At 33.8% G+C, this 59,162-nt stretch overlaps 1 protein-coding gene and 1 pseudogene across 2 annotated transcripts in view; one reads left to right on the forward strand and one right to left on the reverse strand.

The window, feature by feature from the left end:
- eIF2Bgamma (eukaryotic translation initiation factor 2B subunit gamma) overlaps positions 1–6,632 on the reverse strand; it is a 16,194-nt gene extending 9,562 nt beyond the window's left edge. Inside the window, exons 1-3 of the mRNA XM_085952836.1 lie at positions 6,535–6,632; positions 6,243–6,419; positions 99–925 (exon numbers count right to left, since the gene is read on the reverse strand). Coding sequence (XP_085808962.1) covers positions 99–925; positions 6,243–6,414 — 999 coding nt within the window. The 5' untranslated portion in view covers positions 6,415–6,419; positions 6,535–6,632. The remainder of the gene's footprint in view (positions 1–98; positions 926–6,242; positions 6,420–6,534) is intronic.
- Positions 6,633–30,667: 24,035 nt separating this feature from the next.
- On the forward strand, positions 30,668–53,138 carry LOC147067890 (cytochrome P450 4C1-like; annotated as a pseudogene). Its single transcript, XR_015071344.1, has 8 exons — positions 30,668–30,698; positions 36,167–36,346; positions 38,313–38,495; positions 42,688–42,892; positions 45,688–45,839; positions 47,054–47,236; positions 51,141–51,192; positions 53,078–53,138. The product of XR_015071344.1 is annotated as a cytochrome P450 4C1-like (transcript).
- Positions 53,139–59,162: the final 6,024 nt, after the last annotated feature.

Genomic DNA, 59,162 nt, shown 5'->3' on the forward strand with positions numbered 1-59,162 from the left:
AAGATTCTGAACATATTCATAAATGAAGGTTTGAAAGCTACTGATTTTACATAAATGATAATTTCACAGTAAGTTGTGTTGAAAAATACAATAATTACCTTGCTATTGATTAGGCAATACGCAGATAGAGTATTGACTCTAATGGCGTAACTGGTGTTAGGTGGAATATAAGAATAACACCTAATGAGGTCATCATGATAACAGCCATTCATTCCGCTGACGTGATCGTTATAAGTGGAAGCTTTTCTGATTTCATCGTTGAACTTCCTCTGTGTGGCGAAAGCGAAGATGTCTTTGTGAGTGTCCATGTGGGCGACAGAAACATTTTTGTTATCGATTAATGTAGCCGGCTTGGACAATTGCTTCTTCACAATATATGGTAAAAGTTCTCCTTTTACGGTTGTGAAATGTTTCTCTTCCAAAAGAAAATCGATAACCCATTTTTTAAAAACGTAAACATGAGAATCCAATAATCTGCTTTTCATTGTGAGCACAGGGTGCTTTTTTAATAATACTTTTGGAAGATCAACATTATCATCAAAGTCGCTGGCGCTAGCTAAAAATACAAGGCGTCTGGTTTCAGCATCGATGCCGACCAGATCTCTCTCCGGTTTTTCTTTACTCTTTGGTCCTGGGACTTGAATATATTCTTGGGGGCCATTGTCAAAGAATAGAGACACAGCAGAAGCATCGTGCTTTCTGAAGATATCCAAGACGGCGTGGAGATCTGAATCTGTGACCAAGTCACATGACATAACTATGAAGTCGGTGACAATTCGGTCCTGAATGTGTCGAAGCGAGTCGGCAGTTCCCCAGTCATTGTCCGACGGTATCGGCAAATATTCTATTTTAATTTTCAAGGCACACTTTTCCACAGCATTTTGAATGAGTGCCTTGTCAGATTCCAACACGACCACTGTAACATCTGAAAAAAACAAACAAAGAATGATTTCCGTAACCTCGGAAGATTTTTTTCTATAATAAACAAACAGAAAATGTCAACTGTCATGTAGAATGGTAAGAAAAATTTAGATGTGTCTTTTTATATTGTGTCAACCTCTGGCTTGATTTGTAAAAATCAATAAAAATTAACTATTGTCTTCCTGGCACTACAGGCCAATGTACGTCTTGGATTCCTCCAGCATCACTTCTAACCAGGTCTGTGTAAAGCCGTTTTCCTACAGTTTTGAAAGTGAAAAATTAGTTGATAAAATACTGATTATAAATACTTAGTTGTTTTTATAAACCCGAAGGCTAAAATTTAGTTCATTATTTGGTACTACATATTATACAGTTTAATTGGATGCGTCCAACTTTGCACATTATGTGCCCTCTTTTGTAAGATCTTATATTTATTTTAAACGCTGTAGACATAATATGATAATTGACATGTTATTGTGATATTTTGTGCAATACTTGATGATCAAATATAAAAATGGCGTTCGGCGTTATACTCCGCTTACACGTGTATTTTTACATGCTATTAATTTTTAAACAAACTAAAATCTAACACAACTTACTTATTTCACACTAGGAGATATGGTTTATTTTAGTATTGGCTGGTGAAGTTGTTTTTATTATTCATGAAATAAGTAATATTGCACATGTTTTTTTTTTAATTTTCTTACATTTTTTAAATTGGTTTGACATAGGTACATTTATTTCACATTAAGAGTGGGCCGACAGCAACAACATCATTCATAGTTCATTCAGAGAGTAATCTCAGCGTTGAAAGGACGTCATTTTAATTCAGTCTAACCTCAAAAACCTCTAACCATCGGGGATTTATTTTAAGAAATGCAATAATTATTAATTACAATTCTTGGTCGAATGCATAATCATTATTATTATTATTATTACCTTCAAACATAACATGTATGCGACATAACACCTAATGCCGGCCGACGGAATACAGGGCTGTCAAAATAATATCAATCTAATAAATGGTACGTTTTAAAGAGTTACAAATTTAAAGTTAAAAATAGCTTACTGTACAGATGGAATAATTACATACTTCCAAGCGTCAAACGACATACAACATTCATCTAAAATAATTATGAAAAGACTAGCTGATTATGTTATGTTATTTTTTTATTGTTCTTATTTTTTTGCTTATCAAAATATTTCACATATTATCTGATGTGTATTTTGGATATATCGTAATATGTATCTTGTCTCATTAAAATTGCTATTAAGTTGATATAACATAGGAAAATCTGTAAATCATTAAAATGTTAATTTCGTTATAGTTTTTAATTAAACCGGTGCAATTACATATTAGATTTAAACACTGTTGTACTGTGTGACTTTTATAATATCAGATAGCCTTACGCGAGATGGGCAAGATAAAAAATAAAACTGTAGGATGTCGGCAGAAGAGTAAACAAAACCCAGCTCATTGGATAACCGAATGGTAAGCAACTGTATATATTATATTTTTCCGCCAAATTGCACACAATTAAAAACAATTTATCATAAAAACAAGTAAGACGTCTTCGACAGCCTTGGGTGATTCAATAAAGTCGGCAGTTTTTTTGTCTTGTTCTCTGCGATCCGCTAGCTTTGAATAAAAAATAATCTGTGGGTGACCACGTTAATAATCATTTTTTATAAGTATAAATTATTTCTTGCATTGGCTTTACTTACCAACAAAATACAATAATTATTGTACCTACCAACTAAAAGTAAAGTTGCGTTACTTGTTTGTAAAAGTGTCAGACTAAATTTAAACCAATCGGGTAAGTAATAAAAAGTCACTTTCTTTTTATAATAAACTATATTCGACGTTATTTTAAAATATGCATTAGAATTAAACAATATGTACCTATTTTTTTAATATATATGTAATAGGTCTTACACATTCAAAATAAATACTATTCATTAATAATGTTTTTTGGATAGCACATGAAATAAAAATGTAGGTAGATAATGTGTTTCAAAATTCTTCGTATGTTTAGTTCTCGTACAATTTCAGGTTAAAAAGTTATTAATCTATTTCTAAGTTTCTAAACTACTAAACTAAACTCTTAGTTTAAAAACGTCACAATATCCACCATATTGGTTGCAATACTACCCACCAAACAAATGATTAGCATATTGAATTTAGTAACATTGAAGTATATTAAAAGATATTATTTTTTGGTCACCCCATACTCTGCTGAAGCCGAAGCGAGTTTGTTTGTTTTAAATTTAATTTATTGACCATTACTTTTGACGCACGTATTGGCGGCGACTTTTTAATATTACTAGTAGACCAGCTATTTCGGACCACATATAAAAATATCATATTTTCAATTCTCAAGGGCATTTCTGTAGAGCGTCCCCTTAATGTTTACATTTAAAAATGAGAATGTCGAACCGTTTGTTTGACGATATGTTTACGATATCTTTACAATGATTTTAAACAAGGATAATAGCACCTACTGTACGACATCATTATTTAGGCGACAACAGGAAGTCGCCCTTGTCGCGCATAGAATATTTCTCAGTGTTTTTTAATATAATATAATATAATTTCACCTCTTAATTATTACTATTATATTAGGATAATTAATACAGCGTAATTATTGAATTTGGAAGGAAATATATCATTGAACCCACATTAACTGATAATATTGCTGCAGGTATTTATTAATTAAATAATTAGGAGAACACAAATTATGACTAAATAAGTAGAAGTGAAAGATATAACATATTCAATATTATTTTGATGACCCAATCACATTTTTTTATAATTTACAAATGATGTCTTTTATATCGTATTTTTAGTAAAATTGTTGTCGAAACACATACCTACTGTGAAAATAATTTTCTATAAATTAAATTATATCCACCTAACATTATAAATTTTAAAACAATATGCACCTACTTATCGGTTTAAAAATACAAGGACAATTAATTAACTAACCGTAAATACAAATAATATTAAAATAATTGATAACGTCATAAGGTCATCAACACAACTTTTAAAAGTACATTACCAAGGACACGACATTAAAAATTGATTAAACCAATCATCATGTGAGGTATTCTACACCAGACATATTGGTTTCATCATCACTCGATACTAATTCACTTTCACTACTGCTGTCAAAATCGACACTAAAAACTAAACTTTGGTCACTCATAGTCTCACAACATCTATCTTTTACCATATAATCCTCTTCCAAATGTATTGTGTGTTCACATTGTTTTTTCCCATTGTCCGGTGTTATCGTTCCAAAAGCATCTTCTGTTAGCCTCTGCGTGTCAGTCAGCTGTTCGGCAATCAACATTATTACTTGCAATTCTTCTTTTCACAAGTGACCAGATAAATTCTATTGGGTTAAGATCACAGGGGTATGGTGGTAGACGAACTACTGTTAAGCCTTTTTCTTTAATCAGCTCGTCGAATAAATACTTTGGTGGTGGTTTATTTCTATCAATTATTTCTTTTAATTTAGTTTTAACCATATTTTCTTCGAATATAATATTATTGTCTTTCAGCCATTCTTGCATAACGCTATTTTTATGGGCCATAATTGGCGGTTTATTTATTTTAATGCTATGGTAAGGGGCAATATCCATAACTATTATAGAATTTGTGGGAAAGTTCTCCACCCAACTATGCCGTGTCTCTCTATGATAACATTTCTTTTAGAAAGGCTTTTTTTAAATTAAAACCCTAGCTTATGCAACCGTCGCCGTAAAAATTCTTTGCTTCCTTGAAAATCCATGCACTTTCCTAAGGAAACCAGTAAGTTTTGCAGCGTCGGAACTTGTTTGTGGACAGTATAAAACTCCTGCACTTTTTGACGTATGGTACATAAGTCCATACTGTCCAATGCAATCTTATTTTTTCCAGGCGTTACGATTTTTGAAGATGAGGCACTCGCTGTAGTCATTTCTTTCATGATTCTAGAAACTGTCCTTGGGGTATTCTTGTAAATTAATGATACACTATGTTTAAGTATCTAGATAATTTTAAGCATTTTTGTAAATTTTACATCTCCGTAATAATTGATTTAATGCCAATAATGTTTATTCTTGAAAATATTCTTCTCGACAATTTATTATTACATTGCCAGTGTACTTAAATGATCATTTATACTTAATTATTATACGTCAAAAATATTAATAAAATAGATTACAATACACACAACTATATAATATACAAACATAATTCCCATTTTTTGGGGAAATATTTCTAGTATTACAACATTGAATTTTGACATACCTGACAATGACAGCAACCCGTGATATGGTATTGTATAGGCTCGCCTTTTAAATGTGACTCTTTTTCTTCTTCACAATAAATCAAAAGTTTACTAATAATAATTCGAACATGACTTTGTATTGTTTTAGACATCTTTTGAATATAAAAAGCTTCAAATTACGTAAATTGATAGATGCGTCCAATACGACTGTCAAAAATGTAATGAATAATTTGGGGGCGTTCCTTTTTTGAAACCGGAAGTTCGATTAGCTGATTGTAGTTCACAGTTTTGCCACGTAGCCAAGATGAAGTTGCCGGACAATATACACGTGCATTTATTATGTGGACAATTATTGTTAGCATTTGTGCTTATTTTAAACTATCATGGCAATAACTGTTTACACGTTAAAGTGCTGACTGTCTCTCCAATTTCATTCTTCAAGAGTAAGCGAGACGCGATGTTGTCATTTTATATTACTATTTGACAGGAAAATCGGTTAACCCCAAGTAGTTCGTTTTTTTACCTACAGTTTCACCATTATCGATCAACTGCGCAGGCGCAGATCTTACTTGCGCATAAAAAATCAGCACAGTCCAGAAGCTTCCAAACTTGTTTGACTCATGCACGCAATCTTGCCAACTGCAGGATAATACATGTCTCCCAATACATTTTCTTACTGTGCAAAGTAAATCCAAGCATGTGTAAACGGGGTATAACATTTATTTCTTCGATTCAACTATACATTGGCGTCCAAACTATGGTAATTATGCCGCAGATAATTATAATAAATACCTTTTTCTGTCGGCGCATAGGCTTTTCGACCCAATAATTGTTAATTTTAAATTTCGATGCATCATTATCATAAACTAAGATTATATTAGGTAATATTAGGTTGGGGTAGGTTAGATTAGGTTATGGTTTGGTCTAAAAAGAAAGTTATAAAATCTCATGACGGCAGCTGCGGCACATTCATCCAAACTATTGTTATTCAAAGCTGATATGCGAAGCACAGATTGATTGTTAATTTGCATTTTAACCTAACCTAACCTTGAAATCCTTGGCGCTCCAGCAAGTTTAAAGTATACCAAATAAGTGGATATGGGCCAACGGGAAACAGGCATTTAGGAGGAGCACCAGGGACATCTGGTAGTCTGGATCCACGGCCACCAGCCATCACAACAGCTTGGAATTCGAGCATTTTTAAACTGTCAATTCTCATTTGCCCTGTAAATATTTATGAAATAATATTTAGAGGTAGATCCGTAGGGTTCAATATATTCAGTTACGAATTTAATAGTAGGCATGTATTAATAAAAATGAGGACACGCGGTATACTTACTTGATACGTATGTTTTACTGACACAAAATTATTAAAACGAAATAACTCCACCATAGATAATAATATTACACGAAAGAAATAGTGACAGTTGTCCATAGTGTTGCCCACGCGGAATAATGCAGAACACTTTAGGAAAAAATACCAATTATTTATTTGGCAACAAAAACACGATTCAAATTTTCAATAAAAACCAGATACATTGGCGAGCCATAAGTCCGCGGACAAATCGGTCGCTTTGCATATTATTATGCTGCGAACTAATGGACGATTAACTAACGAGCAAATAAGTCAAGCTTTGATAGGATGTGATTTTTTTTCTGGATGCTTTTATGAATCGCATTTACTATCAAGGCTTATTTAAGGACTTTGGCACGCAAACTACCTATTTTATTTGATCTTGATGCTAAATCAAAGGAAATTTGTGCCGGCCAAGAAAAATGCCTTATTGAAAACAAATTCGTCTATCCGTATTGAGTATTGCTAATTTGAATTTGGCCAGGGCCTATGAAACCACCTTGCAAAAACCTTGGAAAATCTTTGTAGATCAGGTGATGATTCTGATGACTATTAATTTTATTTGTCGTATTCACTGGGAACTGCGATTTATTCCCCGTGGAAAAATAAATGTCACATATTCTATTGTCTGATCTTCTGAGCATTTACCAAGTTACTAAACTTATATGACTACAATCACTGGATTTGAAAGATATGAATCATTGCTACATAATATTGTCACCGTTCATTAATTTGATTCTTTTTATCACATCAATACAGAAATAATTAAAACATGCATCTCTTCCGGCCTCGTTTCCCATTGATCCCTGGTAGGTATCGGATGTCCGCGTCTCGGTACCTTTCACCTGTAATAAAAGTTCTGGTTGTGCCGCTCCTTGCTGAAAATTGGACAATCTAGGAGTAGGTACAATACCTATGCAATATATACGATGTCCTGACCGGTTGTGATAATTAAACATATCCTAGGTATTCAACATTATTACATATCGCAATATCTTCTGATAATCGGATATAATATTATTATTTATATGGAAATTTACGTAAAATAATAGGAATGACGACGTCATAACTTTTGCGTCACTTGTGCAAGTGATCAATGGATGATTAATGAATAAGACGTAAAATAACTCGAGCTTTGACAATTATTGTGATAATTATTAAACATAATAGCATAATACGAGGGTGGGTCAATAATTCCTTAGAAAGAAGCATTAAAACAGTTTTTATTTTTGTATTTTTTTTTATTTCTCAACATAATCTCCTTGGAGCTCAATACACTTGGTTAGACGTTTCTCAATTTTTTTTAAACCGTCAGAAAAATAAGTTTTCGGAAGGTCCTCAAAATAAGCATTTGTCCGATCGATGACTTCTTCATTTGAAAAAAAACGTTGTCCACTTAGCCATTTTTTTAAGTTTGGGAAAAGGAAAAAGTCACTGGGGGCTAAATCTGGCAAATACGGTGGGTGGTCGACCAATTCGAACTTCAATTCTTCAATTTTAGCCATTGATCGTAAACATGTGTGAACACGGGCATTGTCCTGATGAAAGAGGATTTTTTTCCTGTTTAAATGAGGCCGTTTTTCTTCAATTTCGTTTTTTAGCTGGTCCAATAAAGATGCATAATAATCCCCTGTTATTGTTTTTCCTTTTTCCAAATAGTCAACGAAAATAATTCCACGTGCATCCCAAAATACAGTAGCCATAGCCTTACCAGCTGATTTTACGGTTTTCGCCTTCTTTGGACATGGTTCGCCTTTCGCAATCCACTGCTTTGACTGTTCTTTCGTCTCGGGAGTATAGTGGTGTATCCATGTTTCATCTACAGTCACAAAGCGACGAAAAAATTCATCCGGATTGCGTTGCATGAGCGACAACAGGGCTTTAGAGGCCACCACCCTATTGCGTTTATTGTCGACTGTGAGCAAACGCGGCACCCATCTTGCAGAAATATTTTTCATGCCCAATTTGTCATGTAAAATAGAAATGACGCTACCTTTTGAGATCCCTGTAACCTCAATTATCTCACTCAACTTTAATCTTCGGTCACTTAACACCATATCGTGGATTTTATTGATCATTTCTGGTGTAGTCACCTCTACAGGACGTCCTGAGCGTGGTTCATCCTTTGTTGATGTACGACCACGTTTAAATTCATTTAACCAGTTATAAATAGTTGCAAGTGAAGGAGCAGATATGCCGTGAACTAAATCCAACTCATTTTTTATTTCCTTTGCTGTTAACCCTTTTATATTAAAATGTTTAATAACAGCTCGAAACTCAATTTTCTCCATTTTTGTAAACAAGCAATTTTTTTTTTAAATGTACGAAAATAAAAAACAACAACCCGACCAATCTGATTGAAACTTCGCAGCATACTGAATCGGTAGTGCCGCTGCATGAAAACAAACCGCTTACAGTACTAGTCGCGCCACCTGTCGGCTTTTCTAAGGACTTATTGACCCACCCTCGTATCTTCCGAAAATACTGAAATATTGTGTTAGGTATTTTATATAAAATAATATGGGAGTGAAAGCTACACTAATTTTGCACTCTTTTAAGAATTTTATAAATTCTAACATAATTATTATTGCTACATATCCTAATAAGTAAATTAGATACCTACCTAATAAATTAATCAAAAAAAATGTTTCGATCAATCGAAATCACAATATGTCATACAAAGAGATTGAAAGACTGATGTCATACAAGTTTGAAATCCAACAAACCTGGTCTATGGTCTTAAAAAGCCGCGGATTTGCTGTGTTCACGCAGAAGAAAAGTCCGAAGACTTTAAAATCGTCTGACTAGCGTAGCCAATGACATAATATGTCATTGAGCGTAGCTATGGAGTAGGGACATTATAAATGAATTCTGGAGACCCGACGAGTAAAATAACAAATAGGTTTGAAATCTAGCGAAACAGGTCTGCGGACATAAAGTCAGTAGCAGATTTTATATTACCTACAAAATTCGTCATAAGATTTAAAAGGATGCCTCTAACAAAGACTAAATTATTAATGCATACTAAAATCTAAAATGTCAATTCAATATCCAATGTTAAGATTTTTGTTGTTATTTGAAGTCATCGTTTACTTGAGGTGAAGCGAGTTATTTTCATTTCTAATTACCTACTTAGAAAAGAATATTGGATTTTATGATTATTTGTCGGCATTTTTTTTAAACTTACCCATATTGCCAATACACATACAGACAATATACACCGGATACGTATCGTCGCTGTAGGATTGGTTTGTCGAATAGACCAAATGTCAAATGTTCAGAAGACGAAAAACAAATTTGATTATCCTATATTTAAATACATGAAGGTATTTAAATTGTTGTTTTTACAGCATATGAATGCTGTTTTCACTACAAAGCAATTTAAAGAAAAGGATGGTTCTGGTCCATTTAGATATAAAAAATCATTTTGCATTAAAAGGTCGATTTCAACAAAAACGGATATTCGACAAACTAATCGTATAGCGACGGTATGGTATAATAGCGCCTGTACACGAGCATGGATTTACTGGCAGCAATAGTACGTATTTTAAACTATCGTGACATCAACTACTGTTTACACGTAAAAGTGCTGACTGTCTCTCCAATTCATTCTTTAAAAGTGGGCGAGACGCGATGTTGTCATTTTTTGGTACTATATCGTACTATATGACAGGTAATGAAAATCGGTCAACCTGAAAATTCGTTCGTCGTTCGTTTTTTTGCCAGCAGGTTCGCCACCTTCGTTCTACTGCGCAGGCGCAGATTGAAAAACTCCTACTCTCGCATGAAAATTCAGAAGCTTGTAAACTTTTTTGATCCATAAATGCAATCTTGCCAACTGCAGGATATACATATTGACCCATGCATTTTCTTATTATGGCCGTGAATCATTTGCGACAGGCATGGTCCCCACAAGGAGGGGGGCTGACAGGGCTCTAGCCTGGAGTACGGGCTTAGGTGGGCCCCGAGTGGCGCGTCGACCATTTAAGTGAGATAAACACAAATCACAAATTTTTCACAGGATTTTATTTCATAATTATTTTTAGTGTGTTTCACAAAAGGGGGTCGCGATCAGTCCTTGATAATATGAAGCTGAGAGCTGACAATTAAAGTGGATTTATTTAAAAATATCAAAAATTGCTAAAAATACACGGAATACCCTTCATTTTGAGTTAATATATCGCAAAATATCATTTGGGGCACACTACTGTAGAACATTACATTGCCCTTAACCATAGCGATAGGTAACTGAAACCGAGTCGGTACTCTTCAATCTGGTGAAAGGAAGACAGTATCGAAGTAAAATTAGTTTTGCTACAGTATTTCTGGGAAATTAATATTTCTTTATCCTGCGTGTTGCCTAAGCGCGAAATTTCGGTTATTCATAAGAGAGAAAATTATTAGTTCACTAATAGTAATGATAAGCTAATCATGTTAATGTTATTTTACAAAATGCAGTTTTATAATAATTATTAATAGTGATCATCAGTGGCGAAGGCTCCATACTAAGCGATTATTTAAAGCTTACCCTCTATTTTCAAGTATTTAATTTAAATAAATAAATATCTATATTGTCTAGGACTAGGTTATAATAAAAATATTGATTGTCATCTATCGTCGGTATTTAGAAGTAGAGCGTTTAATTTAGTCAAATTTCAAATCAAAAATAAATGACGGAACGTCACAACGTGAGTGCTATTTTTAGAATTATGTCGAGCATAATCGAAGCCGAATTTTCTACCGCAATTCAGTTGCCAACTTCATACATGTCTGCGTTTTTGTTCCAGACTTGGAAGAGTTACAGGACAAGCTTACGCGCTATGTTGATTTGTTTATTGTCTATGATTATCTTTTTAAACAAATAATAAATAATAAGGATGATTAAAAAAAGCTATTGTGTTCGATCACATATAATTAATAAATTGTTATTAAAAATAAATATTGTATTAATTCACTTTATTATTTAGGTTACTTCAGTCATAGACAAACATAACGTGCTATTCACAGTTCATGTCATATTGACATTTCAAAGCGGTGATAAAGTTTTATTTTATAATACAAAATTCAGTGTGTTACTGTGTTTTGAATGTGGATAAATTATCTCATATTGTACCAAAATCATTCGCCAGTGCTTTAAATATATAAGTATTTATTAAATTGTGTAGTGTCCCGATCGAAGATGTGCAAACAATTGCATTTAAAAAAAATCATTCCCGAGTTGAGGTTTCTTCAAAAATTAAAAATCATCAAAGCTTGACCTTCCAAGGGTTCATTTAGATTTGAATACAGCAAAAAAACTTATATTAGACATTTTCACAACAATTCATTTGATAAATATTTATTTTTAACTGGCAGTTATACATTAAACAAACTTTTTTGTTGGCGATGCGTATTGTTTCCTAACGAAAAGTCTGCGTGGAATTCTACTGCCATAAGTGATTTAAATAATTTGATAAAGTCAGCGGTGAAACCTATGACCAGTGTGTCGTTGTCATTAGTGTGCACCTATTCATCAGTAGTAATATCGGAAGTATTATCTTGTTATTTCCCGCAAGTTACCTGACAAGTGTGCTCTTTTTCTCTGATCTCCACAGCTTACCTCTTTCCAAAAGTCACATTTCGCCACTGGTGATCATACATACAGTGTAGGTACCAAATTGCCAAAAATAACGTAGATATTATGTTGATGCATAAGTTCTTTCCATTCTAAAGACACTTATTTGTAGATGGTGCAAAATCATTGTCTTTTGTTTATTTTTTTTATTGTTCTTTAAACGGTACACCTCTACCCAGTGGCGAAGGCTCCATAGTAGGTGATTATTAGAAGCCTACCTTCTAAGAACAATAGATAGAAGGTATTTAAATATTATATAATAAAATGTGCGGGAACCCATTGAATATATCGTCAGCATAATTAATAAATATTTAAAAAATATAAATGAGAGCCATCTGTCGTCAGAATAATTTAGAATAAATAAAAAATAGGTGACAAAGCAGCGCCTCTAGCAAATATTGAAATATCAATTCCCTCAAGATGATTTTGGCGAGCTTATTGTATGAACTGCGTGCCAAGAACATCGGGGTAGTCTGGTTTTGTTCATACGAATCTATAAGCTTATAAGGCAAAGTCTATCTCCGGATATATTTAGTGTCGAGGACTGTCGCTTTATTCAAACAATAATAAATAATGCGATAATTTAAAAAAAATTCTATGGGTTCAATCACGTCATATAAAGATAGAATATTTTTTAAAATATTAATAATTTTATCTCGTGATTATTATTTAAGTAATTCAGTCATAGACGAACATATTATAATATATATATATTTTTTGTTTAGTTGTTTGTCATTTTGAGCTGTTGATACCGCTATATTTACCGACGATATATTTTTAGGCGTATGTTACGTGTAAGTATAGGAAAAAACATAATTTATATTCATTGCTCAATTCTATATCGTCAGTGAGCTATTGAAATTTCATCGATTTCGTGTGACATTGACATTAGTGTGTACCTATTCATCAGTAGTAATATCGTATTATCGCCTCATTTCCCGTGAGTGTACCTGACAAGTGTGCTCTTTTTCTTTGATCTCCACTACCTACCTCTTTCCAAAAGTCACCCTTCGCCACTGCCTCTACCTGATTTGGCCAATTTCCTTTCAACAGTCGATCACGCAACAACAACAAAAAAATTAGCATTGGCCCAGAATAAAATTCTGTGGCAGTAATAAATGACATTGGATGCTTTATGACTTATGAGAAACGAAAGTACCTAATGCTACTACTACCGCTGAAAATATCTGTTCTGCGTGGGCGTGGGGTGAAGGTGTGGTAAAAATACAAACGTGTTCTTTTTGGTTCAACAAGTTTCGTTCTGGGAATCTATCCTTGGAAGACAAACCCCGCGCTGGACGTGATATCAGGGATGTGGTGAATGCAGACCATCGACTAACGTTAAGAAAGAATGCAGAGAGATTTAATATTTTAAACCAACCATTCGTCATCTTCACAGACTGGGTATGGTGTCTAAGCATTGTGTTTGGGTGTAACATAACGTTTCACAAAATAATTTGCTCGATAGGTTGACTATCTGCGGATGGCGGATCACTCCTCCCCAGACAAAATCAGGATCCATTCTTGGATCGAATTATAACCGGTGATGAAAAGCGAATTGTTTACAACAATGTTACACAAAAACGATAATGGTCAACCCCTGGAACAGTATCAGCCGAAATGCACAAAAAAAAGGAAATGTGTGTATGGTGGGATATCCAGTGCATTGTGTATTATGAGCTTTTAAAATTAAAATGATACAGTAAATGCTGTGAAGTATTGTCAACAATATTATATTGGAGAATTTAAACCAAACATTAATTTATAAAAGCGACCCCATTTGATAAACAGAAAAGGCGTTATTTTCACATGTTGCTTCAATCACCCAATGAAAATTAAATTATTAACATTATTAGTAGAATGTTTATCATATTTGAATGGTGACATAGCTTATAATCAGTATCTTTAAAATTATCTTTAAATGTGTAAATCTTGCCCATTTTTTGAATAATAAAATGCCTAATTCTTGTAAAATTTGGGATCACAGAGATTATAAATATAATCTTATTTTGTAAATATTTCACTATAATAATGTCGACATAAATTTTACTAATGGTTTTATAAATGCTTTTAAAAATTAATAAATATAAAATATCTAAACACCACTTCACATGGACGTACTGAAATATGACTATATTCTAAAAAATTAGAGCGAGAGGTTTAAAAGAATACTATTTTATGTAATAAAAATACTTTATGCAGTCATAAAATGTTTAAAATAAATTCTGCTTCAAAATTATGTAAATAGATTATCTACAACGTTTAAGGCATGTCCAGGATCATGCCTTGAAAATAGCATAAAAGCTCCATTTTGACGTACGCTGAGCATGTGGGCCGTTAAGAGATCAAGAAAGACTAAACGATATATCGTTGTTTTTGATATTGGCCAGAAATGCTAACAACGATCGTCGTTTTGCTTTTGACGCCTGAAATGTTAAGTTAATTTGGGAACATACTACTGCACCAGTGGTACGAAACATTGTTTTATCTATTTAGTTTTATTGTTGTGTAATATAGCCCGATTCATATATGTTTTGTGACTGGGTAGGTTTAGAACTTATAACTATTGTATATTTTTTTCATGACATCACCCTTTTTATAATTAAAACAATTCCAAATACAAATTTCAGTTTACAATATAAAAATTTATTTACAGTCAAATTCTTGGTGGAAGGACAATGTTTTATTTTATTTTATGGATTTGAACCAATGGGAAAGTCTTTTACTCAACTCAGTGTTTAAAGTAAAGTGCATTTGTGCTATATCAAAACAGTTTCATTTATAAAAAAATAATGAAATAAAATCATTTGCAATACATTTTTTAAATGTTTCAATAACAAGCACCATAAAGACCTTTTTCACAAATCACGCATATTGTACGAGATCTTTTAACGAGGCCACCATGCAATTTTTTTCTTTTCAGCCGGGTAGTTTCCTAATTCCACTACTTTGTACCTATTATCCCTCGTGTGGGATAACCGATTGTTTCCAATAACTGATAAAAATCAAAACTCTGTGCGCGGATCGTGCATTTCGCTCGCTCTCGCGATCGCCCGTATGATGGAGCGAGAAAAAGATATGTCAATTACTTTTAACAGTTATGTAGCTCGAGATATCTAAACGCCTCATTATCTATTCAAAACGATAAATTAATTACTAAACGTGTTTCATAATATTCCGATTTCGCAGAATCAATTAGAGTGGTAAGGTGTCTAAAAATAATACAATACTTTAATTTATCAACAATTGTTGGTAGCAATCCTCGACCGGATTTTGCACAACATCGTAGCAGCCAAACGTTTACAGTTAACAGTTTAAAAAAGTTATAAATAAAGTTTTGTCCAACAAAAACAGCACCGAATTGATCTCATTTTTCAATAATGTAAGTTTCCAGCGCACCCTCAAAATTGCAATCCAAGAAATCACCGACCGCCACTAAACCTAATATCCTCAAATATTACCAATATTGAATGCGCGTTTCGTTTATGTGACAAACGTTAGTGCATATTATGATATAGACGTAACTGTTGAAAAAAAAATTAATGGGGGGAGTTCGTTAAATTGACACAGTTTTAGAATTATTTAAATATATATAAAAACAAGATAATTAAAAAAATTGTATTTATGTAAAACAACTCGTTTGTTCCAATTTACCCAACCAGCCTGTTAAATTGGACCACTGGTTTGGTCAGTTGGACTTGGATATTACGTAAATTATTCAAACACATCACACTGCATAATCTATATATATATAAAAGAAAGTCGGGTTAGTTACACCATTTATAACTCGAGAACGGCTGGACCGATTTTTACGATCTTTACATTGTTGGATTTGTCTCAGCCCCGAATAGCAGAATAACTATTAAAACATCGGAAAAATTTACGGGGAAAAAAATGTGCAGAAAATTAATTTTTCATACATTTTGACATTTTGAACAATGAACGCACAATCGAAAATAAAAGAAAATCACAAAAAAATTAAATCCGTATACAACGCCATCTCTGATACATGACAGAAACAATAAACAAACAAACTGAAACAAACAAAAGAAAGAATGATAGTCGAAATGTCTAACCGTCAATGGTGCAGTGTGCCCAACATTTCGTGCTTCATGTCAATAGCTCAATTTGCTTGAAAACGATACGAGTTACACCATTTATAACTCAAGAACGGCTGGACCGATTTTTATGATCATTGATTTGTCGGATTTGTCTCCACCCCGAATAGCAGAATAACTATGAAAACATCGAAAAAATCACGGAAAAAATGTGAAGAAAATTCATTTTCTCATACATTTCGTATGGAGCGGCTTTTTTGATGACATTTCGAGAACTGATTGACTGATTTCGTTGATTTTTTTTGTTCTTCATTTGTTCGTCGTTTGTTGTTCGTTTTGTACGTCAAAATCGAGACGGAGCGCTACACTTTCATTCGGTTGAACCAAGCCAAACTGCGTTTGGAGGAGTATATTCATTTACGCGATGCAATCAGCACCGAAGGAGATGCAGCTAATGTTGGTCGATTGACTATTCTACTGGCGACGTACATTGGCAGCCCGCGTCATATGCATGAATATGCGCAATATGCAATGACATAATATTATGTTCGTCATTACGGTCGTCCAGATCTATTCATCACCTTTACGTGCAATCCGAAATGGATAGAAATTGTTCAATTGCTGCCCCCGGACAAACATCAAATGATCCGCATGACATCACCGCACGTGTCTTCAAACAAAAAATCCTGTCGCTGATGAACTACATTGTTAATCATCGCGTCTTTGGGGATACTCGATGCTGGATGTATTCGATTGAATGGCAAAAACGAGGCTTACCGCATGCACACATTTTTTTTGGTTAGTTGGAAGAATTCGACCAGACCAAATAGATGACATCATATGCGACGAGATTCCTGATCCCGAAACCGATCCAGACCTGCATGATGTTGTAATTACTAACATTATTCACGGAACGTGTGGCGCCATCAACCCCCAATCACCGTGCATGGTCGACGGCAAGTGTTACAAGCGTTATCCACAAAATTTGACGGCGGAGACTATCACTGCGAACGATGGTTATCCACTATATTGGCGTCGATCACCCGATGATAACGGTAGAACCATCACAACGAAAGTGAAAGGAAATGATATCGTAGTCGACAACACTTGGATTGTTCCGTATTTGCCACTTCTTTCGAAAACATTCAAGGCGTATTGCAACGTGGAGTATTGCAATTCAGTGAAGTCCATCAAATAGATCTGCAAATATGTCACCAAAGGCAGCGATATGGCGGTTTTTGGTGTTCAAACTCCCAATACCAACGATAAAATCACACACTATTAAGTTGTCGATATGTGAGTTGCAATGAAGTGATTTGGCGTATTTTCTCATTCCCCATTCATGAACGTCATCACACCGTTGTACATTTGGCGGGGCATCTGGAGAATGGTCAACGAGTTTATTTTAATGCATCGAATGTTGCTCAACGTGCTGTAACACCTCCAGCGACAACATTGACCAGTTTCTTTTCGATTTGCCAAAACGATCCGTTTGCACGAACGTTGCTCTACTCTGAGATGCCACGTTATAACACTTGGAACGCTTCATCGAAGAAATTTCAATGTTGGAAGTAAGGCGATGCAGTTCCTGATCATACGGATGTGCGTTTTGCTGATGCTCTTGGTCCCATTTACATAGTTCATCCGAAGAATGACGAATGCTTCTACTTGCGGTTGTTTCCGGTGAATGTTGGTGGGCCGACATCATTTGAATCACTTCGAACTGTCAATGGTGTGGTGTGTCCAATATTTCGTGCTGCATGTCAACGGCTCAATTTACTTGAAAACGATACTCATTGGGACATGACAATCGCTGAAGTAATTATTGTTTCTGCATCTCCAAGTCAGACACGCACATTATTTGCTATCATTATTTCGACATGCTTCCCATCGAATCCACCTGAACTGTGAAACAAGTACAAGAATGGCATGTCAGAAGACATTTTACATTGAATTCGTGTCAGTTCAGGGAATCCCGATCTCGGAGTGAATAAGTAAATACATAACCAGGCTTTGCTTTTGATCGAAGTCATGTGTTACCTCATGTACATGTCATGTAAAACATTCAAGACGCATTGCAACGTGGAATTTTGCAATTCAGTGAAGTCCATCAAATACATCTGCAAATATGTCACCAAAGGCAGTGATATTGTAGTTTTTGGCGCTCAAACTCCCAATACCAACGATAAAATCACGCACTATCAAGTTGGTCAATATTTGAGCTGCAATGAAGCAATTTGGCCTATTCTCTCATTCCCCATTCATGAACGTCATCCCACTGCTGTACATTTGGCGGTGCATCTGGAGAATGATCAACAAGTTTATTTCAACGCATCGAATGTTGCTCAACGTGCTGAAATATCTCCAGCGCCAACATTGATCAGTTTCTTTTCGATTTGCCAAAGCGATCCGTTTGCACGAACGTTGTTCTACTCTTAGATTCCACTTTATTACACTTGGAATGCTTCATCGAAGAAATTTCAACGTCGGAAGCAAGGCGATGCGGTTCCTGATTATCTGGATGTGCATTCTACTGATGCTCTTGGTCGCATTTACATAGTTCATCCGAAGAGTGGCGAATGATTCTACTTGCGGTTGTTGCTGGTAAATGTTCGTGGGCAGACATCATTTGAATCACTTTGAACTGTCAATGGTGTAGTGTGCCCAACATTTTGTGCTGCATGTCAAAAGCTAAATCATTTGTTTCTGCATCTCCAAGTCAGATACGCACATTATTTGCTATCATTATTTCGACATGCTTCCCATCGAATCCACCTGAACTGTAGAACAACTACAAGGATGACATGACAGAAGATATTTTACATCGAATTCGTGTCATTTCAGGGAATCCTGATCTCGAGGTGAATAAGGAGATACATAGCCAGGTTTTCCTTTCGATCGAAGACATGTGTTACCTCATGTGCGGCAGTTTGTTAGTCAAGTTAGGAATGCCAATGCCACATCATGGAGTGAATTACGCTTTCAATCTAGAATTGGAACGTGAACGTGAAAATGATCGAGATGCATTGAACTAATTAGTTCGAACGAATGTACCAATCTTGAACCCCCAACAGAAGTTAGTGCACGATACGTTAATGAAGGCAATTGATGATGGAAATGGTGGCTTATTTTTCCTCGATGTGCCCAGTGGAACTGGGAAGACATTCCTCATGTCATTGATTTTGGCCACTGTTCGTGCGAGATCCGAAATTGCTGTAGCAGTTGCTTCTTCCGGGATAGCGGCCACGTTGCTAAAAGGATGCCGAACGGCTCATTCAGCGTTGAAATTGCCGTTAAACCTTCAAACGACTAAAAAACCGATATGCAATATTGCGAAACATTCAGCAATGGCCAAAGTTTTGGTAGCAAGTAAAATCATCACCTGGGATGAATGTAGAATGGCGCACAAACGCGCATTGTGAGAGATGTTTTGGAGGCGCAATGATTCTACTATCTGGCGATTTCCGCCAAACACTACCAGGCATTCCAAGATTAACCACTGCCGATGAAATAAATGCTTGCCTCAAATCATTGACTCTGTGGCGCTATGTGAAGAACCTTCAGCTGACGACAAACATGCGAGTTACATTGTTAAACGATCCATCTGCCGAAGATTTCTCTAAGCAATTTCTGACTATCGGTAACGGCCGTGTTCCCGTCGACGAATCGAACGGATTGATTTCGTTTCCGCTGAATTTTTGCAATTTCGTGTCAACAATTGGTTGAGTGAACGAGCAATTCTTGCGGCAAAGAACAAAGATGTGGATCACTTAAACTTCACAATTCCAAATCAAATCGTTGGTCTACTGCATTCCTTCAAATCTATCGACTGTGTAAGTGGTCGGCCGTAGTAATTTGGCGGACGCGGTGCGGCGGCGTCTTGCGAAACTCAAACGTATAGCCATGTGTATTATGCCCGAAAAAAGACACTGTCTACGAACATTTTACACACGGTTATACGTTTGAGTTTCGCAAGATGCCGGCGCGCCACCCCCGCGCGACCACTACGTTCTTGCACTAAGAAACGAAGACGAAGCAACCAACTAGCCAACTGAATTTTTAAACTCATTGGATCTTCCTGGCTTGCCACCGCACAATTTACAACTGAAGGTTGGCTCGGTAGTCATCATGCTTCAAAATCTGAACCAACCAAAACTATGTAATCCATTTCATTTTGATTTGATTTTTGCACATTTATTGAACTTAATTCATTTTGAATATTCATTTTAACTTAATAAAAAAATGAATTTAATTCAGCTAATAAGTTAACACAAGATTATTGATTCTGAGGCGGTACGAAGTTTGCCGGGTCAGCTAGTAATAATATTATATTATATAGATTCGTAGTGCATGGTTCAAGATAAAATTGTGCGGTATGGAGTTAATTTCCATACTATTTCAAACATTAGTTTTCGAATATCTTTGATATTTAACCCAAAAAGCTGTACTTCCAATATTGAAATATTTTTGCACAATCCTGCTTCCATTTTAAATAAAATATGGTAGGTCTCGATAAGTCTCCTTTTAAAAGTTTCAAAACTATTTGTGTACAGACATTTTAAAAATCTAAATGGTCCTTTCCAATGGTCCAATAATTTATCAAACCTGCAACGGTCGAAATTGCCAAACTAGAACTTTAATCATAAAAAATTTAATTACAACATATCCTAATTTTCTATAACAGCAATAAAACAATGTCTGTGGAAAGCAAGAAAGCATAGAAAATTGTCATTGAATAATGTCTTGTATAATTAAAATAATATATAATACTAGCTGACCCGGCAAACGTTGTTCTGCCATATAAATTATTTCTAGTGAATATTTTGGTTGTTAAATAAAAAATAGCGATGTATCGTAAGTGTGTGGGGATGGGATCTATGACAGAAAAATGAATAGAGCGCATTAGACGATGACCGCCGATAAAAACAAAAAAACATCAACCATTTATTTTCTCAATTCAAAATGAGTAATGATGTTCATAATGAATGAATTACCTGTGACAGGATCTCGTTGTTTAATGTTTATGCAATATCCGTCTTGTCCCTTCCAAAAAATAAGCGGATATTGGAGAGCGTCGTATGAACGGTGTGTGTCAGCGATGAACTCCAGATTATTGTTTCTTCTTCGAATCACGATTTTTCGCGTCGATGTGCGGTCGCCAACCATGATTCCAGCAATGTCGTCAACAATAGGCGCATTAAATCGACGCACGTGCTCTCCAGCTGGTGTTTTATCAGGATTGATGACAATAGCGTGATTGTCACTTTGCAATTCGTGCATGTGTGCTTTGAAGAATTTCAATAATTCATTGTGCTCATTCAACAGGGCGTCCAGTTCGCCGACGATGCGCCTGGCATTAGGCGAATTGAGATTATTGTAGCCGCAACGTGCATTCACATGATTGATGTCCTCACCGCCCATGAATTAGATTTGTAAAAATTTAAGTCGTTCGTTTGGCATTGGCAGCAATGAGCCTACTTTGTGGTATACTTGGCCTTTGATTTTGAACGTAGAATGCAATTGTTGACCATTTGCCGCAGTATTGTGAACTATTTTTGTCGCTCCGAACGAAGTCATTTGGAAGCATGAATTGAATGTGCGAATAGACTTCAGGAACAGGTTTGAATCTGGAACCGTGCCGATGAGCAAGCCGTTCAATGGTTCTGGAGGTATCTCAATTCCTGGTAGTTGCACTTTTCTTGATGCGCAACACATCCCGGCTGACTCATGTTTGAATTTGAGCTCATGACAATGGAGACATTCTTTGTCCATAGCACATGAGCGGAATATTCAATATCTGGCTCGTACTCGAATGCGAGACGAAGGAACGAAGCGGATGTAAATGTTCGATGTACTTGTTGGCGTTGTCGATCATTTGCTCTGCGTGTGTTAACTACAAACCGGCGCGCTTGGCTCCGTTCCAATTGTCGTTGTTGATTTCGTTCAGCTCATGCCTCTTGTGATTGAGATGCACGCAATTGCAACATGCTTACACGCACGTTTTTGTTATCTTGTTGGATTTGTTCGTCTGTTATTTCTGCTCTACTATTTCGTATGTTTGTTGCTTTATTCGTTCGACGGCCCAAATGGCCCCCCTTGCGTCTTGCTGGCATTGTGCACTGTAATACACGCACACAAAAATAGATAAATTAAAATAAATCGTAGAAAATTTTGCTCGCACTGTGTTGTGATATGCCGAATGAAATGTCAACATGACTCGACGCTTCTCTTGAATTCTTCACGGACGTAGTGCCATCTGTCATTCAACAACATAAATAATTTCGTTCTGTTTGAAATACGAACGACGGTCAAATTTGTTCATACAAAAATAATAAAATCGCGATTAAAAAATGGGAGGGTAAGGGTAGGAAGGTGAAAATTTTGGGTTATAGGTATTTTTTGATGCCAAATAATAAAAAATATCCATAATCTGGATAGAGATACCCTAATCACCTAGCGGTATGAAATATACTTGTTGACCTATTCTCATATCTAACAAATATACATTAAAAAAAAAACATAAAAATCGGTTGAGCCATTTCGGAGGAGTGCGACCACAAACACCGTGACACGAGATTTTTATATATATAGAGATAAATCAAATCTATTTAAAGTAGTAGTTGATTTTAGCGGTTAAACAATGATGTTGTCATTTTAGGCTACGTATTTTTGCGATTAATGACCTGACCATCACTAATCGAAAACCAAAAATGGCTTCAAAGTCTTGGTCTATGCCATAGAATTGGAAAATATTAAATTATATACTTATACCTACGTTATAACTAAGTTACGAGTATCTAAAACCCGCTTCTAGCCCCACTACTTTTTTCTTATTCTACTAAATTGGCGCCATTAATATATTCTATAAGGGGTGCAAATTTCATTCATATACGTAAGTGTAGTGGTTTTTGAGTTATAACCGAATAAACGATTTTATGGAATGAAGGTTTTATGGGCACCTCACATTTAGAACACAGCAAGAAGAAGAAACTCCATGCAGTTAGTGCCAATAATATAGTATATATTTACAAGTTTCATGCAATATACCTAGATTAAGTAATTTTGAGTTGAAGGTTACAATGGGGACCCCACATTTAAGGAAACCGAAAGAAGAATAAACTGTACAAGCTTGGTACCAACATGTAATCTATGACCTGACCTGTGTAAGCTTTATCAATACGGATCGAGCTCTTTTTGAGTTATAACAAGACAAATGGAAAATACACGACAGTTTTATTAAGTAGAGTAAATTAATAGTCATAAGACCTAATAAATATTGTCTAATGGGACATGCCACAGAGCTTGTGAGAAATATATAAAATATATTAACTTATAATATTTACATTTATAATAAAAAAGTTAAAATTTATTAGGAAAATAATTCTACTTTCTATCTCATATTATTTTTATTAATTGACTTCACAATCATACTTAATATGTGGATCTGGGCCGCATCACGAAGAGGTTTCATAACAGATTTTTATTTTATGATAAATGGATATTATTCACTTGCTCAACCTATTAGGTCTATACTCTGGGTAAAAACAACATGTGAGTTTTTGTCAGTCCGGGACCCACGACATTATTAGCCAGACGCGTAGCCGTCGGCTATCGTGGGTGTATCTCATAAAATATCAAACGACAATAATTATTGTAGTGTGTGTATTATGGATATAAAATAGAATCTAAAGAAAAACGCCTAGGTAGGTGATGGAATATTTTATTTTACTAAACTGCTAATTAAATTATTACGTACAATCTTTTTGTTCCAAGACGTCATGTAAAACGGCTGAAGTTCAATTCTTTTTTCTTCATCAATATTCCAAAAAAACATTCGCTACGACGCGACGCAATGTGCTCTTTGAAAGTTGCAACTAACAATATTATATAAAAATGTTTTTAAGAAAAACTTACTTCAAACCTATTATTTAAAAAAAAAGAAGAGCCCATCCAAGGACGTGCGAAATAATAACCAAATAAAAACTTGTGAAAAATAAAATATGCCTTGAAAACGATCATGCATATTAAAAATCTGAGTCTGTTCATACGCGGTATTTATACATAGGCCCCAAAGTGTATAAGTTTTATTAACAGACTTTTTCAGGAAATCGTACCTATTTACCCGACCCCAATTGGGTCCTTGCTCTTGATCAAAAAATTAATACCTACTACACGTCTTGTAGAAATATTGATTAATGAATATGTTTTCAGCAGGTGATAAGTATCGTATTATTAAACTTTTACACAAAAGACGTAGGTCGGTAGATAATAATATTTTCTTAAGGGCGGACATGCTCAGCGTAGGTCAAAATGGAGCTTTTATTGCATTTTAAAAACATGATCCTGGACATTCCTTAAACGTTGTAGATAATCTATTTCCATACTTTTGAAGCCTTATTATCCTTTATATTTATTTTAAACATTTGATGACAGCATAAAGTATTTTTATTACATAAAATAGTATTCTTTTAAACCTCTCGCTCCAATGTTTTAGAATATAGTCATATTTCAGTAGGTACATGCATGTGCAGTGGTGTTAAGATTTTTTACGTTTATTAATTTTTAAACGCATTTATAAAACCATTAGTATAATTTATGTTGACATTATTATAGTGAAATATTTACGATAAAAAATTATATTGATAATCTCTGTGATCCCAAATTTGACAAGAATTAGGCATTTTATTATTCAAAAAATGGGTAAGATTAACACATTTGAAGAAAATTCTAAAGATACTGATTATAACCTATGTCTTTGACCATTCAAGTGTGATAAACATCCTACGAATAATGATTGCTTTATAATAATTATTGACCAAAGAATAAGGTAGTGTTTTTTTGAAATTTCTTCCATTTCTTTTGGCATTCCCCAGTGGTTAAGCTACAACATACGGCCGTAGCCATAAATTGACAAACTATAATTGAAAAAGGGAGTAAAATGATGTCAACGCGCGTGTTTGAACATGTACCGTTTAAAAAAAAATAAAAATAAAATCGGTTAGGTTACCCATAGGCGAAGCCATGTCGGGATAATGACGTCGCGCGCCTAGCCGAAATGAATACGACATTTTGGGATTATACCAGCGCCGTATGTTGGGTGAAATTTGTTGCATGCAACACCGTCCAGCTGTTTTTTTTTCAAACTAAAATGTTGCAATCGTGCGGTGTGCGGCAGTACATTTAATTACACGTATTTTGTAAATGCCAACAAAATCATATCGACAAATTGGACGTGTTGCAGTCAAGACGAATTTGTATGTGAGATCCGGCTTATCATGACGGAAAATGTGTATCTGGGTCGAGTCGAGGCGAGATGGAACATTTTCTACCGCAATTTTACTGAAAGGTAAGGTTAAATCACTATACAATCGCACCGTGGGCACGGTAAAACCGGATTTGTAGTGGTAATGTTTGCTGGTATTGAAATAGACATTGCAGCAAACATTTCTAATACATCGCCTATGGTGCCACTGTACATATTTTACAACGTTTTTATTAGCTCGTATTCTTGTTTGTCCGGTGGTTGTTTGTCCAGTACAAATCTTGCAATCGATTTTTAACTAACTTCCCGACTAGCTAGATATTTGAAACTTTTAGAGTATATCAGAACACGATGCTAATGCATTCTTTTAATACTTTTAGCCATCTTTAAGCAGAATTGAATTCATTTTCAGTTAATTCTGTTTTGTATGAAAAGTTATTTCGGAAGAAATCCGTAATCCAATCCACTATTATTGGTTGCTAACTGGGTGGTCCTAGCAACTAAATTTATAATATATACGTGCGTTACTATGGGAATCAAAATGAATCAAGTACAAGTTTGAGAATATTGAACATAGTAATTCAACAGACAATTTAAAAACGTTGTATATAAAAAGTTCTTTTTATCTTATAATTATTACTTTATAAAAACTAGGTCCAATACAACAAGATTAAAAAAAACTATTGCGCATGTATATTATATATTTTTGAGTGTCATAGTGCACACTGACACAGTCGAGGGTTTTTCATCTCCTTTCCCCCCTACTGCACTGCTAATTTCTTATAATTTATTTACCTATATAAGTCTATTTAATTGGAAAGGAATATTAATTCCGTTGTATACGTACTAAATTTACAAGATAAATAGAATTGTTCACAATATTTTCACTTAAAATGAACTACTACAACGTAGTTTTATACTGCGTGTGTATATTCCCAGTGTTGTGTTACATAGTGTTTTATACGTCAAGGAGAAGATTATATGAACTGGCAGCACTTATCCCAGGAATCCCTGGAGTACCTTTATTAGGAAATGCTTTGCTATTCTCTGGAGATGAGTTAGGTATGCCAGTAGCATATTATGTTATTATTATTAAAATTATTAAATATCATGAAATCTACTAGTGTTGCTATTTTCATATCTAAAATATCAGGTAGTATTCTAATCGAATTTGAGTGACATTATGACGCATCTGACGAAATTGAATAAAAATAAAATTTTATTGGCTATTGTGAATATTATACAACAAACAAATAAACCGGTGTATAAGTAAGTACATACGTCTAAAAGATTTATTAAACAAAATTAAAGTTAATTTAGTAAATAATTGCTTACAGTTTAAAGTACGTCTAGTAACTTTTGTTATTTCATAATATGATATTTAATTATATTATTATTGGAAATAAAATCAGCACCATAAAAACCATCTCTTTCACAGAACAATAAACATGATCCTTGGTAGGGGTTTCTAACCCATGGTCAATAATCAATAACATCATCATACTGTATGAAAATTAATTTATTTGAAAATACTGTTTTCATGTACTAGCATCATCTTCTATGTATTATGTGATATTACTATTAAGTATGTGCGTGAATTTTATCATACATCATTTCAAAATTATAATAATATAATACTAGCAGCCCGAACTACTTCCTATGGGAACAAATGTGGTATGGTGCGAGATTTTCTATTTGGTAGTGAAAATAAAATTGGTATAGTGGAAACTTTAAAGTTATGTTTATTATTACATGGAATAATACATAAATAAAAAATATTTGTGAATAAGTTAATAACGTTTAATTATGGCCACTACACACTCAATTTCGTTAGATGAATAATTCATATAATAATTTATTATAAGTCGACAGTGAAAATACATTTTAAAAGTTCTGAGGGTATCCAATTTATTTAATACCTATATTTTATCCAAGTTGTTTTGCTGAACCAATGACATGACTACAAACAGGTCCGATAGGTTTTTAAATTTAAAATGAACGAAAATACGAAATAAAAATGACAGCTTCTGACATTAGAGAATAAATAATTGTCACATAAACGCAAATTGTATCCAAGTAACAGAAGATTCTTTTCTTTATTTATAAATAATTACAAGATAAAAAGAACCTTTTATATACAACGTTTTTAAATTTCTGTTGAATCATATAAACTTGACTTGACTAGCTTAAACGATCAAAAAAAATTGTACTTGACATGTCATATTGATTTCCATAGTAACCCACGTATATATTAATAATTTAGTTGCTATGACCGGAGACCTCTAGCAACCAATAATGGTGTCAAAATAACTTTTCATACAAAACAGAATTCATTGAAAATGAAATCAATTCTACTTAAAGATGGCTAAAAGTATTAAAAAATACATTGGCATCGTGTTCTAATATATTCTAAAAGTTTCAAATGTCTAGCTAGTCGGGAAGCTAGTTAAAATTGATAGCAAGATTTGTACCGGACAAACAACCACCGGACAAATACGAATACGAGCTAAGAAAAACGTTGTAAAAACGTTGTAATAATAATAATAAAATCTTGTATAAAATGAGTGGATATCAGAATAACGCGTTTTGAATTTGGAATGGTTCTATATAAATAAAGAAACATAATAATAATATATCTGATAATACTCTTTACGCATGTTTAATATACGAGTATAATAATGATCAGAGGAGTCGATTATTCAATATAGCAGCGCAAATACGCAATTCATAGCACCGAGAGAAATATAATCAGCTTGGAGTGACATCCATTCAGCAGAGGATTGATCCAGGTTAATGGTGATTGTGATAAATTGCGACATATCTTTCAAATATTTCCGGATAATGTTAGAAGGTTACTTCTAAAAATTAAATCTGTCAGTTTGACATTGATTTGTCATTGATTAGTCAAATGGCTAACAACCTTTTCTCGTAAAACGTTTTTTAATACAACTTGCATTCTCTGAGGGGGCATAATATGCTTGATATAGGAGCGAAAACGATAATTTATTTTAAAATCAAAAATCATTATGAATGTCAAGAAAAGGTAGTCTAACAATTATAATAATAATATGTACGTAAATTATTATCTTATATATTATATAATAACTTGCTAAATTCAAGAATGTCATTGAGATTCATCTACCCTCAATTGAAAAGTTTTCAGGCAAACCTCTATTCAGTCATCTCTATTAATTAACGTTCGGTGAAAAAAATAATAATCCGTTCATACTTCATGCACAATCAATAAGAAAGATATGGAGTTTAACAATAATACTATATTTTTTTAAAACAATAATTATTATAAATGGTAGAATTTCTAGCTAGGATTTTGAAAAACAAGCTTCAATATTGGGACCATAGAAAAATTTGATATAAATAAAAAGGATTTCAAGTTATACCTACACATTTATATTTTTAATAAAAATCGATGTTTTTTATTTATTAAAACTATGAATTAGTCAAAAATCTCTTAGTTGATGCTTAGAAAACTTAATAAACTAAATTTTAATAATAAATATGACCATAAAGTATATGTAATAATAGGGTGCGGTCCGATTCAGTTTATCTTTGACTTAAAATAAAAAGTATTTTTCTTTTTAATGTTTTCAGATACATATTTATTAATTAATACAGTTGAAATTGTAAATTATCAAAAAAAAAATTTAAATTGCAAGCTTCGTATTTTTCCGCTAGGTGCCTTTTTCAAAACGGCTCAGTAAAGGCTTCACCTTAAGGGCGGACGTGCTCAGCGTGGGTCAAAATGGAGCATTTTTTCTATTTTCAAAGCATGATCCTGGACATTCCTTAAACATTGTAGATAATCTATTTATATAATTTTGAAGCCTTATTATCCTTTATATTTATTTTAAACATTTGATGACTGCATAAAGTATTTTTATTGGTATTAGTTTTAGTTTATCAATTTATGGCTACAGCCTATGTTGTAGCTTAACCACTGGGGAATCCCAAAAGAAATGGCGTATTTCAAAAAAACACTACCTTATTCTTAGGTCAATAATTATTACAAAGCAATCATTATTCGTAGGATGTTTATCACATTTGAATGGTCAAAGACATCAAAGACTTCAAATGTGTTAATCTTGCCCATTTTTTAAATAATAAAATGCCTAATTCTTGTCAAATTTGGGATCACAGAGATTATCAATATATTTTTTATCGTAAATATTTCACTATAATAATGTCGACATAAATTATACTGATGGTTTTATAAATGCGTTTAAAAATTACTAAATGTAACAAATCTTAACACCACTGCACATTTATGTACTGAAATATGACTATATTCTAAAACATTAGAGCGAGAGATTTAAAAGAATACTATTTTATGTAATAAAAATACTTTATGCAGTCATTAAATGTTCAAAATAAATATAAAGGATAATTAGGCTTAGAATTATATAAATAGATTATCTACAACGTTTAAGGAATGTCCAGGATCATGCTTTGAAAATACAATAAAAGCTCCATTTTGACCCACGCTGAGCAAATATGTAATATTGTTATCATATATATGTTGGGATGGAAGGTGTGAACTGTAGACGATAACAAATATATAATATTAAAACAAAATCAAAGCCACAAACACAAAATCACATTGTTAAGACAACAGCTCTAATGACTCACCGGTAGAACCTCAATCGATACGTGTTTATCGGCTTAGTCTTAATTATCAAAAAGTCCTCCAGGGAAATTATATAGGGCAAAGGTCTACTTTATTTGAATGTTGTTATTATTTAACTTTAGCAAAAAGTTTATTTATACTTTTAGCAATCAGCAACACAATAAAAAAAATGGAATTGTTATACAGACAAGCTGGAGGAATTATAAAAGTTTGGCTGGGACCTAAACTAATCATAAGTAAGTAAATACATAATATTTATATCTAACTATAAAATAAAATATGAATATTTGTACAGTGGCTACTACTTAATTTAAATAATTTTATAATGCGTAGCAAAGAATATGTTATCATTCTCAACACTACCGTGTATTCAAAATATTTAACAATATTGTATGCCCAGTCAAATGCCAAAAATAATTTAATTTCACCTATCATAAGATAATAACTATTTTAACATTTAAGTGTTAACAAATCCCTCTGATGTTGAGATTGTTTTAAATGCGGAGTTAAAAAAACCTTTCTCATATCGCTTTTCAGCGAATATGCTGGGAAATGGACTTCTTACTGCTGAACGTACGTTTTCTATGTGTATTGATCAATCTAAGAACCTTCACACACACAGCTACTGAACGCGACCATAGCTCAGCCACTAGTGGACGCGTTCAGCTGCGGAATAATTTTATTATTCCATGAGTTTCAATGAACGCTCCACATACTAGGCGCTTGAGTGGGCGCGTTCGGTCGATAAGCTATGGCAGACGCAGGTGCTCACTGCTAGCGATCGACACTATTGGACGAGCGCTTGCCCAAACTAAAGCCCCGCGTACATACGGCCACCGAACACAGCCACAGCTCGGCGGCGTTCAGCTGCGGTCTAATTTTCCTATGGGTTTCAATGAACGCTCCGCACACTGGTCGCTTGAGTGGACGCGTTCGGACCCATCGAAAAATTTGAATGCGTCCACTAGTGGCCTCGTTCGGTAAGCAGAAAAGTCGGCGACTCTCAGTCTACCTGAGGGAGTATCGCCGATGAACTGGACATCTTTGTTTTTGGCAGCGTTTTCTTTGTCTTCGTAAAATTAGTATTAACGCAAGTACTTGCTAGCACAGAGAATCCATTCTTACACACCTTTGCCTTTCTAAAGTATCTCTAATGAATTAACTAAGCTAGTGGTCGCGTTCGGTGGCTATGTGTGCGGTGGGGCTAAGATACTATTTAATGACTTTACATCAGTTTATATAATATATATATACATATATATTAAAAATATAATTAGGTACTGAAACTATTCTTTAAATGAGTCTTTCAACCATATTTACTAATTCAGCTATACAGCCGCCGTAGTGAACGGTCGATTTGTTTTATCCGCTCGATAATTGATTTTAAAAAGTAAATTCTTTTAATATTACATAACCGTAGAAGACAATAACAACAGTGTGTGACTTGTGTACATACATATATTGATTAATCTTTATTTAATTATTAATGTGTTAAAACAAATCAATATTTTATAAATAATACTTTATACCCGTGCAGTAACTTACATAACCTAAATTTGATTCCAATTTTTGTTCATTCTGTTTGTACCAGTGCCGTGATCAATTAGCCGTAATAGCCAATTATCATAATCATTATTACTGTACCGCGCTCAACGATATTATTTACAAGTACCTATATTTTACCATAATAATACTCGCGATGCCGTGTGCTATTTTAAACTGCGCGTTGACGACCGGAGCTGCAGCTGACTTGGAATGCAGTACTTGCAAATTATCCTTCCATCATCAGTGTATCGGATTATCTGCTTCATCATTCAAAAAAATGACCTCCAGCACCAGATCAAAATGGAAGTGCGCTAGCTGCAGTAAGTGTGACGCCACTAATACCCCTGCTAAATCTGTCGTCAGTTCACAGAAATCACATGATAATCCCAGTTTGACTGACATATTGAATGTAGTTAAGGGCATTCAAATTGATATCTTGGAAATTAAAGATCTAAAAAAAGAAATTTTAGACAAAAAAAAATACTTAAATTTTATGGACGAAAAATTCTTGTCCTTCGACAAGAAGTTTAAAGAACTTGAAAACAAAATTAACAAAATAAACAATTTAGAAACCCATTTAGAAGCGGTCAAAATTAAATTAAATGACCTTCAAGAAGAAAATAACAAAAATGCTCAGTGGGATCGTCTCCTTAATGTGGAGATAATTGGAATTCCGAAGAAAAAGACGAAGACCTCCGTAAAATTGTCTCTATGCTAGGGGCCAAAATCGGAGTAGCCATTCCTCCCAACGATGTCGATTATGTCTCAAGAATTAAGCAATTCACGCCCGTTCCGAACAGACCCAACTCAATTATATTAAGGCTTTGCCGTAGGGATATGAAAGCTGAAATATTATCGGGAGCGCGAAAATCTAAATCCGGTGGAAAAATGCTACATTCTGCCGATATCGGCATCCCAGGATCATCACTCCCAGTGTACATTAACGAACATCTGACAAAACAAAACAAAATACTGCTGAAACTTACTAAAACCAAGGCAAAAGATCTGGGGTTTACTTATACCTGGGTCAGAAATGGTCGAATTTTCACAAGGAAAAACGATACCTCCCCGGCTATTTGTATAGCAAAAGAGGAAGAATTAGGGAAAATGAAATGAACTATACAATGAAACTCACCTTCGTGAGCACTTCACTTTTTATTAATCTTGAGATACCGAGGAATATCATATTTTTTGTGTAATTAACTTTATTGGTGCAACGATATATTTTTATTTAACTATTTATTACTTAAGTTATCTCAGGCTCTGATATCCAAATTTATTATCAAAACGTACGTGGAGTCCGCACGAAAACGCACGACTTTTTAAATAGTGTCCTTAACTGCGACTATGATATAATTTGTCTTACTGAAACTTGGCTTTTGGACGAAATTAGGGATCACGAACTAATTGACTTTAGGTATAACATTTTTCGCCGAGATCGCGATTATAAATCAGTTGGGAAAAAAATGGGTGGTGGTGTATTAATCGCAGTGAAATTGGAATTCAGTGCATCCCTTCAGCCTCAATGGAATAGTAGTGCTGAGGATCTTTGGGTCACCCTGAGGACTGAAAGTCTCGCTAAAATTATAAATCTATGTTGTTCCTACCATCCACGCGGAACCGATTTTAAAACCAATCTTAGCGCGCACTTGGAAAAAAGCTCTACCATATATCATTCTCATACTGATGAAGTTTTTATTATGGTAGGAGATTACAATCTTCCAAATTTAGACTGGACATCATCTGATGACGTCAACTATCTCCACCCTGATTACAACATTGATCCGTTTTGTACCAGTTTAACTGATTTTTTATCCTTCACGAACATGCATCAATTTAACTCTAATTGTAATATTGATAATCGTATTCTTGATCTTGTAATTTCTGACATTAGTAACTGCGTGGTTACCTCGTGCATTACACCCCTTACTCCAGAAGACGCACATCATAAATCCCTTATTATTAATTGTAGTATAACCAAAAAGAAAACGTTACAAGCGGCTGTTCGTGAGACATATTTATTTAAAAATTGCGATTACACCAAACTCAAAAAGGATCTCTCTGCAGTATCTTGGGAAACTATTATGTTACCAAACATGAATATGGAAGAGGCCTCGGCTTGTTTCTATGCTAAACTTTTGGAGTTAATTGATACTAACGTACCGAAAAAATGCATAACTCCAATTCATCGTTATCCTCCCTGGTTTTCCAAACTCCTAATAAAAGTTATAAATGAAAAACTAAAGTATCATAAGAAATGGAAAAAGTACAGAAGCCCCATATATTACGATACATTTGTCATTTTAAGAAAAAGGCAAAAACGCCTTGCTAAAAAATGTTATGAAGACTTCATCTTACGGGCAGAAAAATCCATTAAGCGAAACTCAAAATCTTTTTGGTCATTCGTTAAATCCAAATCCAATGGGTCCAATATTCCCGGTGAAATGCTCCTTGATGAAAAAATTGTTTCGGATGGCAAATCTATATGTAATTTATTCAATGATTATTTTAAATCTGTATTTATTCCGTCATCCTTACAAACACCTGTTTTGCAAGATGTTAGCGCTATGATAATTAATTCAATAATATTCACTCCGTCATCAGTTCTTTCATACATCAAAAACATAGACATAAATAAAGGCGCCGGTTCTGATCGTATTCCTCCCATTTTTATATATTTTATATTTAAAAGTGGGGACAAAAGCGTCATTACTAATTACAGGCCGATATCCAAACTTCCTATGTTCGGCAAATTGTTAGAAAAGATCATTTCCTACCATATTTTTGCAGCTCTACGTAACTTCATCACACCAAATCAACATGGTTTTTTTAGGAGACGCTCCATAGAAACTAACCTACTTGAATTCACTGATTTCATACTTAATTCAATGGGCAGTAAAACGCAAGTGGACGCTATATATACGAACTTTTCTAAAGCTTTCGACAAAATCAATCACTGCATCTTACTTAAAAAACTCTGGGCCCTGGGGATTCACGGGGATGTATTCCGTTGGATTTCTTCATACATCTCAAATCGTTCGCAAGCTGTTGCAATTAAAGGATTCGTCTCCAGTTTTATACACATTCCATCTGGAGTACCGCAGGGGTCCCACCTTGGTCCCTTATTATTCATCTTATATATTAATGATATGAGCACCTGTTTTCTTAACTCACAATTTTCCATCTATGCAGATGACACAAAAATATATAAAAATATCTCTTCAGTCGATGATTGTATTGAGTTACAATCTGACTTAGATAGACTGTATAGATACTGTCAACTGAATCACCTTTATCTAAACGTCAACAAATGCTCGTCAATAACATTCTCCAGAAGTATGAACCCCGTCATCACACCATACAAACTAGGAGTCGAACCCTTGAAACGCAGCTCAAAAATACGTGACCTGGGTGTTATAATGGATAATAAAATAATAAAACGCTCATATCAATGAAACCATCAATAAAGCATTAAAATTACTAGGTTTTATCCTTCGGATCTCTAAACCATTCAGATCACCTGATGTTCTGAAGGTTCTTTACTTCTCTTATGTTAGATCCTTAGTTGAGTATGCCTCTGTCGTGTGGAATCCACAGTACGTTACTTATATAAATCGGCTCGAAGCGGTGCAAAAGCGATTTTGCAAGCACGTTAATTTTGAAGCCTACTGTTATGATTAATCTAATTCTACTTCGACCGCTGCAACTTTTATGGTACCATCTTTGGAAAGTCGACGTTCTATATATGATCAATATTTTCTTTTTAAAATTATCAATGGTTTTGTTGACTCGCCAAACCTACTCGAAAGGGTGGGTTTCCATTGTCCATCAAGATTTACACGAAACCAAACTTTGTACCATATCAGTCGTAGCGGTTCTAATTATGCACAAAACTCCTTTATTCGGCGCTCTTGTTTAAATTATAATAGTATTTCTCCACCGTTGACCCTTTTAATAATTCACCTGTTTCATTTAAACATGCTACCTCAAAAATTTTGTATACATAGATATATAATGTATTTACTTATACATACATATTAATTCTTTTATTTTTTATGTTACTTTTTTATTTTTCTTTTTTATCTTTTGTATATTATTTAATTATTCATTATTCTTCCTCATTTTTCTCATGTAATCTTCTTATGTAATTTCTTTATATTTATGTTATTTTACTCTCTATCTTGTTAGGCTTAACTATATTATAATGTATATATGGAAACTTTGCTGGTTGCATTAACTCTTTATTATTATATTATAAATTTCTGTAATTAATATGTAACTGTTTGTTTTCCTTAATAAATAAAATAAAAAAAAAATATTTATTCTATTCTAACTAATTCCAAACGTAAATTAATGATACATCCAAAATAAAAAATCAACGAATATTCATAAAATACATTTATCCATATTTATATTATTACTCAATATTCACGTCCTGTTTTTTCGTTAAGAATAGATCGTTTTTTATTTAAAACTTCAAACATGTAATTTTTCAGCATCGCTATGGAAAGTTCATCGAAAGAAGTTATCGCCAACATTTCATCAAAAGATTTTGGATGGATATATCGAAATTTTTGCCAAAAAAAGCGAAATAATGGTAAACCAATTGTCAAATCAAAGGGGTACCTTTGATGTCACTAATTTCACAACGCCCTGCACTCTTGATCTAATTTGTGGTATGTATTATATTTGCAATTTTTGGATTTATTTAACAAAAATAGTTTTAATAATATATCTAATATATATAGTGTTTCTTTCTGATTTTGTAGGAAAAAATGTATATTTCGTTACAATTCCGTATCTTTTCTCACCTTAGAATTCTTTAACATTTGAAGATGTTATTTAAAAAAATAATCAAATATAATATAGGGTTATCAAATTAATGAGAGATACGACACCCCACGGGACATATTTTTTCTACAAAACGATTTTTTTAGTCTGTTTATGCCTGAGATGTTTTCAAATTATGTATATCCAGCGCTCGAAATGGAAAAGTTTACGAACCGGAGCGCACGACAGTTTTCTGAAGAACAATACATAGTTATCATTTTTTTTGTATATTTCATAAACATAAGTATGTTAGACTTTCTATTATACCTATGACATATCTAGCTCAGACGGTCAAATTATTTTTTCCACGAGACGGGGCGTTAATTTTACTGATTTCAGGAACAGGAACGGCGCTCCAGTGCGCTCCGGTCCATTTCGAACCCTGTGTATATCCAGTAGGTATATTATAGAACGTTACATTCTGAAATCTTTTGTCTTATTCGTTGAATAAAAGAAATAGTTTATTGAAATTACCATTAAATTTGTTATACTTCATATGTTTATATCCATGTCACATTTACAAAATAAAGAATCTAAAAGTAAATAAAAGTACAAACATGAGACATGAGACATAGAAACGGGCCGTGAGTTACCTGATCTTTCTCAAGCCAAACTCCGCTACTCCTTCGGAAATCTCGCAAATTCGCACATTCGCGCAAAATCGCAAATTGCAAAAAAAAATCAACAAATAAACGCAATTTTCTAAACAAAAAAATTCAAGAAAAAACCAAATTAAACAATAAAGTAGAATTTAAAAAATAAAATACATAGCGCATCATTAAAAATGTCTACGTCATAATGGAGTGCACTGACCAACCGCATAGCCCTCGCTATCGGTGCCTGATAACCTGACACGAAGAGACAGTAAAGTTATCATCAAAAATGGTAATTTTCCAGAATATCAGGATTGAAAACTATATCACGTGAGAGCAGGTAGAATGTTTTAAGAGTAGAAGTGACTTACGAGCTTCAGCATAATGAAAAATGAGCATGCCTTGAAGTATACTCGTTTGAGAAAATATCAAAAGGAAAATAATTATATATATATAAATAAAGATGTCGAAGAAATTTCTATTGGACACGCTTTAAAACAAGCTTATAAGAAACCTCATAAAAGATTCCAGATAATGGACCCATATTCAAGAATACTCTGTACTTGCTTTTCCGTCCACCACCCGCCACTTCTCCACACACGTTATGCATGCGTATACCGTGGCGTAATGAACGTAGGGCGCGGAAAATTTATAGATCTACCTACTGCAGATAATTTGTTAATGAGAATATCATGATTTACCCGGTCAAAAGCCTTTGACATATCTGTATAAATAGCGTCCACCTAAAAATATACGTCCAGTTAATGAGATATGTTCAGTGAATGGAATAAAAGACACCCAACCACCGATGAGGATTCTCTTCAACAGGCCAGAAGGGAAAAGGAGGGTCAATGGAGCTAAATTGGGGTAGTTGGACTTTGTGAAAAAAGAAGAGACTAAGGCAATGGAAATAGAAAGCAGTTTATAGATGGTAGGGGATACTAATGGTGTGCGGTTCATATATGGTGTAGAATGTGTAGATGAAGAGCACCGCCATAAGTATTCGATAAATTATTATCAATAATATTATGCATTCATTGTGCAATTTTATCTTAAATTTTATTAAACAATACTATTTCGTATACATGTATTTTTCAAACAGTATAATATACGTTTCCTGGAGGAGGCTAAGATCCACATCGGGTTGTAGTATATTATGATGATAATAATATTATTATTTTTGAGGGAATTCATCTAAGTACTACTTTTTTTTTTACAGAAACTGCAATGGGAGTAGAGTTAAATGCTCAGAAGACAATGAATTCATCTTATATTCAGTCAGTCGTGGGTGAAACTGTATTGATATATAAAAGAATGACTAAATTGTGGCTGCAGCCATCTTGGCTTTTTAATCTGACACCATACGCTAAAAAAGAAAAAGGATATTTAGAAACTATTAATGGTTTTACCGATAACGTAAGCACAACTTAATACAAGTATCTAGCTATCTAACTAATCTGTGTTCAAATGTCTGGATTGCAATTACGCTATGATTCCAGCTATGGCTGCATCTATTATGAGGTTGCTAAACCCTAATTACTATCACAGCCAGGTAGTGGAGTTGTAACATTCGTTGACGTAGCTTTTAGCAAGCACATTTAAACGCGTCTCATACAGAGTGGGTACATTGCCAAACCCTAACGTATCAGTACATTACTGAAGGATTTGACAAGTACGTCGTTACGTCGGCAATGTCACCAATTTGTACGACCTGTCTCACTGATTAGAAGAATCAAGTCGAATATCTGATGATTGTCGATTGCAAACATCTATTAGACGCAATGTCTCTGTTATTGACTAACTTCTTCTTCTTCTTTGATCATATCCGCCCCTTAGCTGGAGCATATGGATACCACACGATGCCTCCAAGAATCTATGTCGCTAGCCAGTCTTCTTTCGTCGTTCCATATCATGCCAGCATAGCCGTATACACTCTATAGATAGAATTAAGTGGTCTTCCAGGAATACGGTTGGGTTGAAGAAGATGCAAGCCAGGTTGAGGTTCTCTTCTGGCATCCGCAGTACGTGGCCGAGTCAGGTCCAATGTCGCTTCTCCATTCTCAGCGTGATGAGAGGCTGCTTGGTGCGTTCTCTTATCTCCTCGTTAGTCATAAAGTCATAACACTGCACACCCAGTATCCACCGCAAACATCTGTTCTCGAAGCTCAGTATACGGTTGCTCTGAACCTTCATAAGGTACCATGATTCGCTACCGTAAAGCAGCACCATCAAAATGCAAACATCGAATAGGCGATTTGGTTTTGACCGAGCACAGTCGTGAGTCCCAGACACTCTACATTGAAGTTAATCCCTTCAAATCAAAACCCGCCCCGTACCACATTCGGTCTTAATCGAGCGTATTACGGGACCCTACAGTGGCGATGTGTGGCATCTATTTCAATTTTGCCTGGGAATGCCCTGGGAGAAAATACCCAAGACTGAGGTTGCTACGCTCAAAGTGAGCTCTGACTGAGTTTAAAGAATTTACTCTAATGCAAGGTTCCAGGAAGAGAAAACCACATGAAAATTACGAAAAATAAAATGAATTTAAGGTAGGTATATATAATAAAGAAAACGAAGCTAATCATATGGACAGCAAAGATTATGTGAAGATGTTGCTCCAGCTAATCCCATTTGGATAACGAGCTCTCTCTGCAAAATGCCATCTCCCGTGATGTGCACCTCCGGGTATTTGAAGCTGTCGATGTTTTGACCGTCGTTAATCAGAAGGAAATCTGGATCAGGACATGTGCTATTGCACAAAATGTTGGTTTGCTTCTCGTTGATTTTCAGACCAACTAGATACGAATTCATGAAGTCTGTCGATTATCTCTTGAATGCCCTCAATTGAGTTGTCGAAAAGGACAGCGTCATTGGCGTATTCCAGGTCCTACAGCTTCACCGTGGGGATAAGAGGTATGCCTCGGCCAGGTTCGAAGTACGAAGTTAAAGATGATGATGATGAAGACAAACGCAGTAAGAACACAACCCTGTCTGACTCCGGTCGTGACCCCGAACCATTTTTGAAATTTTGACACAGCAATCGCTATTCTCATACAGGCATTATTGATGACGGCAATGATCTAAGGAAGGATGTGACCTATATGCTTCCAGTATCCTCCAAAAGGAGGAGCGGTGCGGACTGTCGAAATCCTTCTCATAATCCACAAAGCAGCAGGTCAATGTACTATTCAGCTCATAGCTATACTGGAGAATACATCGAAGGTTGTGAATTTTCTCAGCACACGCTCGTCCAGGTAGAAACCCAGCTTGTGTTTTTTAAGGACGTGCATTATCCGGTCCTTTATTCTCATCAGAGCATGTTTGCCAACATCTTTCCTATAACTTGTCGCAGCTAAGAGGTTCGCCTTTTTTGTGAAGTTTGATGATTTTTCCGTTCACACAGTCCCTTGGACAGCGCTCTTCTTCCCACACCTTTGCCATTAGATGAAACAAAATATGGTGCAAGATTGCGCTCAAGCTGCGCTTGAGGAATTCAGGACTATACTATATACTATATATAGTAATCTAAATACTTTGCAACAGTTTCACAATAATTATTGTAGATATTGTTTTTCAAATGTTTTCAACCATTCACACACTTTACAATAGTGTATTCTTAGATATACAAATATGTTATAAAGTTTTTAGCATGGCTTTTGAAAATATTTAAGTTAGAATTATATTTATTAGCCCATATCGCAGTAGTGGTTACCACATTGGAGCACAGCATTTTATCTGACTGAAACTTAAATGATGACAGTTTATAATATACATATTCAAATGTGATACTATACAATTAATTTTGATATAATCATACAGCATTCAGTTATCTACGGTAGTCAATTATTACAATGGTTTCAAAGTTATTTAAGTAAACGCAAATAAGCAGTCAGTTATAAATGTCATAAATACATCAAATTTCTCCCATGTTACACCTGGAGTTTCCCCTCGGATCTCAATTTGGTCCACTGCAATTTTTGTTATTCATTGTATTAATTTATGTTCTTTATTTCGGGGATGATAATATCATTATATTATAAAGACCCAATAAGCACCTAAACCGCCAAATAAAATGTGCTGAATCATTCGGATCGCTGGGCACTATTTTTGGCAATACGAATACTGAGGGATAGACTCCTGTCATTTTCAGCGTCCTACCTCAGAGGTCTACTACGCCCATTCCCATACATTTTTGTAAACACTTACTGGACTAATGGCGCTGCGTGACCTTGGTTGATCCTGGTTACTTATCATTATTATTATTAATCTGAATTCTGAAAAATATTCACAAAGATTTATTTAACCATTAAAAAAATAATAATCATGAGCCACCACTGCCCATATGTACATTTTTTCCAGATTGTATGTAGGTATCTATAAGAATGTATTTTTAAATATGTGTAATTAAATTTAAGTTTTTTACTTACAGGTGATTCAGGTAAACAAGCAAATACATTATAATACACACAGCAGCATTTCTAATATCCAAGATAATGACAATGTTAAGAGTATGTTTATTAATATTTTTCTATAATAATTTATTACGAAATTAATATCTTTAACATTCAGCATTACCGGTACCTATTATATGTATATAAAAGAAGTTCAATTTTAAACCAATTGTATGCAATGAAGTTGGTTACCTATACTTTATAGTCCAGTGATGGCGAACTTTTTTACGTACGCGTGCCAAAATTTCCCAAATATTATTTATTGACTGTCTGACGTGCCGAGCAGTTTTTCGAGTAGTTTGAGCAGGTAAAAAATGAAAAACTTGTTATAAGAATTCTATTAAAAAAGTTATAAGTAAGTAATTGAATTCTTGAGTATTATTATAATACCTACTTAGTTTGGTTATTTACGCACAAATTGACGCCAAAATTGCTTGGATCAGATGGTGCATCCTCTCTGCGATCTGACTTCTCCCGCCGCCTGATAAGGTCAGTGCTATAATATTATTATGTGTGACGCATAAAACTTAAGGACCGATATATGCAATTTAAATTAATGATAATGGTTATTCTTGAAGAGTATCTGCCTGTTATTTTTTATACCATGCGATCTGTGAATGCATGAATTTTATTTCGTCGTTTCCGTTTGCGCATCAATTGATAAATATTGTTCAAAACCGAAGAAAATAGGCATTTTTAATATTATATGGTATGTACCTAAGTATTTAGGTTTTTGTAAAACTTTTTTGTAGATTTTTTTTTTAATTATATCTATTTTTTTCTCCAACATAAAACATTCCGTGCCATGCAAAATCATCTCGCGTGCCATAGGTTCGCCATCCCTGCTATAGTCTATGAAAATGACTTCTTCCGATCTTGGATGACAGATTCAGAAGACCATGGATAAAAATAGGACAAATCAAACTAGCGACTTTGCATCGCGCTCTTTCTAATATGTGAATTATTTTTAAATTACGTTAAATAATAAAATACAAAAAAAATAATGATAAAAATCTAAAATTTTGTACTATACCCATAAAGATGCATCTCCCATATAAAATTTTACATTTTATATGGGATTTATATATGATTTTTACTGTACCCATTACTTATACGTTTATTTCTATCAATGATATTCAGATGGACACTCTTTCCCAAAAAGGAAAACTTTCCTTGATGTTTTAATTGATGACTCAGTTGGAAGCAGTCAATGGACAAATAAAGAAATGCGAGATGAAATTAACACCATGGTGATAGCAGGGACTGAGACTACAGCAAAAACTCTAAGTTGGATCCTTTTACTGCTTGGTTCCCATTCAAATATTCAAGACAAAGTTTTTGAAGAGTATGATATAATTATTATTATAATATGTCGCCAAAAAAGTAGCAATGCCAAAATGCGACGCAAAAATTAAGTTAAATATAATATTACAGTTGCTTAGACATTACATTTTCAGTTGCTTTTTTCCTTGGAAAACGATTTAGTAATTTTACGAAAATGTATGTTTTTTCGTTGTCTATATTTTGGACATTCACGTGGAAAAACACAATAATAATTTGGAAAAACAAATTGAGAATAGTTTGTCAAAATTGTTTTTATATTATTTGTAAAAATGCTTATTAAATTTAAATAGGTACTGGGTGAATCTTGAATTATCCTTTATTTCAGTGTTGCACACATAATCCCATAATTCCTCCATTAAATTCATGGTAATTATAATATTATGTTGAATGGGAAATCTATTATGGATTAATCAAATTCACCGTAATAATATATGATCAATGGTAGACATTTCTCAAATTAAACACATTTTTTTTTTGAATTTAGAGTTTTGATGGGATCGATTTTTTGGAGCTATTGGATAAATAAATAAGGCACACACCATGACAATGGGTGTAATGACGACAAAAATCTGACTTTGCTACTTTTTTAGCGACTGAAATTTCTGTAGTTACTTTTTTCATTATTTTTAATTATATATTATGCTTTCTTCGGTAGGTACTTATGTATTTAAAAACAAAATATTTTTCCATTTGCAACTAAAAATATGGTAGTACTAGAGATTAAACTCCTGAAATAAAGGGGTTAGAATGCCCAATATTGGGAACAAAATTCTATATATCTATACAAAGCAGTTAGTTACAAGTTAGTTTGAATTTCCGAAATGCTCGTAACTGATTTTTCAAATTATACTTATCTGATTTGTACTTCTTCAATAGTCCCCCGAATATCAAATAAATACGATAGTGTATTTGGCTATAAAAATATACTTATTGGTTGGGCCTTTTATAGTCCCATTCCACTCCTTATCTTTTCACCCACCACTTACAAAGAACATTCAGTTGCATCTCGACAGCGGACGCGTGCGGGCTTCTAATAGCTTTCCGTCGCTTAAGTGATTGACTCAATAGATACAGACTCATTCATAAACTATCATCGTCATTCATACACCCTCACATATAATCCATAAATACCACAGAGATGGTTTGGAAGAAGCGTAAAAAGCAAGGTGAACGGGATCGCTTCTCATCTCAACAAGCTGTTTCTCACCCGAAGCACCCAGTTACCCTTTCAGACAGGATGAGTACACCAGAAGTACACTCGTTCACTCCAAGGCCACAGAGTAGGCAAGGAGTAAGTCATCCAACCGAACCAGAAAAATACCTGAAAAAACTGGTAGCACCCAGAGGTTAACATAAAATGCATCCTTGGACGCTGACCATCGCCAGAAACAACCGAGCTTCCAGAGAGAACAAGAAAGATTGAACACACCGATGAAATCGATCCAATCAGAAACGGTGGTGCTAATCCACGCATACGATATACCACCACCTAAGTGGCCGATAGGCCTTTTATTGAAGGTATTTTCTGATTTGGATGCCATGATTCGAGCGGTGTTCATAAAAACCACCTGAGTCGTTCGACAAACGAACCGTGGTTAAACTCCGCCCGATACCATCCCAGTAACTTCCTTAAGATTTGGATTCGGTGCCATGTTTAGTCTGCAATTTCTAGCGTTAGTTTTTTTCTTTTCCCCCATTGTTTGTTTATTTCTCTTCTCTTGTCCAGTTGGTATGACGTACCCAACTCGTACCAATTAGGTGATTTTTTTGTTCTTCGGTTCCTCACTACGGGAACCGAAAATAACTTTCGATGCCGGGGAGACTATGGTTGGGCCATTTATAGTCCCATTCCATTCCTTATCTCTTCACCCACCTCCTAATCCCCAGTGTTATTGTTACAATACATTTGATAAGCAATTAGGGGTCGTGAGAGACGGTGTTACAAAGAACATTCAGTTGCATCTCGACAGCGGACGCGTGCGGGCTTCTAATAGCTTTCCTTCGCTTAAGTGATTGATTCAATAGATACAGCCTCATTCATAAACTATCATCATAATTCATACACCCTCACATATAATCCATAAAACTGTGTCACAAAGTGCGGGAGTGTACGAACCGGGTGACCCACAACGATACCGCCCGAGTGACAGTTAAAACCAGACCACGGAGCCATCATACATCATCACAAAGGCCAGTGTCTGCCACTCTGTTCCATCGCCCCTACCACTAAATCCGACCTCCTCATCATACCTTAAAATAATTACAGTCCACTTAAAAACTCAACCACTTATTATGCCAGTGATTTCTTACAACTTATTAAAATATGAGATATTATGTAATAAGTTCATACATACAATAATTAATACACAAAAATTATTTTCAATTCTGTTTTGTGAAAAAACGTGTATCTTTTAAATATAAAATAAAATCCTTCATACTAAATATATTAGATACATATTATTTTAATCTCTTAAATATATTTTCAAGGGTACCATTCATCTATTATACGAGATACTTACCGTTAGATATTACATTTTATCAAAATATATATAATGGAATTTTAGGGGAGATAGCGGTGAACCTTTTTAATAGAGAGCTTAAAAAATGAAATCTTACAGTTTGAAATACACTAAGCAACAATATTAAAATTCTGTCACGATATTAACATTTCTACTTTATGTAAAATTGTTAAAACCTTGTTATGCACTTAAATATTCGGCAGTTATAGACGGCTCCTCTAAATGATACATAATATATCAAAAACATAATGTTCTATGATACCATATTACTTTACAGGCTCAATGAAATATTTGGCGATTCAAGCAGATCAGTGACAAAGGAAGATCTCTCGAAGATGAAATACACGGAGAGAGTCATAAAGGAAACTATGAGGCTCTTTCCTGTTTTACCATTTATCGGTAGAGAGTTGAAGCAAGAAATAAAATGAGGTAATTGTACCCTTCATTAAACACTGTTTTATATATTTCAAAAAATCAATACTGAATACACACAAAGTTTAAATATGTTAAGCCAGGTACTCATTAGCGAGCCGTAACTGACTGTTGCAAATACTGTAACCAACTGTAGATGTGGACGCAACGTCAATGATTTCCATATAACCGATGGCGAGCTGTTCGTTCTGAGCTGAATCATGTCAGCTGTAATTTTTGTCTTTTGGGTCCCATAGCACTATTATTTTTTTTAAACATCAATTAAAAGTAGGCATTTCTCCTCATCCCAGTTAGCAGCCATGTTCACGTAAAAAGATGTACAACAACACTATCGAAGTATTTCACTGTTCGCGGTGAGGAACGGGTATAACATTCAACGTCCACGAGCGACTGAGTACCCCGCTTTAGATTCTGTATTACAGAAAATCATAAGTACATGTATAGAAAAAAATTAGAAAAAAATTGGATCTAATGGGACTCGAACTCACGTCTTTCACTTTCCGCGTGAGTCCCTTCACCTCTAAGCTATATGTATATAGATATGCAAATTATTTCTTGTAACGACGTTTTAACTGGGGTACTCAATGAGTTCAAGTCCCATTCGGTCAAACTTTTCTAGATTTTTTACTGTTTTATATGTTTATCTAACCCTGGTCGCACATGCAAAATCGTCTCGACCGTGGCATGGTCATAACGCAAAACTGCCGGAAATGTTGCAAATTTCTTCCACGCACGCAGAAGGGACCATACCAGAATCAGTAACGTCACGCAGTTAGCCGAAACAAAGCATTTGCGCATGTACTGATGCAACATTTTGCTATTCTACATTCAATAACTATTACCAATTTTGCTCTATTTCCATTAATTTGAATAAATACTTTTCATTCTTGTCTATTTAGTGAAAGCCAGCGGCAAACAAGTTTTGAAAATAGCCGATATACTGAATTATTCTTGAATTTATGAATTTTGCCGAAATCGGCTATAAAAATTGCAGCTGTTCCCAGCTGGCTCATCGATCCTGGATCAATAGTATTAATTTTTATCTTTGAGTGCACTTTCTGTATTTTATATTTTTTAATGTCTACAGATTTTTACTCAAAATAATTATAATCCGTGAAGTAGGTATCTACTATTTAATAATTTCATTGATAAAACAAGTAGGTATATACCCAGTAACAAAATAAGTACGTACCTAACAACATTTTTTTCAGACAACTATACTTTACCTGCTGGTATCGAATGTGTGATTGCTATTTATTCGATACACAGAAATCCAAAGATATGGGGTGAAAAGGCTGATGAATTTGATCCTGATAACTTTTTACCAGAAAAATGCGCTAAACGCCATCCATATTCTTACATCCCTTTCAGTGCGGGGCCTAGAAATTGTATAGGTTTGTATAGAAACAAAATATTACTCACTTTTTTTTAAATTATATAAATAAATCACATGGAATAATAATATGAAGTCTGGATCCCAGCATACATTGATAAAAAAACTTTTGATTGGGTATGTCCTATCCACAAAACAGATAATAAATAGAATACCGATAGGCTATATTCAATACGCCGCATGTTGATGCAGGCTTTTGAATGTCCTACGAAAATGAAGCACGCATTATGCACGTGCAATAGTGTGTGTAATACACCAACATTAAATGAGCGTAAATGCATAAACCGAGAGCAGTTTTCAGTATTCGTATTCAGTATTCAAAATGTATTCTTGCCACGTGTGTAAGTTTAACACGAATTCTTCCTTACTCGAGTCGGTTACCTGCTATAGCCTTACCCGTTTTCTATTTCAGATTTAAATGTGGTAATTAAAAATTAATTATCTAGTCAGCAGTCAATGTGTTAAGATAGATCATAATATGGGTCTCCACAGAGTGGAGGATTGCATTCACAGATTTTTGTTCTTGCGAGAAATGGATGTTAGCCACTTGTTCAACCTATTAGGTCCATACTCTGACCCCAAACACAAATTAAACAAACAATAATATATTGTGTATTTGCCAGATCCAGGATTCAAACCTGGAACCCATGACATTATAGAAAAGCAAACGCGTAATCCGTTCGGCCATCGTGAATATTATTGAGTGAGATGAATTCTATAGATTTTCTTTATGAGTCGATTGCTATTTTGTCCTTCAAACTGTTCACACTATACGCGGCTCTGAACAATGAGTCTTGTACTACGATTTACTTCCCAGGAGCAAAATAAATCGGTTCAGTAAAAATATTGTTCACTAACAGACTGATATTCTTGGTGTAGACTAGGCTTTAGTTATCGCTAAGAAAGTCAGCTATTATTAATGTGAGTCGCGGTAACCAGTAACCATGGTCGTAAGAAAGGGAATATTGTGTACCTACCTACTTTTGTCCGAGCCAAAATTCTGATCCCGGGATTTCGGGACTACGATTTGACAATCTCGAGATCCCGGGACTGGTCCCGGAATTGGCATTTTTTCCATAGTTTATATATATTTTTTTATATTTACAAAATAACATTGATAGAATCGGTCAAAAATAAATCTAGTATAATTTATACTATTTAAGACATTTTTATTATTAATATTGTGTACGTCCAATGGCGTTAATGGAGGTAATAATATTGTGATATAAATAATACTGTGAATTTAATATGAGATTGCTGTTTAGGATAGTAAAGACTCGATGAATGGGTTAGCGAGATTTAAAATAGTAAAGCAAATCGTGGTGTAGTTATGGCCTTTCCGCTTCATAAATCTAATTAGTCAGCCAAATATGAAACTGCCGTCAAAAACTGAGATCATGGTCGAATTACTTTGTTAAAAGTGCGAAGCATTATTTTTTCCAATCTTTCTCATTTTTATTTATTACAACGTTTTTTTTAGGCAGTATTCTGCTTTGTCCGGTGGTTGTTTGTCCGGTACAAATCTTGCAATCGATTTTTAACTAACTTCCCGACTAGCTAGACATTTGAAACTTTTAGAATATATCAGAAGACGATGCCTAGCCATCTTTAAGTAGAATTTAATTCATTTTCAGTTAATTCTGTTTTGCATGAAAAGTTATTTCGATACCATTATTGGTTGCTAGGGGGTCCTAGCAACTAAATTATTAAATAATATATACGTGCGTTACTACGGAAATCAATATGAAATGACATTTCATTATTCAGTATTTCTATCAAGTACATTTTTTTTGATCTTTTAAGCTAGCCAAGTCAAGTTTATATGATTCAACAGAAAATTTAAAAACGTTGTATCTAAAAAGTTCTTTTTATCTTGTAAGTACCTAATTAATATTAATTTATGTGAAAAAATAAAATGAATCGGCAACTTACATATGGGTATAAATCAAACTTCATTCAAACTCAGTTTATTTCTAATTTAGTTATTTGTTATTAAAAGTATTTTGCTGTTATATTTTCGTTTTTATTTTATTTTCCATAAAAATTGATAAAAAAATCAATTCCGAATTCTTCGGGATTATGTTTACCAATCCCGGGATTCATAGGTATCGAAAATAGCTCGGGATCCCGGGATTGGAATCCCTAATCGCGACAATAACTGTTCATACATATGCTCAACGAGACGCGTTTGTTGTTGTCGCGTGCATGCTTTGTGTGCTGCGTAGAGTTTGTATAGTTTGCCGCCCGGGTCGCCGCGATCGTTATACCGCGTGATAATAATTCCATGTAAGCAATATTCGGAATTGCACGACAATAATTATTAATGTTTACATAGTCAGTTACCTCCATTTTGGGTTTTTAGATTTTTTTTTATTCAAATTCTGTAAATACTTTTCCATCGCATGTACATAAGTATATTTATAAAATAATAAATCCAGTTCCATTTGTTAGCCTTCTTCTTCGTCGTGTCGGGTCTTTAATAACTACAATGTGTCGCTCCAGAAGTTGGCGAAGGCAACACAATTTTCCTCGGCTTATAGGATCTCGTCGAAATTGCTGCTTACTGGGTAAGCCTTGCATGAAAAAAGGTGCTCCATGCTTTGCATTTCACCGCACCCTTATGGTTCTTAGTCTGTTTAGGGTTTTTCATGTACGGTACCCGAGACTGGCTACTGTTGGGAGATGCTCTGCTGGCTTTACCCAATCTTCGAGACCCTCAGAGGGTAGGTTCGCCTTCCATGCGGATAATCTATCTTCTTCGGGTGGGACGGTCAGAGGTATGGTTGTAAATAGAATAAACCGGAGATTGATTGCAATGTCGCTTTTATTTTTCAGGCGTCATTTTTTATATTCTACGACTAATTTTAAAAATGACTTTAAGAATATTTTATTTTGCTGTCAATTTTCATAGAAATAGAAAATATTATATTTGTAATCTTAAATGTGTTTGACGGTTTTTTGCGATTATCTCAAAATGGCACAATATGGAGGTTGCCGATTTGAAACTGACAGCCTCATATGCATTTTATTGTTATGGTTGCAACAATGTATACTCCAAGGTGCCAGCAGTAAATCTGAGCATGCGTAAACGTGCTATGGCTAGTCGGATACATATACATAAGACGTTAAATAAAACATTTCCTATATAAATTATAAGTAACCTCATATGAAAGAGAAGCTAACAACACGTTACTAACGCGTACCTACGATTAAATTAGTTACAATTAGTTTGCATTCGAGATTAATTTATAACGAACTCCACACTATTATTACATGCATTTATAAAAAAATACTGAATCGGTCAACTATATTTACTATAAATTTAATGTGTATATTATGTTGCTACGATAAATAATGAAACTTGCATTTGTTCTGAGCAGAAGGTGAAATCGCAAAGAATATTATGCCTATGTAGAGAACATTATTCTTTCTATACTATCTACCAATATAACCACACTAAGACGTAGAAATGCCATCAAGTATTCTAGTTCCTACAACAATTTATATGTTTCTCCTTAGTACTCAGGGAACTCAGAAATAATAGGAGAATAACTGAAATATCAAACGGGTGTGGAGAAACAGGCAACCGATCTCGAGTGTGGAAGAATATGGGATAAACTTAAACACGTGTCAAAAATTCGCATACGCATTCGTTCTGACAACTGCTTTCGTTTTATATTCTGACCTTTATTCAATTTTGGTGTATATAACATACACTATTGCACGTCTATAATGTGTGGCTCATTTTCGTTGGACACTCACACATTCAAAACCCTGCATCAAAATGTAGTGCATTGGGATATGGCCTATCGGAATTCTTCTGTTCTGTGGTTATACACTAATAATTATTTATTATATGAATGCTGTTTCAAAATAAAACGCTAACTGTGTGTGTTTTTTTTCAGGAAAGCAATATGCAATGATGTTACTAAAAGTTATGCTAGCAACCGTACTTAGGTCATTAAAAATATATTGCGCCGTTGACCATAAAATATTCTTGGAAAAGGAAATTGTTTTTGAAATCATCATGATACCGGTTAATGGTATTCCGATATCAATTGAACCTAGAACGAAATGTTCTTAATTGATATATTTACCGGAACTATTGTTATCCTACTTTATTACGTTTCAAACCCTACATGACCTATTCTGTTAAAAAAAAAATATATATACTATAACGAGGATTACTAGGAAAAATGTCAGCAATACCTTATCCAATCCTAGAAAACCATTGACGTACCTGTTGTTAAATGGAATGTGTGTGAAACTTAAAATCACTACAAAATTTCAGTCAGTCCTAATGTTCAGTCTTCCAGAATTATCCCATAAAAAATACTCTTTCTTAATAAACATATAAATAAATATGAAAAACTACCCATTTTTTCTGTCCAGATATTGTATGAAATGCGTACCCATCAAAAATGATTGAGACAGTAATATTATGTAAGGGTATACAGTTTATGAATGTAAATGTAATACATAGTTGAATAAAATAATAGAGAATTGAGAATCGAAAAATGTTTTTTTTTTTTAATTTCCCCTCACTTTATTTATCAACATATCGTAATATTAAAAATAATTGTTCACATTTACTATACATTATGAATAGGAAAATTGAATAATAAAAAAAAATAATTCTGAAAATTTTCATATACGCATTAGTGAAAAACCTAGAAAAAGTGGGAAAAGTTGTATTTTTATGCATATTTTTATTTGTTAACTATAAAAAGACAATATGAAGATATAGTAACAGACTTATAAAGACTAGTTATAATGAATTATTATTCTCATAATGGCGATTCAACATTGAGTATAACGATGATTACTTGCAAAAATGCCTTTAATATCCTATCCAATCCAGAAAACCATTGATATATTATTAAATGGACAAAAGTGTGTGAAAATTTAAATAACTACAAAATTTCAGTCTTCCAGAATCATCCCATAAAAAATATTTTTTCCCGATAAACATATAAATTCATATGAAAAACTACCCATTTTTCTTTTCAGGTATAGTATTAAATGCTGTATAAACATACCTATTGAAAATTATTGATATTATTTAGTTTGTAAATGTAATAATTTAATAAAATAATAGAGAATTGAAAAATATTTTTTTTTTAGATTTCCCTCACTTTTTTATCAACTATCGTAATATTAAAAATAGTTATTTACATTTACTATACATTATTGATACGAAAAACTGAATAATAAAAAATCCTCACATACCCATTAGTAAAAACCTAGCAAAAAGTAGGAAAATTGGCATTTTCATACATATTCTAGGTTCCATGAATATACAGAACATGATAAAACAGAACATAAATTAACAGAACCTGAATTAACATAACATGAAGAAACAACAGAACAGTGACAAAACAGAACAGAGGAAAAATATAACATTATTTAATATTGAAATTACCGTATAGTATTGAGTACGGGAAGATCACCTTTCTCTCCAATTGGATTATGGAATCATTTTGAGGCTGCTGCTGAGAGATGTTATAAGACTACTAATTATTGTTTTGAGGGTTTTCACAACGTCTTAAACCATGGGTGGCCAACCCGCTGGATGTCAACTTGTGGCCCGTGGAGCAGTGAGAAAATAAAAATAATGTCAAATGCTGCCTCTAGATGTGCTAATTCCTTAAGTCTATGGATTCAGACTATGATGACGTTACATTTTACGCAGAAGTAAGATGGCTGAGCCGCACCAAAATGTTGAAAAGAGTGTTTGATTTGAAGTAAGAAATACAATCATACTTCGCAAGCAAGTCAAAAAGTATCCCAGAGTTTGAAGACAATGAGTGGGTTTGCGACTTTGCATTTCTGGTTGATATAGTTTGCCAGCTCATCATCATCATCATGAGCTGGCAAACTATATCAACCAGTTTGCCAGCTAAATGATGTTAATGCTCGTCTACAAGGAAAAGATAAATTAATTAATAACCATAATATTATTTCCGCATTCCAGACGAAACTTTGGGAACAACAATTAAGGACAAAAATCTACACTCACTTTCCTACATTATTATTGCAACCAGACGTGACACAGGGGGTGGCGGATAAATACGCTACGTTGATATCTGACTTGAACCCTGAATTCGAAAACCGATTTCAAGATTTTTAAAAGCACCGTGTGATTTTTGCTGAATTTGCAACGCCATTCTCCGTAGACGTGAATTTACAAATGGAACATTGTGAAATATGTTGCGATGAACGGTTAAAGGAGAAATTCTATCAGGTTGGTTTGGAAGAGTTTTACAAAACAAATTTGGACAAGGATAAATATTATGCATTTTACAAACATGCTGTAATGATGACTAAACTTCGCTATTTGGAAAGACTTTTTAGTCGGATGTAACATATCAAATCCCGAGTGAGAGCACGAATCACTGATGTGCATTTGGAAAACTGTTTGCGTGTTGGAACAACCTCACTCGATATCGATATCGATGCACTTAGTTCTGCCACACAAAATCAAACTTCTGACTAAAATTTATTATTTTTATATTATTTTGTTTATTTTTTTTATTTAAAAAAAGTCTAATCTAATAAATATGTTTGATTCTCATTTTTTGTTTTATTTTATTGATATATATAATATATATATTTCTTTTTTGTTTTGTATAATAAATAAAATCGGTTGTGCGGCCCGGTAGGAAATCTCATTTTTAGAATCTGGCCCGGCTGCTGAAAAGGTTGGCCACCCATGCCTTAAACTGATTGTCATTTCGAACCTATTAAATGGATAAAGACGAGATATATGTAGGCAACAATGCACATATAGGCGCCCCTGAAGTCAGTAAAAAGGCATGAGACCGTTAGTAATCGAGTGGCAATATAGTTACGCACGCATAAAAAAATCTAGAAGACAAATTGAGGTTTTTTCGCCAAATAGCCAAATGCAGTTATTATATTTATAATATAATGTATATTAAATATGTATACAAATTTATTTTATAAATTGTGAAGGTGAAGAAAAAGATGTAAATAACTCGGCGCCAGGTCACGGCTATGAGCAAGATGATGGAGGACATCCCATTTGAATGAGTCCAAAAGGTTCAAAAACCCCTAAGCGTTTTTCACACGATTTTGTTTGTGAGCTTTCGTCAGCATTTTGGGCACTCAATTTGACGTCACTAATTATTGAAGACCTCCTTTCTCTCCCCTCCTCATCATGAACACTGGTTCTACCACTTGAAAAATCAGTACACCACTTCCTGACATTCCGCTGTTTCATCACATTACCATAATTGGATGTGAGACGACGATGGATATCAACAGGCTGGATTCCTTCCTGGTTGAGAAACCGATTGATTGAACGCACCTTGCACGGCGACGGGATTCGACAGCGGAGCGACTATCTCAAACGGACGCAAAGGTCATAATGAAGCGGCTACCGAGCCGGCTCACCACTTGTTCTGGAGAGGGATGTCTACGCTACACGCCAGTGCTGCCATATTTTCAGAAATAATATCCGCGTCGCCAAAAATGAATAAAGGTCTTTAATTCTTGTACAACCCTCGTAATTAATAAATATATGTATACGATAAAAATAAATGTTTTATTTTCCCCTGTTCTGGGTGGATGATGTTTTAACAGATTTTTTTTTGTTTTTACGAGAAATGAATGTTAGCCACTTGCTAACCTATTAGGTCTTTACTCTGGTTCAAACACTAATTGTAAAATAACATGTGAATTTGTCAGATCCGGGATTCAAACCTGATACCCATGACATTATAAGCCGACGCGGTAACCTCTCAGCCATCGTGGTTGATACTATTTTTTTTTCCGGTTTGTATTGACAGATTTAGTTTTTTATGAGAAATGGATGTCAGCCACTTGCTCAACCTATTAGGTCCATACCCTGACACACAAAAATTGAAAAACAATATGTGTGCTTGCCAGACCCAGGATTCGAACCTGGGACCCACGGCTTTATAGTCCAACGCTTATGCCGCGCGGCCACCGTGGGCTACTAATTATACTTATTTTTTTTTTTATTTATTTACTTATTTACATTTACAGTAGGTACTGTTATATATTGATCCATTCTGAATTTGTAATATTATATTGAGTACAATGGGGGGACATTTAAAAAATTTACTATATAGTTCATTTATTAGGTAGTGAAATCAAACTCGGGGTTATGTAGTCAATATGGACATTTATTAGACAAATCCCGATTTCAATTTCAATTGGCGCCTAACGTAGGGCCCGACTTATTTTGTATGGGTTGCATGTTGGTGGGTTGTTTTAACATATTTAATAAAACAACGGATTCGGGGCAATTGAATATTATGTATATTTTCCCTTTAACACAAGATACAGGACATAGACGTTCACGGAAATAACAAAAACATAGGCGACAATCATGGAGGTTTTCTAAATGTGGTTTTATATGCGTACTGTTATGTCCCGTTTTATAACAAACAAATTTAAAAGGCTAGAGTCTTTTGATTTATCTTAAGTTATAAAGCTGAACAAGTCAACCTTTGCATTACCAAGTATTAAATACTTAATTATGAACGGTCAACATTATCAAGATGAATAGAAATATAATTAATGTGATTAATGTTATTAATATTGTCTTGATTGAGCGGGTAGTTTGTCAGGAAGAACTACCCGATATGGATCAACAGGTAAATACTTCAAAAACACAAAGAACTTTCAACACAGAATTTATTATATGAAAAATAATATTACAGAGTAAGTGTTTACAATAATTACTTTATAGAAATGACAAGGATGGGATGAAACATATCGTTTTTATACCAACGGGAAACTGCGGTCAAAATCGTGGTTAATGTGGTTAACCTTGTATTTAATAATACGTAGTTTTCTAATTTTTGTGGTTTTGTAATAATAACATACATGTAGTAACAAGAAAGAATGTTGAATCATAAAACTTTGAAAAGGGCACGTAATTGCGTGTGATAACTTTGAAAGGGCATGTAAGCGTATGATTTCCCTTCTAGATAAGGTTTAATGGTTATTCATCTTTATTGATTAGACTTTCTCTTTTGAACTCTTAACACCTCCCCAACAAGAGTGAAGCTATACAATATTAAAGTGTAGCGGAACAACCTTTTTCAATCTATTTACTAATTCATCAATTTTATTTTTTAATATTTTGTTCTTAAAGTCTAATTCTTTTTTACCTGATTTACATAGTCTTAATTTCCTTTTGTAATTATGAAAATCAACACATTCTTTACATTGTATTACATCATCATTAGAAATTGGTTTAACATCTTCATCTAATATTGAGATTATTTCTATAGGATCTTCAATAATTTGTACATTTTCCTATTTAAATAACATGAACTTTATATAATTCAAATTATCCGTTTGGATATTGGTATATAACATAGATTCATTTTTGATACATTTTCCTTTTTATTTTTTTTTATATTTGATTTCATATGGAATGTTTTCAATATCTTAAGATTATTCTTACATAGGGTTAGTAATAATAAAATTCAAAGATATTAGTTTATAACTTTATATAATCCAAAACCAATAATAATTTTATATGATTAGGTATACAATTCAAAAAAAATATGATTAACCTAGTGATGTAATTAAGATAATAATGTAATTAAAATTATTTTATATAATTCAAAATCTTAAAATAATTATAATTCATCTTAATATAATTATTTATTTCAAAATCTTAAAATAATTATATATTTCAAAATCTTAGAACATAAAATATGTGTGTGTAATTGTGTGATGTGTACTTAAAGTGTTAAATATTTATTTATCGTTTCACTTTCGATAGGGTTAAACATCTAGGGTTTACTTACTATTTCACTTTAGATTACTAAAACTTATTCATCTTTGTGAACACAACTCTTACTTTCTAATATCTAACTTTTACTTTTATTCTGGATTATACTCTTACTTTTTAATCCTTTCTTATCTTAATTTTATTCTTCGTAATGTTATTCTTCTTATCTCCTATCTTAATTTTTATTCTTCCTATTTTAATTTTTATTCTTGCAAGAATTAATAAAATGAAATGATATCATATAGAATATTATTTTAGAAATCTCTTTTGACCATAACGTGCTAATTTCGAATTTTATTTATGCTTTAATATGCATTAAGTTTTATTAAGCTTCCATTGAGCTTTACGAGGCTTTATTAAGCTTTTATGTGAACGTATTCTCTCTAATTAATTTGGCTGTCTTATCATTCACGTTACGTGACGCAGGCTTAGGACGATTTAAAATTTCAGTTTCATTTTGAACTTCGTCATTTTGATCATGATATCTATTGATGCTCGTAAGCGAGATTGCGGGATAATGTGTCCTTGATCTGGAAGTAGAACGACTATTACGTCTATTACAATAATTAAATATTTGAACACAATTTTTCCCATCCAAACCTTCTTTAAAGACTTTTCTAAACAACTTTACCATTGCATACAAAAAGGCAAGTCCTACTAAAATGTATATAGTAGTTGTAAAATAATTTGAATGTTTTACAATTAATGGTTTGTCTCTTAATCGTGATAATTCATCTTGAAAAATATTAAGTTTATGATTTGCAACTCTCAATTCATCTAGATTGATATTAGTGATGGCTAGAGGATGCAAATGCGGTACGGTAGCATTAAAATGTTCATCTCTGATACAACAGTCATCATCAACAATATTAAATTCACTTTTTGGCATAGAGGTATTTAATTGTATATCGTTATTTGCTAAGAATTGTAATGTCTTAGTATAAGCTTTACATTGACTTTCTAATTTTAAAATACCTGTACCAATGACTTCTACTTCTTCCAAGGGCTTAGGGGAACAATCTATAGTAATTTTAGTTCTTTCAGTTTGTACATATATCCATCTACTATGCATAATTTCATGCCAAATATTTAAACGTCCGAAAATAGTTTTTGTTGAACAATCTGAAGGTAATTTGCGAGGGTTTTCAATTAATAGCTTGGTTTCACATATTCCGTTGTCAGTTGCTGAATAAACATTTTCGATTTGACAAATAAAATGTTTATTTGCTAATAATTTACATATATTAAAAGTATTGAATTTAATGTATTGCATCTTTGTTCTAGTAATTCCTATGTATTTGAACTCATTTTGTATTAATGAAAATGCATCTGGATTTTCAGCATTATGGGGTATAGGTAAAGGAGTTACTTTATACAAAAAGAAATCTTGCAATGTAGTAAGGGGTATCGAAATAATATATATAATTTTAGTTTTATAAAAGTAAGATGTCAAAGATGATATATCCATGATTATATGAATATTATCAATCGTAAGGGGAACAGGTAGTTCACGACCTTGCGATAATGATCTCATATTTCCCACTAATTCTCGAAATAATCTCGTTGGCGTAATTAGTGAAGGATGAATAATATTACTTTTACTGAATAATATTGAATGCATAATACTATCAACTTGATTTTTTAAACTTCTGACATTTTCTTCCAATAAGGTAATTTGTGAAATCAATTAAATTTTTGTTTCTTGAAAAACTGTTTCAAGTTTTAAATCTGTAGCAAATGATTCTAATTTTTTCAGATTGTCATTCATTACTAATTCGTTTAATTAGAAACGTGCTATAGTTTCATTGAATGTAGATATTGTAGATATAACAACTTGTGTTTGTTCTTTCAACAATGAATTTAATGCTTTTTCATCTTCTGTTACCTTATTTATAATTCAACTTCATTTAAGACGCGATAATTTATTCCTTCGTAATTTTTATCCAGGAAGTGGTACGCTTTACAGTACATTCTTTTTAACTTCCGGTGCGATTCACATAATTTATGCGGTGCTATTGCTATTTCTTTACATGTGTCATAAAATATCAGGGCTTCACATCGTTTTACTCCTTTAAACGATATTTTCTGAAGGGCCTGGTTCCATTTATATTTGAACATATCCATTTTTAAT

The sequence above is a fragment of the Rhyacophila brunnea genome, unplaced genomic scaffold (assembly GCF_057557595.1).
Source record: "Rhyacophila brunnea isolate RB1 unplaced genomic scaffold, BYU_Rbru_1.0 scaffold_3, whole genome shotgun sequence".
Taxonomy (NCBI): domain Eukaryota; kingdom Metazoa; phylum Arthropoda; class Insecta; order Trichoptera; family Rhyacophilidae; genus Rhyacophila; species Rhyacophila brunnea.